Consider the following 72,089-nt stretch of genomic DNA (forward strand, 5'->3'; position numbering starts at 1 on the left):
GTAGGTGGCTCTATGTGTGGGTGGCTCTGTCTGTGTGAGGGTGGCTTTGTGTAGGTGGCTCTATGTGAATGACTGTGGGTGGCTCTGTGTGGGTGGCTCTGTATGTGTGTGTGGGTGGCTTTGTGTGTGTGGCTCTGTGTGGGTGTAAATGCAATAGGTCATGCATTTGCGAGCGATTAAGCTATTGGCATTGTAAATGACAATGCCATTTATTTAACGATTAAGCTATTGCAATGTAAATGACAATGCCATTTCTTTATGATTTAAAAAAAAAAGTCATGAGCAATGCCAATAGCTCTACCTTTAATAATGCTGAGACCATTGCATTGTAAATGCTTGTTTGTCACTGAGAAAGAGTTTAGCAGAGTTGCTACAATATTACCTCCCAGTAACAAAAGCAGCAGCACTTCGCACTTACACCCCTGTCCGGGGAGGGGTGGTGGTGGGGGCGGTCCTACAAAATTGCCAGGGCTGCTTTGGGTTTCATCTCTTCACAACTCCAGCAGTGGTTGTAGTAGCGGTGCCAAGAGCATGAGTGCAAGAAATGAAAATATCGACTCTGTCTGCTTGCTGGTAGCAATACAGTCATCTTTGAAGCTCTGGGCCCCGGTGCCAGTGTACCTGCTGCACTATTGATAGCTACACTCCTCAACTTCTAATCCTTCATTACGAGTTGGCTGAAATTCCCATTTTGATGGAAAACTCCAGTATTGGCCTGAAATATGCATTAGAAGCTGTGTGTTAAAACTGGAGTGACCTTGTGTAATTTTAAGCTGTACATGCCTCAGACAGGTTAGATTGGGTACTGTACACTACCGGACAAGAGCCTTTTTCCTCGGGCATCCCCGAGGGCCTCATTTATGAAAAGTGGTGCATTGCTGGGCAAAAAAAGAGATGCGTCACTTTTCATAGCGCCATCCTTATGACACCATGGATGCGTCGTATTTACAATATGGCGCTCCGTGGCCCAAGGACTTACAGATATGTCTGGAATAGTGACGTACCTGGTGGCGCAAAATGATGCATTGCTGGAGTGTGTCGGATAACTGATGCAACTCCAGCAAAGTGTCATTTACACATGGGCAAGTCCCAGGTGAAAAGTCCTATGTCCCTCCTTACTCCTGCTTGAAGCAGGCGTAAGGATTGTGACGCAGTCAAGTGGTAGAAGTGGCGCAGTGAAATCTCATAGATTTCACTGCGTCACTTCTACAAGGCTTTGTAATAGAGGAAAGCCCACCCGGCATACATTATACCTGAAGCAGGTATAATGTAGCGCAGGCCTTTGCAAAGTGACGCTTCTTTCTAGAGGCGTCACTTTGTAAATAAGGGGCAGTGTGGTTAATTGTTTATGCCGCCGCAGCATCACAAAAAACTGACACAACTGCCGCACAAGCCCTACATAAATAAGGGCCCGAGTGTGCAACCTCACCCGCCCACTTCCATTTGTGTCTGGCATGTAGGGAAAGTCTTGTAAATCTCATCATTGGTCACTTCCGGAGGAGCCTCCTTGCCTTGATTTATGGATGAACAGGCAGTTCAAACCACCTGGTGTGGTAAGTAGTAGGCGCATGACAGGCCATCAGGTTTCTGAAATATTCCCTCTTCTGCATTTGAAGCTGATCCTTGTGGTCAATGAATAATTTCACGCTGCTTCTCTGGAAGCTCTGTCTTCTATGGTAAGTGATTCATTGGGTTTCCAGAATAGAAGGTTTGCAGCTCTGGTTTCTATTTTAACAAATAGCTGCATTATTAGAATGAGAGGCTTGATCCCCAATAAGGTCAACTAGGCCACAAGTACCAGACTGCAAAAAAATAATAATCAAGCATTGGCAAAGCCACTAGGCCTGGCCTAAGCAAATAGTGTGATGGTTATTTCTTGTATTGCAAGCATATGCCATAAAAAGCAATAAAGAGGCCTCATTCCGCAACCTAAATGTGCCAGCCATGTGCTTGCAGTAAAACAGTTAAATGAAAAAAATAACCTGTAAATATAATTTCACTAGAGCAGTAGTGGTGCTTCACATCAGGCAGATGTACTTGGAAAAGTTATAGAACCCTTTTTTTCTTTTAACGCACTTTACAGGAAAAATATGTTTCTTGTAGGTTTTTTGTTTACAGTAACTCATTGCTTCTTGAGTTGGTATGACTCATTGTGTCTAGGATGGAGTAACAGAATGGTTCAGGGACAGGTGTAACCAAATATTTCTCACTGCTTTAGTTGGAACAGCTACTTAATCATTCAGGTGGAGTAGTTGGGCTAACAGGTTACCCTTTGGTTTGCAGAAACTGATTTCTTGTGTTGGTGTAAATGAATCCTTCATGGTTGGAGTACATGATTACTTTTTGTTTTGAAGTCAATTATTACTTCACGAGTTTGAGTGAAAGATTTCCTATTGGTCAGGAGCAACTAATTGTTTGTTGGTTTGTAGTAAATGGTTTCTTGTTGCTTCTCAGTGACTGCTAAATCTTGGTTCGGCGTAGCTCATTACCTGGGTTGGGGTGACTGATTACTTGTTAGGTTGACTAATCCTCAAATATTAGTTTCAGAGATACTCATTAATTCATGGACTGGAGTGACTGATGATTTCCTGGGTTAGTGTGACCGACTACTGCTTGACTTTAAGTAACTGATTCCTCCTAAGGCTATAGTAATACATTACTTCTCGGATTGGTGTGTCTGATTACTGCTTAGATTAGAGTAATCCCTTGCTACTTTAGTTGGAGCAACTCTTTAATTATTGAAATGGACTAACAAAAACACTTATCGGTTTTTAATATCAATTGCTTCTTGAGTTGGAGTAACTGGTAGGTTCTTGGTGCAGACAAAACTGAATGCTTAAGTAGTGGCAAACAGAAATGTGTTGGTTTGCAGTAAATGGTTACTTCTTGATTCGGTGTAACTAATTACATCTTAGAATGGAATAACCCATAACTATTTGGCACAGAGTCAATGATTACATTTTGTTCTGGGATAATGTATTACTTCTTGGGTTGAAACAAAAGAATAGTCTTCTGTGGTTTAAGTAACGAGTTACTCTGTGGCTCATTTTATACATGAACAACATTATAGTTTAATAAATAAAACACAGGAGAAGGTTTTCTACAGCACACATCCTGAAGTCATGTATTTCAAAGTCCTCTTATATTTGATAATGAAGAAAAATTAAGGAACGTAAAATAAATCAATTGCCTAGTATCACACAATTAGATAAAGTGGGGAAGCTGGGATGAATGCCAGGTTTTCTGATTTTACATTGTACAATTCAGCCTCTAGATCAGTGATCTTCAAACTTCTTAAAGCCACGCCCCCCTAGTGAAAAAATAAAATTCATAAGGCACACCCTCACTAAATTGGCAATGTTTAAATACGTCTCGACTTATTTAAACTCAAAACATATTTAAACATTGCTGGTAAATTCTGTCACCGTTTAAAAAATCCATCCAATTACATGATTGCCAAATATACTATTCTGGTCAGGCAGGCCTTACTATTGCGAAAAAGTATCCACAGTGAGACTATTAGAACCTAAAATGCATATATCTTTCCAGACGAGGCTATAGCGCCTGCTAGTAGGTTTCACACGTATCTTGTGTGGTAGGCGCTGTCTGCCTAAACATGATCTTTCCTTTATGGCGCGCCAGCGTGGCCAGGAAGAGGTTAAGAAAAGGGTGTGAAAGGATGCTCAGAGCATAGGCCAGAACCCACTATTCTCTGGCTGCAGCTCAGACAGCTGGAAATGTTTCTTTTTAGGCGATTATTTCAATCAAAAACTCAGCCTAACGTCACCACGTGCAGGCAACCTCGTTTCTTACGCACCTCTCTAGGCCAGAGGAAGGCACCTGTCAGATATGTCGTTCATTGGCTGTTACCGGTGCACGGGCCCACAGTTTTTTCATGGAAGCCCGAAGTCGATTGGCCGAACGCTGCTGAAAGGAGTCTGCGGAGACTTAATTCCACCTCGCGCCCCCATCTTCCACCACCACCCTACACCTCGTGTGCTTTTACCTCACTTTCGAAAGTTTTTGTTCACCCCGGTTTTTTCCCTCTGGCTCTGTTTCCTATTTTGCGCTCCGTTTTTCTCCCCTCCATTTCTTTTGCGTTGGGTAAAAAAAAAGCCCAGGTCCACAGAAATGAGAGCCAACTGCAACCACCGGCTCAAATTAAGCAAGCATTTAAAATGAGGTAAGGTTTTTCAACAAAGTCCACTTGGCAAACCACATTCAATTCCGCTTTCAGATAAACCAGGCCGTCCTCGTGTTCCACAGTAGCAGACAGGGTTTTGCAGTAAATTAATATATCCTGTCCTGTACTTAGGGTGGGTCTTCGATGTCAGAGGGGGCCTGGGTTGGGCTCCTTGCAGGGCTCGGCCCCTCCCAGTGTTTATATACATAGCCCCCTGTGTCCTCTCGTCAGAGATCACGGCTGAGGCAACAGCTGCAGGCTGCAAGGATAAACAGCTGGGGGGGAGGGAGCGCAGGACTTGGGGCCACCTCTTCACGCCCTCGGCCAGGAAAGAGCAGCATTCACCGGGGGAAGACGGCTCCGGCAGCAGCCTCGGCTTCCCGACCTCACCCTCGAGTGCACCGCACGGCCCGGAGCCAGAGAAGGCGGGAGGGACATCTAGGCAACGAGTGGGCGCCCCCCAACCCCTCCAAAAACGCAAAGCCCTGCACCGGCGACAGACCCTCTCCCTACACCAGCTCTCTGGGAGCCCTGAGGCGAAGTGACGGGCTTAGGACCTCGGGCCAAGCTCGACTGGTTGGGAAATCTCACGTCACATTAACTAGTTGGGAACCCTACGGTCAGACCAACTTGAATCAGCGCTGTCAGGCTGTGGAATCCCCATCACAGCCAACTGGTTGGTCCATCCAAGTTTGAAGAACCCTACATCGGCCCAGTGGTCATCAAAACCTACTTCAGACGTCTACTGGTTGGGAAGTCTGCATCGACACTTATGGTTGGGTAATTTGCCTACACACCAGCTGATAAGGGGTTGCATGGGTGAGCCTGGATGGTGAACTTTGAGAAACAATTGCTTGGGTAAGGATCTCTGTGGCAACGCTGATTGGTTGTGCCGCAAGGTGGTCGAGGAACCCTACATAGACATTGGCTGTCTGGAGAAACCTACATTGACAGTGGTTGGTTGAGGAAACCTACAGAGTCACTGAGTGGTTGAGGAACCCTTCACTGACAGTGACTGACTGGAGAAACCTACATGGACAGTGGTTGGTTGAGGAAACCTACAGAGTCACTGAGTGGTTGAGGAACCCTTCATTGATACTGACTGACTGGAGAAACCTACATGGACAGTGGTTGGTTGAGGAACCTAACAGTGTCACTGAGTGGCTGAGGAACCCTGCCCTGATACTGACTGACTGGAGAAACCTACATGGACAGGGGTTGGTTGAGGAAACCTACAGAGTCACTGAGTGGTTGAGGAACCCTGCCCTGATACTGACTGACTGGAGAAACCTACATGGACAGTGGTTGGTTGAGGAAACCTACAGAGTCACTGAGTGGTTGAGGAACCCTTCACTGATACTGACTGACTGGAGAAACCTAAATTGACAGCAGTTGGTTGAGGAACCCAACGGTGTCACCAGCTGGTCAGTGGACTCTACGCCTAAGCCACCACAAGCATGGCCTACACCATGCTACGTCCCATTGCCACCCACGTCATGTACCCCGACGTCAGCATGCTGTCGGAGGGCGACGAGGAAAACCGCAGTGAGAGCGACACCTCGGAGCAGTCGTACGGCGAGAGCGCGGCCAAGAGGTGCAAGTTAGGCCGCAAGCCTGGCCAGGTGGTGGTGGTGAAGCAGCGGCAAGCGGCCAATGCCAGGGAGCGCGACCGGACCCAGAGCGTCAACACGGCCTTCACGGCCCTGCGCACCCTCATCCCCACCGAGCCGGTGGACCGCAAGCTGTCCAAAATTGAGACCCTCCGCCTGGCCTCCAGCTACATCGCTCACCTGGCCAATGTCCTGCTGATGGGCGAGGGGTGTCAGGATGGCCAACCATGCCTTGGACCCTTCTACGGTGCCAAGGGGGACCTGCAGGGACGCCAACCCCGCACCATCTGCACCTTCTGCCTCAGCAACCAGAGGAAAGCGGTGAGTTTTGGGCTTAGGGAATGGAGGCCGGGAATCTATGGTGGAGGTGAAAGAGGCTTCAATGGGCGGTCAATATCTGCAGGATGAAGACCACAGGCCTGACAGTGACCATCTACTGGGCAGGGTTAGGGAGGTGGCTACCACTTATGTATGTGTGCGATGAGCAGGGGATACATGGGCAGGGTAAAGACCTCTGGCACCCTAGACAGCATGGCTTGGCTATGGCAGACAGACAGAGTGGGGAACTAGGAACCAATGGACAGTGTGAGGAGCGGGAGCCCATGGGCAGGCAGCGTGAGGGGGTAGAGCCCCACGGACAGACAGTGTGAGGGCGAAGATCCCAAAGACAGACAGTGTGAAGGTCTTGGGCAACACGGACTGTCAGTGTGAGGGCCCCATGACAGACAGTGTGAGGGGCTAGGGTCCCACGGACAGGAAGTGTGTGGGCCCCAAGGACAGACCGTGTGAGGGGCTAGGGTCCCACCGACAGGAAGTGTGTGGGCCCCAAGGACAGACCGTGTGAGGGGCTAGGGTCCCACGGACAGGAAGTGTGTGGGCCCCAAGGACAGACCGTGTGAGGGGCTAGGGTCCCACGGACAGGAAGTGTGTGGGCCCCAAGGACAGACCGTGTGATGGGCTAGGGTTCCAGGGACAAACAGTGTGAGGGCCCCTTGGACAGACAGGGAGAGGAGCGTGGACCCATGGACAGACAGTGTGAGGGCCCCATGGACAGAGTGTGAGGGGCTAGTGTTCCACTGACATACAGTGTGAGAGGCTACGGTCCCATAAACAGACTGTGTGAGGGGCAAGGGTCCCACGGACAGACAGTGTGAGGGGCTAGGGTCTCATGACAGACAGTTGTGAGAGGCTACGGTCCCATAAACAGACAGTGTGAGGGGCTAGGGTCTCATGACAGACAGTGTGAGAGGCTACGATCCCATAAACAGACAGTGTGAGGGGCTAGGATCTCATGGACGGGCAGTGTGAGGGGCTAGGGCCCATGGACAGACGGTGTAAGGGCCCCATTAGCAGACAGTGTGAGAGGCTGGGGTCTCACAACAGACAGTGCGAGGAGCTTGGGTCTCATGGACAGAGCCTGTATGGAACTAGGGACCCACGGACAAAGAGTCTTGAGGAGCGTCGGTCTCCTGGACAGGCAGTGTGAGGAGCTCTTGGGCAGACAGTGTGAGGAGCTCTGGGGCAGACAGTGTGAGGAGCTCTGGGTAGGTAGTGTGAGGAGCTCTTGGGCAGACAGTGTGAGGAGCTCTTGGGCAGGTAGTGTGAGGAGCTCTTGGGCAGACAGTGTGAGGAGCTCTTGGGCAGGTAGTGTGAGGAGCTCTTGTGCAGACAGTGTGAGGAGCTCTTGTGCAGACAGTGTGAGTAGCTCTTGAGCAGACAGTCTGAGGAGCTCTTGGGCAGACAGTCTGAGGAGCTCTTGGGCAGACAGTCTGAGGAGCTCTTGAGAGACAGTGCGAGGAGCTCTTGGGCAGGCAGCGTGAGGAGCTCTTGGGCAGACAGTCTGAGGAGGTCTTGAGAGACAGTGCGAGGAGCTCTTGGGCAGGCAGTGTGAGGAGCTCTTGGGCAGGCAGTGTGAGGAGCTCTTGGGCAGGCAGTGTGAGGAGCTCTTGTGCAGGCAGTGTGAGGAGCTCTGGGCAGACAGTGTGAGGAGCTCTTGGGCAGGCAGTGTGAGGAGCTCTTGTGCAGGCAGTGTGAGGAGCTCTGGGCAGACAGTGTGAGGAGCTCTTGGGCAGACAGTCTGAGGCGCTCTTGGGCAGACAGTGTGAGGAGCTCTGGGCAGACAGTGCGAGGAGCTCTTGGGCAGGCAGGAGCTCTTGGGCAGACAGTGTGAGGAGCTGGGGTCACACGGGCAGACAGTGTGAGGAGTTAGGGTCCCATAAACAGGCAGTGTGAGGGGCTAGGGTCCCACTCATAGACAGTGTGAGGTGCTAGGGCCCATGGACAGACGGTGTAAGGGCCCCATGGGCAGACAGTGTGAGAGGCTGGGGTCCCACGACAGACAGTGCGAGGAGCTTGGGTCTCATGGACAGAGCCTGTATGGAACTAGGGACCCACGGACAAAGAGTCTTGAGGAGCGTCGGTCTCCTGGACAGGCAGTGTGAGGAGCTCTGGGGCAGGCAGTGTGAGGAGCTCTGGGGCAGACAGTGTGAGGAGCTCTGGGGCAGACAGTGTGAGGAGCTCTGGGGCAGACAGTCTGAGGAGCTCTGGGCAGACAGTGTGAGGAGCTCTTGGTAGATAGTGCGAGGAGCTCTTGGGCAGGTAGTGTGAGGAGCTCTTGTGCAGACAGTGTGAGGAGCTCTGGGCAGACAGTGTGAGGAGCTCTTGGGCAGGTAGTGTGAGGAACTCTTGGTAGACAGGGCGAGGAGCTCTGGGCAGACAGTGTGAGGAGCTCTTGGGCAGACAGTCTGAGGAGCTCTTGGGCAGACAGTCTGAGGAGCTCTTGAGAGACAGTGCGAGGAGCTCTTGGGCAGGCAGGAGCTCCTGGGCAGACAGTGTGAGCTCTGGGCAGGCAGTGTGAGGAGCTCTTGGGCAGGTAGAAGCTCTTGGGCAGGCGGTGTGAGGAGCTCTTGGGTAGGTAGTGTGGGGAGCTCTTGGGCAGACAGTGTGAGTAGCTCTTGGGTAGACAGTGTGAGTAGCTCTTGGGCAGACAGTGTGAGGAGCTCTGGGCAGAAAGTGTGAGGAGCTCATGGGCAGAAAGTGCGAGGAGCTCTTGGGCAGGTAGTGTGAGGAGCTCTTGGGCAGACAATGTGAGGAGCTCTTGGTAGACAGTGCGAGGAGATCTTGGGCAGGTAGGAGCTCTTGGGCAGGCGGTGTGAGGAGCTCTTGGGCAGGTAGTGTGACAAGCTCTTGGGCAGGTAGTGTGACGAGCTCTTGAGCAGACAGTGTGAGGGGCTCTTGGGCAGGTAGTGTGAGGAGCTCTTGGGCAGACAGTATGAGGAGCTCTTGGTAGACAGTGCGAGGAGCTCTTGGGCAGGTAGGAGCTCTAGGGCAGGTAGTGTAAGGAGCTCTTGGGCAGACAGTGTGAGCTCTGGGCAGACAGTGTGAGGAGCTCTTGGGTAGATAGTGTGAGGAGCTCTTGGTAGACTGTGCGAGGAGCTCTTGGGCAAGTAGGAGCTCTTGGGCAGGTAGTGTAAGGGGCTCTTGGGCAGGCAGTGTGAGGAGCTGGGGTCACACGGGCAGACAGTGTTAGGAGTTAGGGTCCCATAAACAGGCAGTGTGAGGGGCTAGGGTCCCACTCATAGACAGTGTGAGGTGCTAGGGCCCATGGACAGACGGTGTGAGAGGCTGGGGTCCCACGACAGACAGTGCGAGGAGCTTGGGTCTCATGGACAGAGCCTGTATGGAACTAGGGACCCACGGACAAAGAGTCTTGAGGAGCACCGGTGTCACGGGCTGACAGTGTGAGGGGCTAGGAACTCATGGACAGGCAGTGTGAGGAGCTCTTGAGCAGGCAGTATAAGGAGCTCTTGGGGAGACAGTGTGAGGAGCTCTTGGTAGACAGTGCAATGAGCTCTTGGGCAGGCAGTGTGAGCTCTGGGCAGGCAGTGTGAGCTCAGGGCAGGCAGTGTGAGCTCAGGGCAGATAGTGTGAGGGGCTCTTGGGCAGGCAGTTTGGGGAGCTCTTATGCAGGCAGTGTGGGGAGCTCTAGGGCAGACAGTGTGAGGAGCTCTGGGCAGGTAGTGTGAGGAGCTCTTGGGCAGACAGTAAGAGGAGCTCTGGGCAGGTAGTGTGAGGAGACCTAGGGCAGACAGTGTGAGGAGCTCTTGGGGAGACAGTGTGAGGAACTCTTGGTAGACAGGGCGAGGAGCTCTTGGGCAGACAGTGTGAGGAGCTCTTGGGCAGACAGTGTGAGGAGCTCTTGGGCAGACAGTGTGAGGCGCTCTGGGCAGACAGTGTGAGGAGCTCTTGGGCAGACAGTGTGAGGAGCTCTTGGTAGACAGTGCGAGGAGCTCTTGGGCAGGTAGTGTGAGGAGCTCTTGGGACGACAGTGTGAGGAACTCTGGGCAGACAGTGTGAGGAGCTCTGGGCAGACAGTGTGAGGAGCTCTTGGTAGACAGTGCGAGAAGCTCTTGGGCAGGTAGGAACTCTTGGGCAGGTAGTGTGAGGAGCTCTTGGGCAGACAGTGTAAGCTCTGGGCAGGCAGTTTGAGGGGCTCTTGGGCAGGCAGTGTGAGGAGCTCTTGGTAGACAGTGCGAGGAGCTCTTGGGCAGGTAGCAGTTCTTGGTCAGGTAGTGTGAGGAGCTCTTGAGCAGACAGTGTGAGGAGCTCTTGGGCAGAAAGTGTGAGGAGTTCTTGGGCAGACAGTGTGAGGAGCTCTTGGGCAGGCAGTGTGAGGAGCTCTTGGGCAGGCAGTGTGAGGAGCTCTTGAGCAGGCAGTGGAGGAGCTCTGGGCAGACAGTGTGAGGAGTTCTTGGGCAGACAGTGTGAGCAGCTCTAGGGCAGACATTGTGAGGCGCTTGGGTTCCATATAGAGGTAGACAGTGTGATGAGCTCCTGGGCAGGCAGTGTGGGGAGCTGTTGGCAGGCATTGTGGGGAGCTTAGGCTTCTTGGGCAGGCAGTGTGAGGAGCTTTTGGGTAGACAGTTTGAGGAGCTCTTGGGCAGGCAGTGTTAGGAGCTCTTGGGCAGGCAGTGTGAGGAGCTCTTGGGCAGGCAGTGTGGGAGCTCTTGTGCAGGCAGTGTGAGGAGCTCTTGGCTAGGAAGTGTGAGGAGTTCTTGGGCAGGCAGTGTGAGGAGCTCTTGGGCAGGCAGTGTAAGGAGCTCCTGGGCAGGCAGTGTAAGGAGCTCCTGGACAGGCAGTGTGGGGAGCTTAGGCTTCTTGGGCAGGCAGTGTGGAGAGCTTAGGCTTCTTGGGCAGGCAGTGTGGGGAGCTTAGGCTTCTTGGGCAGTGTGAGGAGCTCCTGGGCAGGCAGTGTGGGGAGCTCCTGGGCAGGCAGTGTGGGAAGCTCCTGGGCAGGCAGTGTGGGGAGCTCCTGGGCAGGCAGTGTGGGAAGCTCCTGGGCAGGCAGTGTGGGGAGCTCCTGGGCAGGCAGTGTGGGGAGCTTAGGGTTCTCGGGCGGGCAGTGTGGGGAGCTTAGGCTTCTTGGGCAGTGTGAGGAGCTCTGGGCAGGCAGTGTGGGGAGCTTGGATTTCTCGGGCAGGCAGTGTGGGGGAGCTTAGCTTTCTTGGGCGGGCAGTGTGGGGATCTTGGGGCTCACACTTGCACCCAGGCAGGCGGGGAGAGCCGCAGCTGGTATGTGCATACAGTCTGAGTGCGAGGAGCCGGGCAGGGGCTTGTCTAGAACGGGGCTCAGGCACCGCCTGGACCGACAGTGCGAGGACAGTCACTCAAGCCACAGTGGTGTGAGTTGGGCCTGGTTCCCGCTTCCCTATTTTCAGCTGGTCACGGCCCCAGCACACTCCTCTCAGCAATAGGAGGCCCGTCGGCTTGTATTGTTTCCGGCCCTAGGCCCGGGCTCCCCTGGATCCTCCAAAACAGGAAAGGGAAGCCCGGAAGCCTGCTCCCGTCCATGCGTTGCTTAGGGTTCTCCAGAGAGCTGCCACCACGGCCCTAGGAAGGGAAACGTTCCTGTTTTGCTGGCCAAAATCATCATCGTGCGCCAAGTGCGTACCCGAAAAATCACCCGCACCCACATCACTGCGAAATGAAACGTCTTTCCGGCGGGCCATCCTCGTCACTTCCTGCTGTTCAGTGACAAGAGTGAACGTCTATGGCGTTGTGTCTTTCATGCACTTGGCAGTTCAGTCTGAATTTAAGGTCTTCATTACGTCAGTTCCGGATAGTAGCAGTTACACCTGGCTGGCTGGTTGGTACATCTGGCCCTGCACTGTACCAGTGCTCTCAGGAGTCAAATCAAATCAAAGATAGCTTTATTCGATTTTACGTTAAAATCATAAAAGCAGATAGAAAGATTACATACAATAAAATGATGACAATTAATTTGAGGGAAGCTGTAGACTATACATGATTCATGAGTATCTAATATCAAAGCTCCCCTTGCACCGAAATACAAAAATAGATCAACAATTAATTAAAATGCAACCATACCATACTCTCAGGGGTCAAGAAGAAAGTGGCAGGTGGTAAAATGGGGGCGGGTTCTCTTTACTTTCTGTAGCTTCTACCCATACCTCCCCTCAGTGGCGTAATTTCAGGGGACGTGTTTGGGGTGTTACGCTCCCCTAACAAAATGTATTTTCTGGTAAAAAGTTGGGTACAGGTGCTTTTAGGCGGGTATGGTGAGGTGACTGTTGGATTTCACCAGGAATTTTTACACAAACACAGACAAAAACACACACTCTCTACCTTTCTGCTTTCAAAGTCTTAAACATTTTTGGTTATTTTACTAAGTATTATGTTTTCTCTCACCCTGCATTGGTCCCCCTTTCCACTGCCCCTTAGCCACTCTCATGTGCTCTCCTTGTCCTATAATGTATTTAAATTTTATATGCCAGCATGATTGTTGGGGAATCTGAAGCGCCCCTCACCCCCCCAATCTTACTGACCAAGTAAGGCACCTGCCACCCCTAGTCCCTCCTCCACAAATAGGAGGGTGCAGAGAGGATGTGGTCGGGATACAGGGTCCACCACGTGATGGTATTGCTAATCAGAGGGTGTATGATGACATTTGCACTATGTTAACTGACACATCATGGGTACCAGAGCATTATGGGAAAGTAGGGAAAGATGCCATTGACAGTGGAGCACCTGGCCACAAAGTTTGCACCATAAAGATCCCGGCTCCCACAGCCCCCATCCATCCATTTTTTCTCCTCAGTCCTCTCTCTATCTCTCGTCTACCTCTCAGGTTGATTTCTCTCTCCCTTCCCCTCCCCCCCTTTCTCTTGAAGCCTCCCTGTGCCTGCTGCACTTAACCTGGTATATGAGGTATGAGGAGTGGCCTAAAAGGCCTATCCGGCCCTGGCCAAAGCATCACTATTAGCTTGTCAGCAGAGCATTTCACATGAAACCTGTGGCAAAGGAGACAGGGATGCTGACACAGATAAATTCAACTAATGGCATGAAGTAACTGGTAGCAGCCAACAGTACTGGGGTTTGAAAGTGGTAGACACGCAGCTATGTAAATCAGAGGCATCTGAGGCTAGACTAAAGTTAGCCCTAAACCCACTCATTTGGGTCATGCGGAACAAGGGAACCTTCTCGCCACCTGTTAAGAGTCAATCTTCTGAAATGTGGATGAGGCTACTAGATGACGTGATGCCTAGCAAGTAGTGGCATCGGATTCTCGTGGAAATGCAGCGCCTAACTATTCCTTCTTTCCTTCTAGGCGGCACGGAAGGAGCACGGCGGTGGTGGTCTCAAGGTCAGAGGGCTGAACTCAATGCGCGTTTCTCAAAGATGATCACTGGAACACCGGCATGCCGGCTGGATCTCTGGACACGAGGAGATGCATCAACAGAAAGTCAACATGAGAAAAACCATCTCTGCCAGTCTCTTGTTGCACATGCACAAACTCACCCAGAGCTCCCTAACATCACTTTTAAGTGAGACTGGGGGGAAGTTACTCGCCATGAGCTCTTCAAGGTCAGACTTCGGAAGATCCTAAGATGCAAGAGAAGCTGTGGCTCCTTTAAATCACATCCTGCGGGACTGGAGCGCAAGAGCTTGCTCCAAGCGTTGTAAGTATACTCAGCAGGACTGGGGCGCCAGAGCTTGCCATGAGCTCCATTATGCTAGCATCTGCACGACTGGTACAATAAAGATTGCTTAGAGTTCTGTAGCATCACTCCTTATGAAGACCGTGAGTAGGAGCTCTGTAAGGTTACCGACCAATCAACTAGCTAGAAGATCCTTAACTTTAAACAACAACAACATGGACTTTCAATTTCCTTGGAGTTCTGTAGTATCTTCTTAAATAAGATCTGTGCACGCAAGTTTGCTTTCAACTTTTTAAGATCACTTCAGCGAGTCAGGGACAATCACATTTACCTATAGCTTTAGTACCTCCATGACGGCATGTTTGAGCAGGACCAGGGTAAGGAGGCATCTTGAGCTCTGAAATGTTACTTGGAACAAACCTTGAACAAACATGAATGTCTTGCTCAGAAAATTCACTTTCAGTGAGAATGGGACAAAAAAGTGGGTCCAGAGGCTGCAACAGAGAAGCTTGCATGGAGCTTTGTGAGATGACTTGTAGCAAGGTGCGTATGCTTGAATGGAGCACCATAAGATGTCTTTTGTAAAATCTGTGACACATAAGCATGCCTGGTGCTCCATTGGATCAATTTCACAGATGGGGTGACACGCAAGCTTGCCTCGAGCTCCCAAGGGATCACTATCTTGAAGACATATTGCATAAATCAGGTGCACACTGGAAAAGCCAACATAACCTGGAGAACTCTTAGGTCACGACTGAAATCTAAGATTAAAAGGTTTATCTGGAGCACTTCTAGATCAAGCATATAGATCCAGGAGACAACATTCAAGTAGACTGGGAGTGATCAAAGTGTGTCTGGCACGTGCTCCTCTACCCAAAGCCTTCCACTCTCCTCACAAGAAGTATACACAGCTGCAGACAGGCATGTGACAACTTGACACCACTGGGAAGGAAAGCCGAGCCAGTAGAAATGTACGTCAATGAACTGTATATATGTTTCTAGTGTAATAGATGATATTAATGATAAATCAGAGTATTGCAAGAGGTGTTTATTTTGTTATTTGTTTATTGTTTGAAAATAAAATTATTTTTTCTCATCCCTTGGTATATATTTTTTTCTTTCTATTTTTACATGTTTTAGAAGGTGTTGTGCAGCTCTGAAATCTACAAGCAACATGGTTTACTTTTATTTCCAGTTTTTGTTTTCAAATGTAAAAATCTACGACACTTTCAATATTTATTTTTCCAAATTTTCATTGGTCTTAATTATTAACTGAGAGTCCCCAGGGCACTGATGGACCCCAAGTTGTGGAATAGGGTGAATAACGACTCGGTGGCTAATTCACAAAAGTCTTTTTGATTATGGTACATAGTAATGCAGGAGTACTTTTTAATGTACATGCCTTTGTGAATCAGCAGTAATGCATCCAACTCTCAATTAGTAAAAGTGCAAGGCAGCACAGTTCCTCCTATGTATACTAATTGCATATGAATATTCCATCAGCATTCTCTTTTTATTCCCATTTTTTGGTGTATTCAGTCAATCTTACAAAAGCATGTGAGAGTATCACTTTGCGTACTCAAAATGTCTCTGAGATTGGGCTCCATTGTATTATAGCCGCCTCGAGGGTGAGGGGATCTCTCTTGTTGTTGGTAAGGCTCCATGGTGTTACTGTGGCCACTGAGGGAATCCCTTATGATGTGCATTGGGCCAAGGGATGATCCTCTTTGATCTCGCCTCTGTGGGTTGGGGCAGTAATTGTACAGTAGTCTCTGTGGATTCTAGCAGGCCACGCCTTAGGGCTCTGGTGTGCCCCCTGAATATTGAAGATGGAATACTTTGATATAAGAATACCGATTATAGTATAGTTGAGTATAGTAAGTATAGATTTTTCTCTACCTAACTCCACATCTTTGTACCTTGATGAAATCCATCTATCTATCTAAAGTACATAGATGTGGAGTTAGGAATAGTAAATCTATATGTACCTTTCAACATTTTGGTCTTTGATATTTTGTCCACGACATTCTTGAGTCGTGATATCAGAGTTTGCAAGGACATTATACAAACCACTGTAACCATGCCAAGAACTATTCTAAAGGGGCTAACCCTTCTGTCACAGCCCAGCTAAACTAGTCCCTGCTGGTATGCTCTGTACGACCAGGCCCCAGGCTGCCCTTCTTTGCAGGGGAGAGCCTCATTTTGCAAGTGAACAACTGAGTGACTCCCACCGGTTTGATGTGACCTGACAATCTACGCCACAGGGCAAGTCTCTTTCACAAAGCAAAGTTTCTCTGGTGGATCCTAGGATTAGGAGTATTTAGAATTTGCATCTCTTTGGGGAAAGTAGGATGGACAAAGCCTTGAAACAGTCCTGAATGTTTTAATGTATTGATGGGGCCTATAAGTGGCCGAAAAGCAACTTTTTTTATTTTTAACTTGCTTTTTGGAACATTCAAAGTTGAAAGGGGTAATATTGTGGGTTAGAAACAGACATGGATTTAAGTATTCAGTAACTGACTGACCAGGGTATATGTGAAACGGGAAAAAGAACAATAAATGGCAGGTCAAGACCTCTTTCAAGACATTCATTCATAGAGGAACCACTGGGAGGCGAGGGATAGACAATGAACTCCGCAAGCATTGAATATTGCTGTTATTGTGTCACTATCCCATAGTTCAACTAAATCTAGATAAGTGAGGCTTGGTAAACCACCATGCATACAGACATAAGGCTGATAACTTTGACGGTGTGGTAAGAGGGCCACCACGCAGCTGCCCCGCTCCTACACCGCCAAAGTCGTGTGAGCACCGCCCACCAGATTACGGGTTTTCTTGTGTCTGGGGGCATTTCTTTAGCGGTCCCAAGGCGGTGACTCTAAAAATGGTCACGGCAATGGAAGCGCCAAAGGCAGTTCCTGCACCGCATGGACTCTGTAGTCCATGCCGTGCAGGAACTGGGGTGTATGCACACAGGGGGGCACAAAATGTGTCCCCCTGCATGCACCCCATGACCCTGAGGCAACAGGGGTCCTTTAAGGCTCCCTTTGTTTCCTCACTGCCACAGTTGGGCTCACCACCATGAAAACCGTGGTGGTGAGGAAATCTTAATATGCTTGGCGGTGCCGCAGTGGCACAGTCAAGTATATTGCGGCCTCAAGACTGCTGCAAGACAGCCATGGATTTCTGCTCCCTGAAGGTTGCAGCACAACTGCCAGACTGCCAGTGCGGCGGTGCCCGCATTGCCACCGCAGCTACGGCAGTGCATCGGACTGACGTAGTAATATCTAGGCCCATAGTGTGTTGTTCTTTTCAAGTGAAGGGCTGGGGATAGCTGCCCACCAGCAGCTCAATCCCTAATTGATTTATTTTTTTCAAGTTGCTTAGCTGATGATCCTAATTTGTAGGAGTTTTGCTTTCCCAGCTGAGTTAAATACCTTTTGCTATTTATTGGCATAGCTGCAGATTTCATGAACCTTTTGTGCTTCGTCCAAAACACATAAATAAGTGCCATGAACTTCTAACCCTGTCAGCATCGAAGTGAGTCAGCCAGCCCTCATCTGCGCCCAGCGGGGCGCCCATCTTGGGAAGGGCAGAGGTGCCAACTGAATGTAGACTGCTGCTCCCACGCCTGGATGTCACTTGTATGTTTGTGGTTTGTAGTATTTCTTCTAATCTTTCCTAGTGATTCTGACATTGATAGGAAGTTAAAGGCTGTTTAATGCACTCGCACGTGGATGAATACAGTAAATAACCGGCACATATTTAAAAATCACAGTACTACATTTGTGTCTATTTTCACACGTACAGTTAATAGCGGGTAGAACCACATGTGAATAGCAAAAATAAACTTTAAAATGTTTTAAAGCCAGGAAACTTGTGTTTAGAAGTCTGTGGGCAGCGTCAAGACCCACTCCCCATTACTGCTTTTCCCGGCTTGTCACTCCGATTGGTTCAGTCATTGCCTATACCCCTTTGTTCTATAATGTAAAGAGCAAATCCACATTTGAAGGATTTCTTCTTTTAGGCTTCAGGAACAGGGGCGTAGGGAAACCCCCACTTTAGCAGCTTAAGCTCCCACTGGGTCTGATAAGCTGGTGAATTGGGTAATCATAAACATTAATTAATTGTTATTGGCCTCTTATGTCTGCAGAGAAAATGCTGATAAATAGCACTGCTACTAAATACCATGAGAGAGGGCTGTGAGATTTCAGATGTCATGCTCAGTGAAGGGAACACTTGAAGAAAAAAAGCTGAATAGTAGAAAACGCAGAGATAGGAACACATTGGAAAACAATGAGAATGACAGTGAAAGATATGAAAGTAAAAGTAAGGATGAGCGGAAAAAACGGGTAGATACAAAGGGAAAAAGAACAGGAGGCGAAAGGAAGGGTGACAGGAAGGAAGGAAACATGAAGGGAATAATGGAAGAAAGGTGAAAGGTAGGATGAAAGGGTAAATAAATGGCTGGATGGAGTAAAAGTATTGATTAGTGAAAGTGTGCATGGATGGGAGTGTTGAAGGATGCACAGATGAAGAGTGAATGAATGAATGGAAGGCTAGAAGATTGATGGATCCATGAACATATTGATGAGTGGATGGATGAAAAGATGGATGGAGCAAAGGGTGGGTATATGTAAAGGTTAAAGAAAGGACAGATGGATGAATAGATAGAAAGATAAATGGATGGGTAGATGGAAGGCGAATGAAAGGCACTCTTTCTAGGAAGCTTGCATTTCCTCGGTTTGCGCACGCGGCCTGATTTGAGATATGTTTCAAGTGGGGGGGTATTTTAATTTTCTGGCTACTTCCTTGCTAAGGAAAGAGCTTTTTTTCTGGAATTCTTTCAGTGTACTAGAAATGTTGGTAACTATTGGTTTCTATTGGACTTTATCAAGTTTACCTCTTCAAAGGCAGTTTCATGCTACAGCCATTAATAGGGAAATCGTGCATTGTTTAGCAATGGCTGGACCACTTTATAAAGTCCTTTGCACCAAAGTTATATAACCTGAAAATGTTGTTTCCTATTTGTTGAAAAATTAAAATATACTTGTTCCTCGAATATTGTCATAATAAATTCTATTTAGGATTTCTATTATGCAAGCCATGACCAGGCTAACGGACATTTTGAGGCACTCGTCGTCACTTTCTCAAAGCTTCCAGTCATTCTTTCACAATGTGTAGCTTTCACTCTGGTACTCTCTTAGAGGGATAAAACTATTTAAACGTTTCCTTGTTATCTTAAATCAATCCTTGAATTAATCAAAGATAAAAACAGACAGTAAACCTTTAAATGCAGGTGTCATGCTGAGAATTTATAATTAAACTTTTCAGTGACCAGGTGTAATGGAATAACTATTTTCTATTTGTCTACAAAAATAAACTTATTAAAAAAAGAGTACGAGGAATGTTATTTTTGGGAAAACAACAATTACTGCAAAGTGTTGCTGTGAAACAATACAGTTGCCCTCTAGACCACTTTCTGTCAAACAATGGAACGCAATGCCGTCAGATCTCCTAAAACCAAGTGATGGTGAATCATGGCCTTTAATGGGTGCGTGAACACACAAATATTATTAATACACTATACAAATGCCATAACTTAACTGAGGAAGTGACCATACCTCACATGAGGAAGTGATGTTAAATTAGCTCCCACTGCTCTGTCCTGTTGTCTTTTTACGCATGGAGGCTGCAGGGGATGAGGTCAGTAATCTTGTATTGGCCTCTGTGGATCTCTCCTGTTTTTGATTGGTGGGTTCAGAGTTCAGGTGTTAGATCGTCCCCCGGGGGTACGCTCCGTCCCTATTTGTGGTCAATGAACTGTTGCTGCCGCGCGGTTAGATTAGCCCCGGTCTCTCCAGTTGCGTTTCCGGGTCACGGTGGTTTGACTGGGCCCGGGGGACTCTGGGATTGCTTTGGAACACATGACTCAGTATGCGCTGCTAATGAGGGGTGTATTTTGCAGTTTGCCCTGTCTTGGAGCTTTCCCTCGGCGCGGCTTCTTACGCAGAGGGCCCGGTCTCGATTGTATCATTGTTTACGGAGGGAAGTGGTACTGAATAACCCGCTCTTCACCCCGAGGAGGCAGGCTCACACCCTGTTCCCATCCAGGCCTAAAAGTGAAAAACAATGCGGGCGGAGGAAGGCGAGGTGTGCAAGGAGAGAGGGAAAAGGATGAGCTAGAAACAAATGAGGACCAGAGGGAAGGAAAGAGGGAGGGAGAACAAAAGCACATGAGAAAAGCAGAGCTTTAGGGAGACAGAAAAGTTGGTGCATGTTGACTTGGCAACCGAGATAAGGAAAGCAGAGAGGGTGATGGAGTGGAAGACAGAGGAGAAGAGGCTAGTGGAAGAGGGGTCCTTGGAGGAAAGATAGTAGCAGAGTCTAGTGGGGGGGGGGGCAAAATTACAGTGTGGTTTGTGGTTGGGGGGCCGCACCAGTAGGGGTGGGGTTAGTGGGGGCGGGGTGAGTTCGGGGCTAGTATTAAAAAAAACTGTTTCAAAACATTAGACAATGCGATAATGCTGTATTTCAAAAGCAGATGTTACTACAAAGAGCACCTGTTGATACTACATTTTGATTAGCAGACAATAGCAATCTTAGGAGGCATTGCTTAGCTTCATACACACTTTGACCCCAATTCCATCACAGTCTCTCTCTCTCTGTCACTCTCTCTCTCTGTCAGTTTCTCTCCCTGTCAGTCAGTCTCTTAGTCTCTCTCTCAGTCATTCAGTCTCTCTCTCGCTTAGTCAGTTTCTCACTCTAAGTCAGTCTCTCACTCTTAGTCAGTCTCTCTCTCTGGCAGTCTCAGTCAGTCAGTCAGTCTCTCAGTCAGTCTTTCAGTCAGTCAGTCTCTCTCTGTCTGTCAGTCAGTCTCTCTCCCTCGGTCTCTTTCTCTCAGTCAGTCTCTCTGTCAGGCAGTCTCTGTCAGTCTCTCTCTCGCTTAGTCAGTCAGTCTCTCACTCAGTCAGTCTCTCTCAGTCAGTCAGTCTCTGTCTCTCTCAGTCAGCCACTGGCAGTCTCTCTGTCAGTCAGTCTCTCTTAGTCAGTCAGTCTCTCTCGCTCTCTCGGTCAGTCTCTATCTCTGCCAGTCATCTTTCTCTCTGCCAGTCTCTCTCTCTCTGTCAGTCAGTCTCTCTCTCTCTGTCAGTCAGTCTCTCCCTCTCTGTCAGTCAGTCTCTCTCTGTCAGTCAGTCTCTCTAGCTAAGTCTCTCTCTCAGTCAGTTTCTTTCTCTCTCAGTCAGTCTCTCTCGGTCGGTCAGTCAGTCTCTCTCTGTCAGTCTCTGTCAGTCTCTCTGTCAGTCTCTCAGTCAGTCTCTCTCTACTCTCTTTCCACTCTCTCTCCACTCTCTCCCTCGCTCTCTCTCCACACTCTCTCTCTCTCTCTCTCTCTCTCTCTCTCTGGGAGCCCATGGGTACATTACCTGCAAGGTCCGCGGGCCGGCAAGGAAGACCTGCCGGTCCGCTGGCGGCCCCTGGGCCATACTATGAGTACCACGGGTCTAGTGGAAAAGAACTAGTGGACATGAGGCTAGAGCCAGGGAAATTAGTAAAGAAGAGGTGCTTGTGGAAAGTTTAGTAGCAGAGAGGTGTTTTACAGGGAGGGTAGCAGCAGTGAAGGGGAGGTTAGTGAAGGAGAAGAGGTTAACGGTGTAGAGAGTCATAGAGGAGACAGCAACAGGAAGTGAACGGAGGAAGGTTTAGGAGTATATATGTTAGTGAAGGGCAGAGATGTTAGTCATAGACAGGATAGTGGCAGAGTGGATAATGGCAGGGAAGTTAGTGGAGGACAGATTACTAGCAGAAATATTAGCTTGTGGAGATTCTAGTATCGACATTGACTAGAGACTAAGAAGTTAATAGCTGCCAGGAGAGGTTCGTGGCACACACCCCAGTGGCAGAAAGTGTGTTTATAACGTAGTTTTAGTGGTAAGCGGGGTTAGTGTAGGAGATTAGTGGCAGAAAGATTTGTGGTGGAGAATCTGGTGGCAGAGAGGTTAGTAAGAGGTTAGTAACAGTAAGCATACTGGAGGAGATGTGAGTGGCAGATACACTGGTGGGAGTAGTAGAGTGATTAGTGGTTGAGAGTACAGTGGGAGAGAGGTTAGTTATTGAGAGTTGAGTTTAGGTGAGGAAAGTGTCAGGGAGTCTTGAAGTAGAGAAGTTGACGTTAATGGTATAAAGGTTAGTTACAGATAAGTTAGTGGAGGTGCAGCTGGTGAAAAAGTGAGTTCTGAGGAGAGCTCAGCGGAAGCAAAGTCAATTGGACTGCCATCTTATCTCTATGGACTTATTTTGTACCTCTAGCTATTTCATTCCAGTGACCACAAAACCAGGATCCTCATTTGGAGTTTGCCTGATGACGTACTTTACAACAAACTTGGCTGACAAACTAGCGGTCTCTCCACTGTACTTAGATTCAGGCTGATCATCATGTTTCCACTGGAGGAATCACCACTTGCCCTGCTGATGGATACCTTAGACAAACGGCTCAACAGATTTCAGGCAGGCGGTCTAAGTACATCAGATTGTCCGCACTGTTTAGAGCTGACTAACTTTTTTCCCAGTTCGGAACTGCCAATCTTGAACAGAAAAAATATATATATTTCCACAGCCTAGGAGAAAACTCATAGGGTGTCGGTGTCAGGCCATTAGTTTTTAGTTCTACTAAAACAAATTACGGCTTTGGGAGTGTATTTAGTATAGCAAAAAAGTTTGCTAAGCTGCCGCATGAAACATAGTGGCTGCTCAACTAACTTTCACTTCCATCAGAGGAGCCGCTGTGGCAGCCAGTAACCCACCAGGGCAAAGGAGATTATTACATCTGACTACCATCCACACAAGCAGCAGATATATGGCCAACCTACTAACTCTGAATCAGACCCCTCGTCTGTAATCCCATGTCCGCAGCCTTCAGCAACGTGAGTCTGACGGTGGCGTGGATGGGCACAAGTGAGCTGACACCAGAAAAGCTGAAAACCAGAGGCTATTGCACTTGGGCCTAAGCTGCTATAGCCTTTCTGGTATTTTACTAAAATATCGAGATGAGTTGAAAATATTTTGCTCCCATAATATTGTTGCATTTATATTATGATAATCAAAGTATTGTTGTTTGAAATATTGCAGGTATGAATATTACTGTTTAGTGTTTTATTTAATATTGTGTCAAAAATATAATTGTATTTAATATCAATATATGTAGTACATTTTTTAAAAAGGTTACATGTTTTAGTAACAGGATGTTTTCATAACCATGGATTGGGTAGTTTTCTTTTAGAGTTTTTTTACATCTTTTAATTTTTTTAATGAAAATTTATATTTTAAATATTTTTATTAAAATATGTATTATATTATTTCAGTTTGTTGTGTTTTTGAATCTGGAAATTAAAACTGTATTTAAGTAGTGCTAGTTTCTATTATTTTAAATTCAGGATTAGGGATTTATAGGGGAAAAGGGTTGGGCGATTATATTATATAATTTGTGAGATTTTGTAACATTTTTAAAAGTAAAATTTAAATTAAATATTATTTTAAACACTTGAAATTACTTTTATTTGTAGTTGGATTCCTTGCTATTTTGTTACAGTACACCCACCTATATCAGATATATTATCACATTATAAGGGGTGTCATTTGTGTGTGTATATAAAAGAAAATATATAAAGTAATCAGCATTTGTAAAGCGCAACACTGTCACCCCTTGGGGTATCTGGGCACTGTGTCTAAATCGAAGAGCCAGGTCTTGAGTCTCTTTCTGAAGTCTGCTAGCGAGGGGAATGGATGGAGCTGGATGGGAAGGTCGTTCCAGGTCTTGGCAGTGGTGTAAGAGGAGTGGCCACCGCTCTAATGGATGTGGGGGGTGTGCGAGAGCAAGTGAGGAGGAGCACAGGTGTCTAGCGGGTTGGTGGAAGTTCAGTCGATGTTTGATATAGGCCAGTCCTAGGTGATGGAGGGCTTTGTAGGCATGCATGAGGATCTTGAACTGCCATCACTTCTGGATGGGGAGCCAGTGGAAGTCTCTCCGTTGGGGAGTGATGTGGGGAGGTGCAGCATTCCTCTATGGTCTGGAGTCTTCCGAGGAGCTAGGTGGATATGGCAGTGTAGAGAGCATTGCCATAGTCGAGGCGGCTGGTGACGAGGGTCTGAGTGACAGTCTTTTCTGGTATTGGTTGGGATCCATCTGAAGATTCTGCGGAACATGCAAAGTGTGTGGAAGCAGGAAGAGGTGACTGAATTGACTTGTCATTTCATGGTCAGTTGGCTGTCAAGGACGATACCGAGGTTGTGTGCATGGTCGGTTGGTGTGGGTGTCGGCCTGAGTTCTGCATGCCACCGGCTGTGGTTCCATGCCGAGGTGTTTTTTCCGAAGATCAGTTCCTCAGTTTTGTCGAATTGAGATAGAGGCAGTTGTCTTGGCTACGTTGGTCATGGCATTTCAGAAGTTGGTTTTGGCGTTGGAGGGAATCTCAGTGACCGAGAGTATCAGTAGAGTGTCGTCTGCGTAGGAGATTATGTTGAGTCTGTGAGATCTGATGATGTCTGCAAGGGGGGGGGGATGTCGATGTTAAACAAGGTGGGCCTGAGGTATGATCCTTGTAGTATGCTGTATATGATGTCTTTGTGTGTGGAGGTGAAGGGCAGCTCTGTGTGCATCCTGAAGGGAAGGAGGGAATCCACCTGAGGGCGTCTTGCTGTATGCCTATGTTGGAGAGTCTATTGATGAGGGTGTTTAGGGAGACTGTGTCGAACGTCGCGGAGAGGTCGCGGAGAATTAGTACCACAGTTTCTCCACGGTCGAGAATTGTTCTGATGTCATCTGTGGTAGCAATCAGTGCGGTCTCAGTGCTGTGGTTTGAACGGAATCCTGATTGTGAGGCGTCCAGTAGGAGGTTTTGTTCCAGGAATTCGGTGAGCTGCTGGTTGATTGCTTTCTCGAGTACTTTGGCCGGGCAGGGGAAGAGGGAGACCGTAGGATAATTTTTGAGATCACTGGGGTCGGTGGAGGCTTTCATTAGGAGGGGGCTGATGTCTACATGTTGTGATCTGTTTGGTAAGGTTGCTGTGGAGATGGAGGTGTTGAGGATGCGGGTGATTTGAGTGCTGATAGGGTTTGTTGCGAGGTTGTAGAGGTGGTGGGGGCAGGTGTCGGTGGGCACCCTGAAGTGGATGGACGGCACCCTAATGTTCAGGGCGGTGAGCGGAGACCAGGTGGTAATGGTTTGGCAGATGTTCGTTGGTTGGTTGAGGTCGTTGAGGTTGAGGGTGGTGGGTGGAGGGTTGGAAATTGAAATTGTTGTAAGTGTTGGTGATCTTTCTGTGGAAGTAGTCTGAGTGGGTGTCACAGAGTTCTTGGGAGGGGTGGATGGTGTTCTCTATGGTGGTCAGGTTGGAGAATTTTTTGACTATTTTTAAGAGTTCCTTTGTGTAGTTGGCGATGCAGGTGGTGATGGCTGCTTTCTTGGCTTCTTTGATGTGCTGGTGATAGTTGCTGAGGGTTGTTTTGTGAGCTGCTTTGTAAGGGGAGTTCTTGGTGGTGCGCCATCGTTTGCCCAGTTGGAGGCAGTTTCAATTGGTGGTCTTGAGTTCTGGAGTGTACCACCTGGCATGTTTGGAGGTTTTGTTGGATTTTGGAGGTTTTTGTGGGACAACTCTGTCGGCTCTGTCATTAATACAGGCGGTGAAGTTCTGGAGGACCTGGTCGAGGTCTGTTGAGGCCTTGGGTTGGGAGGTGGTGACCACTGAGTTTCGGGGACCTTGCTCAAGCTGCGGTGGGAGGCGATCTGACACCTGGTGATAGTATGCTTTGCGTCAGTGATGGTGAATTGTATGATGGTGTGGTCAGTCCTGGTGAGTTCTATGGTGTGGCTGAATTCTATTCTGTCGCTGGAATAGAAAAGGGGGTCGATTGTGTGTCTGGCTTGTGCGTGCATTCGGTGACTAGTTGGATGAGGTCAATGTTTGTTTAGGTTCTCCAGGAGGGCGATGGAGTTGGCGTATTTGGGGTCGTCAATGTGGAAGTTGAGGTCACCGAGCAGGACGTAGTGGTGAGAGTCGATTGTTAGGGTGGCGATGAGGTTGGGGATGGTGTCGTAGAATGTTGTTCGGGAGTCTGTAGACAAGGGTGCCTCTTATTGTAGTAGGAAGTTGAGGTGTTCCATGAGAGGTGTGGGGTCGTCGTTGGTGATAGTGTGTCTAATGGTATCCTTGAAGATGATGGTAATGCCTCCCCCTTGTTTGTTGGTGCGGTCTTGGTGAATCATCTTGTAGCCTTCGGAAGTGGCGGTGGTGATGTCTGGGTTCGAGGAGGGGTTGAGCCACGTTTTGGTGATGAAGGCTCGCCCGTGGACAGGGTGGTGCTGGTGTCCCAAATTTCCATGGCGTGTTTACAGAGTGAGTGGGCGTTGAGCACGACGCAATGGAGCAGTTGCGCGTGTCCTTGGGCTTGTGGGTAGGAGTGGTGCGGGACCTTTTGGCATTGTCAGCAGGTGAAGGGTCCTTTGGTGGATCATGAGGAGGAGGAGATGCAGCTGTTGTTTCGGCGTCCAGGAGTTCCTTGGCAGGGTACCGTCGGGTTGCGGGAGGGCCAGGAGTCCTGGTGCTGTGGGTTATCCAACTAGTGGTGTCTTGGCGGCGCACCAGCAGCACGCGTCTGCTGCATGGCTGTGCTGCGGCCTCCATTAGTGGCCTTGGTAGATGTACCGTGGTGCGGCGGGAGGACTAGGTGTCCTCGTTCTGAGTGTTGTCCAACTGGCAGTGCATTGTCAGCATGCCCGCTCCGTGCAGCGGCCTCCATTAGTCGTCCTGATAGGTAGGTGGGTGGTCCTGTGCGCCATGCAAGGACCTCGAACAAGCAGTGCGGGGACCTGGGCTGCAAGACGGCACAGAGCCTGCCCCTCAGTGAAGTGTCCACTGTTACCCCCCAGCTAATTGCTAATGGCTGAAAATGCAGGGGGGCTTTGCTAGCACCCGCCTTACCTGGTTTGTTTGAGTGGGCCTTTTTTCTCTGAAACCCTCATCCTAGGTGGCAAAGTTGCCAGAATGAATTAAATGAAAACGGTCTTACTCATACTACACACCACACACCTACACAAAACAAATCTGATTTTTGTCTCTGACAGAAATCTTTGTAAAGTCATAGCTCAAACAAGGGATATGGCTACCAGTGGCGCAGCATGTGCAGTGGCACCCAGGCCCAGAAGCTCAAGAGGCCCACGGAACCATGATTATTGCTGTATTTTAATACATAAACCACAATCAGAGGGCCCATTTCCTGCTTGCACTAGGCCCCAAGAAAACCTTGCTACATGTAATGCTGGAATGCCTTACTAATGCCAGATTGTGCACTGTATATGGGTTGATTAACAATAACAGGAGAAATAAGCAACTTTAACAGTGTGTGGTTTATGGGGCTTCAGTGGGTTAATTGTTAAAAAATTCTGACTATTTGGGAGGTGACCTGGGAAAAAATAGGAACTAAAAAAAGACCATTTAAAAACAGCAGGGAAAGCAGAGGGCAGGGCCGGTGCAGCTGTGTCTTCGGTTCCCAGGTGAGGTCAGTGCTGGACAGGGTCCAGAGCGGCCCTCGGAGAGCTGCCTCGGGTCAGAGCTCTCAGCTGGCTTCCTGAGACTCGGGGACCCTTCCTGTCTCCGAGAAGGCTGGGTTGGACAGTGGCGTGGGGTCTGTGAGAAGGAGCGAGACACACAGGGAAGGAGATATGACGCTGAGAATGGGGCAGCAAAGAGGGATGCAAACAGGAGACATATGGAGAGGGAGAGAGACAGGGAAAGGAAGGAAGGAAAATAGGAATCGGGAAAATGAATGAAGCTGAGGAACAATACAAGGGTAAGAGAAACGCAGGCAAAGGGGGAGAGAAACAGACAAGACAAGGGAGGAAGGACAGAAGAGAGCCTCAGAGAACAGAATGGGCATTAGAGGCAAGAAAGAATACGAAGGAAACAGAAAGGGAGAACAGAGAAAATAAGTAGCTATTCTCCAATATCTTCCATTTATAATCAGTACACTAGCCTACTCCTACTCAATCTGGTATGGCCCATCTTCACAATATTTTTTTTTTTTTTTTTAAACTTTTTATTAATTTTATAAATACAAACACAAACAATTTGCAAGGAAAAAGAGAAAGAAAAGACAGCAATATAAACAACGTTGCATTACATGGTGTGAGAGCGGGAAGGTCAATCAATGAGCGTATGTTCTATCAAGAAAGAATCTCGCAGGGGGGGGGCAGAAGGAACAAAATGTATCCAATATACAGTAGTAAGTGGAGGAACCCTCGGGTTACGGGGATGTAGGTGTAACATCTGGGTCAGGGAGAGGGGGGGAACATATATCGCCACGGTAAGTGTCCGTCCAGTACCCTGTCCTCAAGCGGGGACGACTCCGGAATCTCCACACCCGAAGGGAAGACCAAGAGCACCGCGTGGCGGACCTGCGCATAGCGAAAAAATTTGCGATCGCTCAGAGCGTATTCAGTTTTCAATTCCTCAAACGTCTTCATTCTCCCCTTAGTCCAAATGTCATCAATCCTGCTGATACCTATCAAGTCCCACCTATCAAACCCCTTCGACTGCCAGAGAGAGCCAAGTCTATCGGATGCATACAGTGGAGTGGCACGAGTTAATTTATCAGTCCACCCAAGCGCCATGGAAGCATGTCTCCACACCTGGACAGCCGTCCTAGTGGGGCCCGTTACGTTTCGAGGGGTGAGTCTCGAGTAGAGGGCTCTATTATAGTCACCCCCCGGCAACAACCATTTGTCCATCTCGAAGGCCGGATTCGGCCAAGGGCCATACATGCAATGATTTATTGCCCCCAATTGAGACACCCAATAATAGCGACGGATATCAGGCAAAGCAATTCCACCGTCGTACCACGGGAGCGACAGTTTAGCGATGGCGATCCGGGGCCTACCCCCCCACACCAGTTGTCTCTGTAAACTCTCAACCTCACGGAAATATTTAGCCGGGACAACGTCAAGTGTGTTTTGCAATGCGTAGCAGAAGCGGGGCAGTGACATCATCTTAAACAATGCCGCTCTACCCAGGGGAGAGAGAGGGAGTTTCCCCCAAGCAACAACATCTGCCCGAAGGCGCTGAAGAGGGGGCAGCAAGTTCCGGTCAAACCGCAGTTCAGGTTTCAGAGCGATAAAAATGCCTAGGTATTTAAATCCATCTCTCACAATCGCAATAGGACAACCACTTGGCAGAAGAGGGGCGTCTCCCGACAGGACGTATACACAAGACTTCGACCAATTGATGACAAGACCCGAGTTTTTGCGAAAGGACGTTAAGACATCAAACAATACAATGAGGGATTTACGGGGAGATGTGAGATACAGCAGAATATCATCAGCATAGAGAGATACACGGTCCTCAAACTCCGAATTCCATCTAATGCCCTTCAGGGACGGCTCCCACCTCAACCAGGCCGCCAGCGGTTCCAAGGCGAGAGCAAACAGCAAGGGGGACAGCCCTGTCGCGTGCCCCTGCCCAGAGCAAAGGGTGCAGAGACCCGACCATTGACCACCACCTGAGCCATGGGACCGGCATAAAGCAATTTGACCCACCGAACAAACTCCGGACCGAAACCAAACTTGGCAAGAACCGCCCACAAATACGGCCATTCTATTGTATCAAACGCCATCGTAGCGTCCAAGGACGCCAAGATGGCAGGCTCACGCAGCGTCTCGGCTCGTGCCAAGACGCCATGCAACCGTCGGAGGTTAAGCGCCGTGTTGCGATGCGGTATAAAGCCGGATTGATCAGGGTGAACCAGGTCCCCAATGACAGTCGCCAGCAACTTGGCCAAGATTTTAGGCTCCGCATTAATCAACGAAATGGGTCTAAACGAGGCACAGCGATCCCGAGGTTTACCATCTTTGTGGATGACGACTATAGTGGCCAGTCTCTGGTCTGGTGGGAGAGAGCCCACCTCCAAAGACTCGAGAAACATAGAGCGCAGATGCGGAGCTAGCGTGTCCGGGCGTAGTTTATATAGCTCAATGGGGAGTCCATTAGGGCCCGAAGCCTTGCCGGATCGGACCGAACGGACAGCAGCGGCAATCTCGTCCACAGTAGGCGGCGCATCCAGAGCATCCCTATCAATGTCAGGCAATCGGGGAAGTGCAATATCCCGCAATAGCAGGTGGGAGTCCTGCTCAGATCGATCAGACACCTGGGAATACACCTCGCGGAAGTAATCGGCAAAACATGTAACAATATCAGCAGGGTCAGTACAACACTCTCCATTCTCCGCAACAATCACAGGGACGACACGACTTGCATTCTCCCTCTTATCCAGCCAAGCAAGTAATTTCCCAGCCTTATCACCCACATCATACAGGCGGCCCTGCTGTTCCCTTCCCATTTCCTTAGCGGCTTCCGTGACCAGAGCCCTGTATTCATGTTGTTTCAACTCCAATAGATGTAACCCCTCAGCGGTGACCCCAGATTCCAAGCACCCCTCCAGGGCTGTGACCTCCCCCTCCAGGCGAACCATCTCAGCACGGTTGGCCAACTTCACGCTACCAATCAACAAGAGGGCCTGGCCACGAATGACAGTCTTGTAAGCTTCCCAAAGTAAACTTGGGGAGGAAACAGAGCCCACATTTTCCGCAAAATAACAATCGTGCGTTTTAACCAGCTCAGCCCTGACCCTGGGGTCCTTCAAATACCAGGGGTTAATCGGAGCCACTCGGCCCGCCGAACCCCGCCGTGCATCAACCACCAGCCAAAGCGGAGAATGGTCCGAAATACCCCTTGCCAGATGTTTAACTTCCCGTATGAGGGATGCATGGGCCGAGGGCAATAACATATGATCTAACCTCGAGAGACTACCATGAGCACCAGAATGATAGGTATATTGCAACTGCCCCGGGTGAAGCAAACGCCAGCTATCAGTGAGCCCCAGCGTCTCTAGGAAGTCACTCAACCAAGTCTGGGCCTTCGGCAGTTCCCTGGGAGGGTGACGGTCAAGCACCCCCGAGACCACCGCATTAAAATCACCCCCAACCAAAAGCAGACCCTCGGGGAGGCCCAGGATAAGTCTACTCAGATCAGCGAATGTGGTGGCTTGGAGGCCCGGGGGCACGTACACGGAAATCAGAATAAGAACCTTCCCTTCCCAGCGCCCCACAATGGCGGCGTATCGTCCCTTATCATCCAGTATGACATCATCAATGGCCAAGGGGAGGGAGGTCCGAACCAGAATGCCCGCCCCTCTGGAGCCCGAAGTAAAACCCGAGTGCGCCACAAGGCGATAACCACGCCTATTCAGAGCGTAGCACTTGTTGCCGAGCAAATGAGTCTCCTGCAGTAAGACAACATCAGGAGACAAAGGTTTCAGCAATTGCAGCACCACCCTCCTCTTGATCCCATCCCCCAACCCGTTCACGTTCCAACACAATATCTGAAGTCCCCTACCCCCCATCCCCGAATTCAGCCCCTCCCCCGCCCCACACCCAAAGCAACTGCAAAAAACAGGAGTTTGCCTTTCCTTCACCTTGCAAATAACAATAAAATTCAAACAAATAACCCAGGCCCCCCAACATTGTCAAAACAACTATACCCCCACCCCGCACCCCTGCTGAAGACCAAAAAGCCCCATAAACTTGCAGTGTGCCTGTCGCCCAACCTCCCAACTAATCTACGAAAAGAAAACCCAGGAGGAGAAAGGACCCGCTCACCCCCCACCCACCCCCAAAAGGACTAATACTTGCAAACATTAATGACACAGCATAGCACAGTTCAAAGCCAACGTGAAGGGTACGGGGTCAAAGTCGACATCTATTCCTGCTCCGTCGGGCCACCTTCCGCCCGATCCGATCTGCCAGAGTCCTCAAATGGTTCTTGATCCGCGGGCAGCGAGTCAAGCCAGTCACTCACGACCCCAGGATGGTAGAAGAAAAAAGTACGATCCCTATGAACCACCCGCAAACGGGCCGGGAAGAGCATGGCATACTTCATAGACCTTTCCCGGAGTCTCTTCTTGACCCCTTGAAACCCCAGCCTCTGTTTCTGGACCTGTTGTGTAAAGTCCGGATAAAAGCTGACAGTAGAGTTCTCAAAGGCAATGGGACCAGACTGCCTCGAAGCCTGCAGGATAGCGTCTCTGTCCCGGAAATGAAAGATCCTCGCAATGATGGGTCGTGGGTTAGCACCCGATTTAGGCGTGCCGCCGGGGATCCTATGTGCACGCTCGACAGCGAAAAACTTGCTGAGGCCCTTGGGCGCCAAGTGATTCAGCACCAGGTCTTCCACCAATAAGTCCGTCGAGGCAGCAGTCGATGATTCCGGGACCCCAATCAGGCGGATGTTATTGCGCCTGGCACGGCTTTCATAGTCCTCTAGGCGCCCAGAGAAATAGTCATTAGCTTTCCGCAGATTCCCGACTTCAGCCTGTAAGTCAGAGACGTCAGTGACCAGACTAGTGGTCTTGAGATCCAGGGATTTGACCTTTTCGTTTGTCTTCGCCAAATCCGCCCTGATCAAATTGACATCAATCGACACAGTATCCAGTTTGAGAGTCAAGGCCTCATATTGTTGCCCCAATGAAGCCTTCATACCGGTAATGGCGCCCATGAGATCCCGCAACGAGGGCTCTTCCTCAATCGATGAGTCCTCCGGCATTGTCGTCGAGGGTTTAGGTGCTGCGCCCGGCGATCCTTTAGTAAGGGTGTACCGGTCCATAATGTTCATCTGCAAAGCACTCCCTCGAACGCCCGGTTTAGACTTGCGCCTCTCACTCTCTGGCTTGGTGGCCATCTTAAATCCTGGACCCGTACGGGTCGCCTGTTGTCGGGTGAAAATGATGACTGCGGTGGCAAATGCAGGACCAAAAGGGCGAAGGTGGTGCCAGTCTCAAATCTGAAAGCCACGACAGATCGGCATCAGAAACGGATAGACCAAAAATATAGGCACGTCCGGCCGTATACGTAGCTAGCAAAGTCAGGTTGATCTCCGGACAGGAATCGAAACCAAAAGCGGTCGCCAGCCCATGCCAGTCCGGTAGTCCGTTGTTGTTCACTTACTGGACGGCAGGCCAGACAAGATAGCTCGGGGCGTCACCTAGGAGCAGGCCAGAATACTGCGGCGATCTGTAGCTCTGGACCCCGAAGTCCCAAAAAGTTTTTTGAAACAGATAAATGATCAGTAGAACCACGCCAATAAACACCCGTCGTCAGAACCAGGATAAAGTACAGGATAGTCGATGGAGGTGGCGAGGGTCAGGGAGCCCTGTGCTCACGCGACCATCTTGGACCTGCCAGGATTTGAACCTGTGACCATGAGGTCGAACACAGGCCCCTTTAGTGGATGCATTAATCCACTAAGCCACCAGACGTGCGAATTGACGAGCAAGGGGGTTAAAAAAAAGGAATTTTAGTAAAGAGCCTTAAACAACAGATTAAGTAAAAAGTTTTATAAGTGCATATTTTATCATGGGAGTGTGTTTATATCATTGAAACCAGTGAGGCATTTAGACACGAGTGTACGTTAACTGGTTAAATGTAGAAATATACCCATTTCAGTTTCATTTTTTATTAAAACCTAAAAAAAATATGGATAGATGTAGATAAAATGAGCAAAAAAGAAATATTGATAAATACAGACAGAATTGTAAAAAAATGAAAACCATAAAACTGGGAGCCCTAATTATATGTCTAAATGGATGGAACACAAGGTTGTGACAACTATAAAAACCTACAGTATGCTGATACCCTTTAGCAAAATAATCATAAAAGATTAGTAAGAACCAACATATTTCACTCCATTGGGCCCTTTTCTATGTCTGTAAACGGGAAAAATGTATCACACCACATCATTGTCCCACCTTCAGATTAATGGATTAGTGTAAAGTGGTAACCATGATAAACCAGAACCAGAGCTGGGTTCTGGCGAGGGGGGCCAGGTCCAGAGAGCTGTGAGGTCGGTAAGGCCGACTTGAGGAAAGCCTTCGTCTAAAGAGCACAAAACCAGCCAATGAAACCGCCAGTGTGGAGCAGATCCAGGGGTCTGGGGAGCGCTGCATAACACGGTAAGTCCTCACTCAGTGGAGCCAAGTTGAGGTCCAGAGATGGCAGACTCAGTGCGTTGTGGTCACTGAGGTGAAGGGTGTTCAGAGCAGGATCCCACTCAGCGCAGAGCTGGCGAAGGCTCCAGCCCCAAAGAGACAGCCCGTGAGCAGCCGCGGTCGGTAGGGGAGTACCTGCCGGGGCAGTGACGTGGGGAGGTGGATCAAAAAATCAAACGAATTTCGTTGCGCGCACTGCATTGCATTTGGGGATGCAGTGCATGCAACGAAATTCGTTTGATTTATTTAAATGTTTACTTACCTGCAAACCTCCATTATCCATACATTACCAACCCCCACCCTGCCCCTCCCCCTCCCCACGTCACCGCCCCGGCAGGTACTCCCCTACCGACTGCGGCTGCCCTTCAGATCCACCAGGATAAGGCCTGATGCCAGAAGAGTCCAGGGGCCAGCGGGGGAGCTCGGAAAACAAGCATTTGCAATGCAATAGGTCTCGCATTAGGAAAGTTTGAACTATTGGTATTGTAAATGACACATTTTTTATTTATGTGTTGGTTTTGAAAATAGCGAAATTAATAGCTTTGTCATTTACAATGCTAATACTTTTAACTTTCGCGAATGTGACACCTATAGCATTTGTAATGCAATATGTGTGGTATTTACGTGATTTAGATGTATTGATATTACAAATAACAATTGCTTTTAATTTTTTTAAATAATTAATACTTAAATAAAAGTTATTGTAATTTATATTGGCAATAGCTTAAACTTTTGTAAATAACTTTTGTGAAGATTATGTTCAGTGTATTTTATTGTGACGAAAATCCAAGAAAAGAAGTGAAATATTAACATCTTTTTGTGACATTTGTAATAAAGCTTCAAACATTGAGAGGTCATATTTGAACCAGTTGTTGTTGAATGGTTGCACAGATTGATGCTGTGGTGGCGCTGAGTGATGTTGTGGTTGAGACGAGTGATGCTGTGGCGTTCAGTGATGCTGTGGTAGCGCATAGTGATGTTGTGGTGCCCTAGAGTGATGCTGTGGTGATGCGATAGATAGATAGAGTGTAATTATGTGGCGTGTAACTATGTGGCACTGAGTGGTATTTGGAGTGTATGTTGCATTAAGGGCAGTGTAATTAATTGGCATGTAACTATGTGGCACTGAGTGGTATTTGGAGTGTATGTTGCATTGAGTGCAGTGTTATTAAGTGGCGTGTAATTATGTGGCACTGAGTGGTATTTGGAGTGTATGTTGGAGTGAATGTTGCATGGAGTGCAGTGTAATTATGCGGCGTGTAATTATGTGGCACTGAATGGTATTTGGAGTGTATGTTGCATTGAGTGCAGTGTAATTATGTGGCGTGTAATTATATGGCACTGAGTGGTATTTGGAGTGTATGTTGCTTTGAGCGCAGTGTAATTAAGTTGGGTGTAATTATGTGGCACTGAGTGGTGTTTGGAGTGTATGTTGCATTGAGTGCAGTGTAATTATGTGGCGTTTAATTATGTGGCACTGAGTGGTATTTGGAGTGTATGTTGCATTGAGTGCAGTGTAATTATGTGGCGTGTAATTTTGTGGCACTGAGTGGCATTTGGAGTGTATGTTGCGTTGAGCACAGTGTAAATATGTAGCATATAATTATGTGGCACTGAGTGGTATTTGGAGTGTATGTTGCATTGAGTGCAGTGTAATTATGTGGTGTGTAATTTATGTGATGTTTAATTATGTGGTGTGTAATTATGTGGCACTGAGTGGTATTTGGAGTGTATCTCGTGTTGAGCGCAGTGTAATTTTGTAGCATATAATTATGTGGCACTGAGTGGTATTATGAGGAGTGTATGTTGTATTCAGTAGAGTGTAATTATGTGGCCCTGAGTGGTATTGTGTGGAGTGTGTGTTGCATTCAGTAGAGTGTAATTATGTGGTGTGTAATTATGTGGCACTGAGTGGTATTTGGAGTGTATGTTGCATTGAGCGCAGTGTAATTATGTAGCATATAATTATGTGGCACTGAGTGGTATTGTGTGGAGTGTATATTGTATTCAGTATAGTGTAATTGTGTGGCGTGTAATTATGTGGCACTGAGTGGTATTGTTTGGAGTGTATGTTGCATTGAGTGCAGTGTAATTATGTAGCATATAATTATGTGGCAATGAGTGGTATTTGGAGTGTATGTTGCATTGAGCGCAGTGTAATTATGTGGTGTGTAATTATATGGCACTGAGTGGTATTTGGAGTGTATGTTGCATTGAGTGCAGTGTAATTATGTGGCACTGAGTGGTATTTGGAGTGTATGTTGTATTGAGTGCAGTGTGATTATGTAGCATATAATTATGTGGCATTGAGTGGTACTTGGAGTGTATGTTGCATTGAGTGCATTGTAATTATGTAGCATATAATTATGTGGCACTGAGTGGTATTGTGTGGAGTGTGTGTTGCATTCAGTAGAGTGTAATTATGTGGTGTGTAATTATGTGGCATTGAGTGGTATTTGGAGTGTATGTTGCGTTGAGCACAGTGTAATTATGTACCATATAATTATGTGGCACTGAGTGGTATTGTGTGGAGTGTATGTTGTATTCAGTAGAGTGTAATTGTGTGTCAGGGTGCAGAGTGTGTGAGGGTGCAGTGTGTGAGGGTGCAGAGTGTGAGGTTGTAGAGTGTGTGAGGGTGCAGAGTGTGTGAGGGTGCAGAGTATGTAAGGGTGCTGAGTGTGAGGGTGCAGAGTGTGTGAGGGTGCAGAGTGTGAGAGTGCAGAGTGTGTGAGGGTGCAGAGTGTGTGAGGGTGCAGTGTGTGAGGGCGCAGTGTGTGTGGCCTAAAGTAGTGTGAGGGCGCAGTGTGTGTGGCCTAAAGTAGTGGGAGGGTGCAGTGTGTGTGTCCTAAAGTAGTGTGAGGGCGCAGTGTGTGTGGACTAAAGTAGTGTCACGCATACACACATTCAAATACACATACACTGGTGAAGGCTCGCAGACACACAGAAACAATATGTACATGCTCTCAGACATACACATCAGGTGAAACTTCCCCAAGGCAGTCCTTGACATGCCCTTGTGTGTGAGGTTTTGTTGGTGTTTGGTTGCACCTAGTTCCGTGATGTAGTTGTAGGAGAACAGTGTACAGAATAGGGGCGTTGGGGCTGAATGAAGAGGCAGGACAAAATGGACGGGGTGAAAGTGAAGAGAGGGCAAAGAAGGGAGAATGCATTGAGATGCAGATAGAGAACAGAATAAGGAGGGGGAAAAGAAGGAGAGAAGTAATCTGAATAGGTAGAGGGGAAGAATAAGAGAAAGAGATAGGATGGGTGGAGGAGATTCAATAGAAAACCCGGGAGAACAAACAGGGCAGAGTTAGGGGAGAAGGCAAAAATGAAACAGAAGAGGACAGAAAGCGTAACTGAATGGGATAAAAATAAGGTTACTAAAACTCAAATTATTCCCATTGCGATTTCCAAGATATGTTTCTACCTATCTTTTTTTTTTTTAGAATAATAAATAAGACTGCAGTTCACTTGGGAATCTTGATTTTCTTGGAAGCCAGTCGAGCGGCTGGAAAGCGACAAAAAAATGGTAGGAAAAGAGTAGTGGGGAAGATGTGTTTTGGCTGCCTGCTGTCCAAATAGCGTCGCTGGTCTTTCCTGTGAAGCTTTGTGACAACGACTTGTTATTTATGTTAGTAGGAGCGCCCAAGCGGATTTCTTTGAAGTGTTTGAAGTCTGATGCTGGCTGCAAGCAAGCCAAATGGTGTGCGATGTGCACGAGCCCACACACATGCACTGTAGGCAATCCGCCTTTGGGAGCATTTCTGAGACCCCCTACTTAATATCTCAGCCAAAGCATTGCTAAAGCAATGCCTTAGACGAGACCTAAAAACTGGTGCTGAACGTGTAAAACATCTAAAGGGCCCATACTGTTAAAGACAATCTTATCCCATGCTGTGCAACTTCAAGCATAAAATGCCTAAACCTTCTGCTACATAGTAAAATCAGCAAAGACTTATTATTATATGGTCTTTCTTCAATGATGACAAGTTCCAACCGAAAATGTTTGGAAATATTCCCATCCCTGATGCTGCTAAAAGCTCTTGCTCAATCACAGAGTGTCTCTTTTTCCTCCATGAGTGCTTTGGAGGCATAATTTGTTATCACTACTTCTGTTATATTCCTAAATCCTTGGTACAGGAACATCAGTTATGACAGTTTTATGTTTTACATCACAATTATGTAACATAATTATTGATGTGTTACTAGCATCATTTTTAGGAATGGAAAGGTATCAGGACACTTCTTTTCCAAATGTTTCACCTATTTGTCTGAAAATCTTGGAATTCATTTTGCACAGTATTCCATTTTACAGCACTCCACTGTCTTTCGACTAAGTTTGCGATACACAAATAGCATATTCATACATACATACTTACAAACATACATACATTTTAAGCCATGAATGACAGAAGTTGGTCTTTTTCATACTGTCCTTCATAGATTTGACAGGTTCTGCTTAGGGGTTTCATTCCCTTGCTAGTAAGGATTCTATCCATCCTAATGTGGCATTTAAGTTGCTTTATAAATGTATCACATTCTTTCAAAATACTTGGAATGTGCCAATGTGTATTGCCATACACTTCTGTAATGACAGGACAGTCCCTGCATGGCTCAATTTCTACAAAACCTCAAATGATTACATGACCTTATTCAAAGTTTTAAATCAACAGTTCTAAACCTGTGGTCCCGAACCCCTGAGAGTCCCCAACACCTACTCATGGAATCCTCTAGGATGTAGAAAATTAAATAGTGTTAGCAGATTAATAAAGTACACCTACATAAAAAGCAAAATTGAAAATAGAAAGGTTTAAAACACTCTGAAAACATGAGGAAATGTGAAACTGTAAGATACAAATTAATTTGGCATCCTTATCTTGATTCATGGCAGCAGCGCAAGTACTGCAAGCAAAATCTAGTATGGACGATTGGAGGTCTTAATAGAAGCAGTTGTCAATGCAAACAAAAAGAATGCTATGTACATTTTGACATTCCCATTAAAAAGAATGTTGATTTTTGTATATTTTTGTGAGTGAATTAAAAACAGTATTTCATAATCTGTGTATTGTACTTGTTTGAGATATATCTATATCTACACACACACACACACGCACACACACACACACACACACATATATATATATACATATATATATATATTCACTGAAAAAACCATAGGTTATAGACCATATATAGATAGGAATTAGCATTTAAAAAACCTTATTTTACTCACACAAAACCATTGAAATTCCATATATAGTTAGTTGTACTAACTATATATCGCGCACCCGCAATCCACTGCTGATCATGTCACATATTACATCATTCATGACATGGTCAGTGACATCACTGATGACATCTCAAATGACATCACTGATGACATCACTGATGACAACATCCAGTGACTGTATTTTTCTGTAAAGTTAAAATATGTCTTGAGTGGATGTATAAGTGTCTGGATGAAGGATTTAGTAGGTGCATGACTGACTGTATGAGTGAGTGATTAAATGTGTCTCACTGAGTGCATGGGTTAGTGACTAAACTGTCTTAATTTGTGCATCATTATGTCTGTTGTTCTGAAAACTGCTGCATGTGTTGTTCAGTAGCTATATGAGTAACTATATGGGTTATTGATTGGTTGCCCAAGTATTTGTATGGGAGACTGAGTGTGTGTGTGGGTGGCTGGGAGGTGTATGACTCTGTGCATAGATGTGTGAGCAGTTGATTCACTAGATGTATGGGTTCAAAAGTGCATGTGGAAACAGCTGTATGGGCGGTTGACTGTGTGCATCAGTGTATTGGTGAGTGAATGGATATCTCAGTGCTACATGTCAAAGTAAGTACATATGTAAAACACAGTACATGTGAGACTTGACATATATAAATAACTGTGCATAAGAGCCAGTGAATGTGTGAGTGGCTGTATGCATCATTGTGAACTTGTATCCGGGATTGTATAAGAGAGTAAATATGTTTTAGTATATGTTTGAATAAGTAAGGTGTGTATAACTGTATAGTTGGGAAAATGGAGGTGTGATTGATTGTTTGCATGACTGACTAGGTGTGTGTGTAACTTCATGGATGAATGACAATCTGTGAGTCTGTGTTTACACTGAGTGTATCTAAGGTTATATTAGAGTCTGAAGAGGTTCATCGTATTATCACATGAATGATGTCATCAGTGATGTGATCAGTAATGTCAAATGAGATGTCATCAGTGATGTCATTTGAGATGTCATCAGTGATGTCATCAGTGATGTCATTTGAGATGTCATCAGTGATGTCATCAGTGATGTCATTTGAGATGTCATCAGTGATGTCATCAGTGATGTCACTGACCATGTCATGAATGATGTAATATGTGACATGATCAGCAGTGGATTGCGGGTGCGTGATATATAGTTAGTACAGCTAACTATATATGGAATTTCAATGGTTTTGTGTGAGTAAAATAAGGTTTTTTAAATGCTAATTCCTAACTATATATGGTCTATAACCTATGGTTTTTTCAGTGAATTTTCAAGGTTTTGTAAATGCTAATTCCTAACTATATATGGTCTATAACCTATGGTTTTTTCAGTGAATTTCAATGGTTTTTTAATAGCAAATATCATAAGCTGTCGAATGTCAAGTACGTGGTAAGTAAAAACATTTTCGTGTTTATGCACACTGATCTGCTTTGAATGCTGCCCCCCCCCCTCATTTCTATTAGGAGTACTCTCTCTTTGCAGATAGTGAAGGGTAGTTAACGCAGGCCTTTGCCCCCGTTGTAATCCGTCGTGCCTGCTTCTCTCTCCATTTCATTGATTGTTCTCTTTGGTTCATTCTCTATTTACAAACAAGCACAGAGTCGCAATACTCTGTTTAGTCTTTGCAGATAGCGAAAAATCGTGTAAAAAAACAAAAGGAATCGAGCAAAATCAGTAGGCCACTAATGGGATCTCTTTTTGACCTGGCTAAAATAGAAACATTAGGAACAACCTGTTGAAAATAGCAATGTGTATGTACATAAGCGGCGTTCATTTGTGTTCACAGTACCCCTTGTTGATTGTTTGAATCGAGCATTGAATTGTTCGAAGTTGGTTCTCTTAAGGATCTTCTCTGCCTGCAAACGAGGAAGAATAGGAATATTCTCTCTCCCTTTGCAGATAGTGAAAGGTAGGTAACGCAAACCTTTAACACGTCGTGCCTATTTCGTTCCTCATTGATTGATTGTTTGCCCGAACATTGACTGTTTGGGAATTGGTTCTTTTTGGAGGTATTCCCTGTTTGCAAATAAACGTAGGAAAATCTTTGCAAGTAGTGAAAGGGTAGGTAATGCGGACCTTTGTCCCCCGTTGTAATCTGTCATGCCTATCTACTCCCCACTGATTGATGCACCTGTTTCACCCGGACCATTTACTAGAGATAGGTCATCTGGCCCGACCAGAGAGCACCCCTAGTGAAAAGGACATATGCAATAATAACGAAGTGATCACTGTATCCTATTAACAGAAACTTTAGCATGAAACAACCTGGAAAGAAAGGAATAGGAAAACGAAAATCAGTAGGCCACTGATGAACTTTTTATTAAATAACAAACAAAGAAACGATAACAATACGTAATGATAAAACCTATTATTGTCCTAGAAACAAGAAACGTTAGAAGTAAGCCCGTAATAAGAAACCTGAAAACAGTAAGAGAAACCAAGTGTGACATTGCAACGGCCACAAGGCAACGAGGCTTCATCGCCCCTCACTGCCCCAAAACGTGTCTGTCCCACCGCCTGCCACGCCCAAATAACGGCAAACTGGGAAAGATACAAGTCAGCAGACATCCGCCCCATTCTGGAAACTTTATCGGGATTGTACTTGATTGAGTGTGATGTCACAAACATTTGTGCGGATCTAGATTGTGTTAAGGAATACAATAGGTTAAGAAGAGAGTATGCGCCACATTTGCCTCAATATCCTTTGTTTGAGAAACAGGTTTCCGGCTACGCCCACCCGGAAGCAACACATATAAGGCGGGTCCTGCTGCCAACCGTCGGCCAGGAGATCATCACGTAGGGTGTAGCCGGAGGAGAGGCCGAGGCCAGCGGGACCCGGCCAGGGGGATTGCTACGACCACCCTGGAGAGTTGCAGGGGGGGGAATGTCCGTGTCCTCGACCCTCCCCTCTCTCTCCCAGTCCGGCCACCATCAACCAGAGGCCGAGGCCGACGGGATCCGGCCGCGGTGGCGGTAACCCTGGAGAATTGCAGGTTAGACCCTCTCTCTCCCAGTCTGGGCCAGCATCCATGGAGGGCCTGGGAGTGGAGAGGCCACTGCATGAAAGGCCCAGGAGAGGCACCACACGCCAAGGCCTGCCCCACCGGATGAGCCAAGGAACCCGTTCATGGGGCCAGAGCAAAGGGCGTCCGGCCGCCATCCACCGGAGGTCCGGCCCAAAGACGGACGGGACATTTCTTCTTTCTTTTATAATGGCTGCGACAACATTGGGGGGGGATGTCTTGCACATGCCTCCGACCCCCCCCCCCTCGTCCTCATCGCCTGGTCCGGCCATAACAAATGTCAAGCGAGACGCCGTGGGGTGCACTGGGTGGGAGAGACGGTGCGAACAGGCCTCTCCCGCCTCCCCAGGTGGAGGCTTCCCAGCTGCACCCTCAGCGCTCCAGGCGCCCGGAAAAGGGTTCTTCCACTGTGGCGATGCTGCAACGTCTCGCCCGGCAGGGTGGAGCCCGTCCGCTCATTTGACCCCGCGATCGCCAGTAGCTACCGAACTCTCAAAATGGCGGTCGACCTGGCAAGAGCGGGCCCAGCATGAAGAAATGGCCCGGTCACTGGTTGACTCCACCACCGTAGTCCTCCACGACCTTGAAGATTCTAGAGGAGCCGCGGGAGTCCCCGACCCCCGCAGACACCCCCGATGGGGAATGACTGCCATGATCGCCCGTGGAGTGACGAAACTGTAGCCGCGGGACGTCGGCGCTCCCATGCTGGCGCCAGCCTCAGTTTGAATGACTAGAAACCTGCAGACCTCAGTTCCGGTGAAAGCACAGTGTGACCCGGTAGGAAAAATTGTTGCACCCCCTCCCCTTTTTGACTGATGGTTCAAACCACCGATCCTTTCCTTTGCCCTTTTAACGGAACTTTGGACTGCCCCCCCCCGCGGCGCCCCACGCCGTTATTTGCTGGGCGGCAACTTACTAGACATCACCTTCGTGCCATCCAGATTTCAGCGCGTTCTGCTGCCTTGGAACTATTCGCACAACAGACCGCTACTGACAACCCACCCCCCGGGACGCCCCACGCCGGATACCCAAATCAGTGCGGCACCCAGGCAACATCTTCTGAATTTTCATAATTTGAAAGAACTAGTAACATGTCCTCATCAGGAATTTCCTCTTCAATCATCTCATCAGGAATCTCCTCATGAAAAGTCTGCAATGATGATTCTTGTAACTCTATGGTCTCCAAACATTCGATAAATTCGCCATCAAGAGATTGATCAAAAAAATCATTCAAGTCATCTCCTCCTTGTGAGAATATTTCATTATTGGTGCTGTCAATTTCATTAAATGTAGTGGATAATTCAAAAGAAATTGCCACGGTCTCTTCATTGTTTAAATGTTTTTACTGTTTTTGTTTTGTTGTATATATTTATAAGTTATTAAAGTTTTATATTCCTACTACTTTGTTGGAGTGCTATATATTTTTAATGTGACACATAATTGTAAAAACTTTGATGTACAAAGAGTCATCCCTGGAATCTTCCGCTTCAGGCTCGGTCCCCTCCCCAATCACAATACAGGATGGTTTTCAGATAGTAGGAACGCGTGTGGTTTGACGGATCTCATCGGGTGTGGGCCTTGATCTACTATAACTCCTTTGAAGAGGGGTGATTCTTTACAGCTGGGGCCATAAACTACATCTGCAGGGCTAGCTGATAGCCTGGACAATCGGACACAGAGGAAGAGGAGTGTCAGAGGGTGCGGTAGTGAATAGGGCGAAAGGGAGGTGTCGGGCGGGCACAGAGTGTGATTCTCAGGGAAGAGCAGCGCAGATGGGGGGAGGTTTATTGCCGATGCATAAGACAGAGAGCGGGGGTGACCAGTGCCTGGGGAAGATGCTTGCGAGGGTGGGGAGCCATGCTATGGATCAACAGCGTGCAGAGAGTGGGTCTGGTCAAGGCATCTAAAATGGCTGCCGTGCACGACAAAAGTGTGGCATTTCAAAAAAGGCAAGATGGCGCAGACAATGTTTTTCAACACTTCCTCATTTCCTTCGAATCGAACGTTAACAGACGTTGGTGCATATTACCAAAGTTAAGCGATATTTATCGCTAACGATGCTTAGCAACGAATTTTTTACCGCTAAGCATCGTCAGAAATTATCGCAGATAAACCTTGCTATTATCAAGGTTTATCGCAAATGCGATAAAAAACGTCCGCAAAGCATGAATATCGCTAAAAAGTCAGCGATATTCATGCATTACCGAGCTAATGCTCTTAGCCATGTTATCCACCTCCCATTGGATAACATGGCTAAGAACTGCTCAGGGCAGGTGTTAGTTTTTGGAGATATTCGCGCTTAGCGCGAATATCTCCAAAACTTGGTAATAGGAGATAGATATCTTGCATGTTGTAATGCAAGTTATTGTGGTATATGGAACTCATACCATAATCTCTCAGGAAAACAGAAACTGATCCTTTTGGGACCGCCTGAGAAGGCCTAGGGGGTGAGGGGTACTCTACTTTGCCCCCTTTTCACGTTCCGAACTATTTTATTTTACTCTCTTCTGTAATTACACAAAATGGCAGCGATAAGATGCATCAGACACAGACAGTGAGAGAAAGGAGGCCGGAGATGAAGAAGAGATGTCAAATACACATTGGAGATAATATAGTGGGACAAGGAAAGTAAATATGAGTAAACTTACCATGTAACATAAAAATGTTGCACTCTATACTATAAGTCTCATTTTATACTACAATCACTTCGCTACAACCTCATAAATTAAAAATAAAAATGAATAATGTCTCAAACAATTTTTGATTTCTAAATATAAATTTATTCTTCTGAATTTTCAAAATTTGAAAGAACTAGTAACATGTCCTCATCAGGAATTTCCTCTTCAATCATCTCATCAGGAATCTCCTCATGAAAAGTCTGCAATGATGATTCTTGTGACTCTATGGTCTCCAAACATTCGATAAATTCGCCATCAAGAGATTGATCAAAAAAATCAATCAAGTCATCTCCTCCTTGTGAGAATATTTCATTATTGGTGCTGTCAATTTCAATAAATGTAGTGGATAATTCAAAAGAAATTGCCACGGTCTCTTCATTGTGAGCCATTTTATTTTGAAATTGCTTGCTGTAAATTGCAGAAAAAAATAATCACTTTCATTTATCGTTTTTAGTAATACATAATATAAAACTAACTTTATCAAGTATTTAGTATAACAGAAGGACTGTAAATAAATAACAGAAAACATTTTTCAAATTATCTTAAAGTGTACAACATAGTTCCCCTTACAAATTAACAACTCACCTTTTTAAAAGTAGGAGAAGTGTTAGTACTGTGTAAATCAAACACCAGAAATTGAGCACCAAAAATTCCTCACAAATATACCTCAGACAGTAGTATCACAAAATGGCTGTGGTTTCCTCTCATTTTAGATATATACATAACCAATTAACTTTCATCACACACAAATACAAAACCAAAGTAACATTTTAATTGGTTCTAATTTTCAACACTTTCAAATGTGTTTTCCCCATGCAATTTTCCATAGGACATTTAGATACGTCTACAGCCTGAATGGCTGAACGGAATTACACCAAACTTGGCAAAATGGTACATCAAACCTAAGAGGTCAGGGAGGATCTACTATGCCCCCTTATGGTCATTTGCCCCTTCGCTTTGGCCTCCTCTTGTCTCTCGATCCTACCGAGAGACAAGATGGCGGCCGCTACGGACTGTTTGGAATGTTTACAGACGCCGGAGAACCAATCAGCTTCGCAAAGCTCCGTAACGCGAAAAGTACGCGAAGCGGAGCGCTGTTACAGATATATATCTTTTTTTGAACGTTAATTTCTCAAAATCCACTGGAGCACATATATTAAAACCTAGCAAAGGCACATCGGGCTACCAGTCCCTAATATTTTGCCAAGTTTCGTGCAAATCCATTCAGCCGTTCGATTATTATTATTATTATTTTTTTTTGCCCCCGGGGCCCTTTTAAAACCTCCACATCAAACCTAGGGGGTCAGGGAGGATCTACTATGCCCCCTTATGGTCATTTGCCCCTTCGCTTTGGCCTCCTCTTGTCTCTCGATCCTACCGAGAGACAAGATGGCGGCCGCTACGGACTGTTTGGAATGTTTACAGACGCCGGAGAACTAATCAGCTTCGCTTCACAAAGCTCCGTAACGCGAAAAGTACGCGAACTGGAGCGCTGCCCGGTCCGCTGTTACAGATATATATCTTTTTTTGAACGTTAATTTCTCAAAATCCACTGCAGCACATATATTGAGACCTAGCAAAGGCACATCGGGCTACCAGTCCCTACAATTTTGCCAAGTTTCGTGCAAATCCATTCAGCCGTTCGGGCTAAAAGTGAGGCCAACCGCCCTATGGAAAACTCAATGTTAAAAACACGTTTTGGGACCCCCCTTTTTCTCAGCCCCCCCTTGACAAACCCCCCCCAAATTTTCAGTGGCTGCTCAGAAACAAAATGTTCCATTTTCCTGAAAATTTCAGCCAATTCCGTACACAAACGCCAAAGTTATTAGACATAGAATTTTCAAAAATCCCATAGAGAAAAAATCCTAACTATATATACCTACTGGCGACCGCCAGTAGCATGGGCGTCCGCAGGGGAGGGCAAGAGGGGGCACTTGCCCCCCCCTGGAACACCGGTTATTGACAGCCCCCACAGACAGTGGTGTTTGTCTGCAGGGCCGTCAATTTTAAAAGCGTGAGAAAGCGCTTGCAATGACGGTCCTGCTTGATGAGCGGTAAAACTGCTCCTGAGGGGCAAGAGAGAAGGTCCGGGCCTGGCTGCTCCCACAGCTTGAAGCAGAGGCGCACCTAGAGTCAAATTTCGGGGGGGGGCACATTTTCAAGCTAAGGAAGAGTGGAGCTGCAGGGGCCCTAGGAAGGGGTAAAAAACATCAGTAGCAACCACTGTGATGTGATGATGCTGCAAATTGTAAGCTTTATGACCACAACATCCTTTTGTATATAAGGGGTCTAGTTATTTACATAAAGCAGGATGTGCAGTGAAAGGAATGACGTTACAAATGAGTAGAGCCTTTAATGCTCTGGAAATGCTAGGTTCTCCAATCTACCTCTCTACCTCTCTCTCTACCTCTCTCTCTCTACCTTTCTCTCTACCTCTCTCTCTCTACCTCTCTCTCTACCTCTCTACCTCTCTCTACCTCTCTACCTCTCTTACTTCTCTACCTCTCTCTCTACGTCTCTCTACCTCTCTCTACCTCTCGACCTCTCTCTACGTGGCTCTACCTCTCTCTACCTCTCTCTCTACGTCTCTCTCTTTACCTCTCTATCTCTACCTACCTCTCTACACCATTCTCTCTACACCTCTCTCTATCTCTCTCTCTCTACCTCTCTCTCTACCTCTCTCTCTCCACCTCTCTCTCTCCACCTCTCTCTCTCCACCTCTCTCTCCACCTCTCTCTACCTCTCTCTCTCTCTCTACCTCTCTCTCTACCTCTCTCTACCTCTCTACAGCTCTCTATCTCTACCTCTCTCTCTCTACCTCTCTCTCTCTCCCTACCTCTCTCTCTCTACCCCCTCTCTCTCTACCTCTCTCTCTCTCTCTCTACCTCTCTCTCTCTACCTCTCTCTCTCTCTACCTCTCTCCATACCTCTCTCTCTATCTCCCTCTCTACCTCTCTCTCTCTACCTCTCTCTCTCAACCTCTCTCTCTACCTCTCTACACCTCTCTACCTCTACCTCTTTCTCTCTACCTCTCTTGCCCTACCTCTCTCTCTACCTCTCTCTCTCTTCCTCTCTCTCTCTCTCTACCGCTCTCTCTCTCTCTCTCTACCTCTCTCTCTACCTCTCTCTCTACCCCTCTCTACCTCTCTCTCTACCTCTCTCTCTCTACCTCTCTACCTCTACCTGTCTCTCTACCTCTCTCTCTCTACCTGTCTCTCTACCTCTCCCTCTCTACCTCTCTCTCTCTATCTCTCTCGCTCTACCTCCCGCTCTCTACCTCTCTGTCCACCTCTCTCTCTCCACCTCTCTCTACCTCTTTCTCTCTACCTCTCTCTCCCTACCTCTCTCTCTACCTCTCTCTCTCTTCCTCTCTCTCTCTCTACCGCTCTCTCTCTACCTCTCTCTCTACCTCTCTCTCTACCCCTCTCTCTACCTCTCTCTCTCTACCTCTCTACCTGCTACCTGTCTCTCTACCTCTCTCTCTCTCTCTACCTCTCTCGCTCTACCTCTCCCTCTCTACCTCTCTCTCTCTATCTCTCTCGCTCTACCTCCCGCTCTCTACCTCTCTCTCCACCTCTCTCTCTCTACCTCTCTCTACCTCTCTCTACCTCTCTACCTCTCTCTACCTCTCTCTACCTCTCTACCTCTACCTCTATCTCTACCTCTCTCTCTCTCTACCTCTCTCTCTCTCTACCTCTCTCTCTCCCTACCTCTCTCTACCTCCCTCTCTCTCTAGCGCTCTCTCTCTCTCTACCTCTCTCTCTCTACCTCTCTACATCTCTCTACCTCTACCTCTCTCTCTACCTCTCTCTCTACCTCTCTCTCTCCCTACCTCTCTCTCTCCCTCACTCTCTCTCTCTACCGCTCTCTCGCTCTCTCTCTCTACCTCTCTCTCTACCTCTCTCCCTACCCCCCTCTACCCCTCTCTATCTCTCTCTCTACCACTCTTTCTACCTCTCTCTTCCTCTCTCTCTCTACCTCTCTCTCTACCTCTCTCTACCTCTTTACCTCTCTCTCCCTCTCTACCTCTCCCTCTACCACTCTCTCTACCTTTACATCTCTACCTCTACCTCCCTCTACCTCTCTCTCTCTACCTCTCTCTCTCTCCCTGCCTCTACCTCTCTCTCTACCTCTCTCTCTCTACCTCTCTCTCTACCCCTCTCTACCTCTCTACCTCTCTACCTCTCTCTCTTCCTCTCTCTCTACCTCTCTCTCTCTACCTCTCTCTCTCTACCCCTCTCTCTCTCTCTACCTCTCTCTCTCTCTCTACCTCTCTCTCTACCTCTCTCTCTCTCCCTACCTCTACCTCTACCTCTCTCTCTCTACCTCTCTCTTTACTTCTTTCTCTACCTCTCTCTCTACCTCTCTCTTCCTCTCTCTCTACCTCTCTTTCTACCTCTCTCTCTTCCTCCCTCTCTCTCTACCTCTCTCTACCTCTTTACCTCTCTCTCCCTCTCTACCTCTCCCTCTACCACTCTCTCTCTACCTCTCTCCCTCTACCTCTCTCTCCCTACCTCTACCTCTCTGTCTACATCTCTCTCTACCATTCTTCTCTCTACCTCTCTCTACCTCTCTCTCGCTACCTCTCTCTCTCTCTCTCTTTCTCTCTCTCTCTACCTCTCTACCTCTCTACCTCTACCTCTCTCTCTACCTCTCTCTCTCTACCTCTCTCTCTCTCTACCTCTACCTCTCTCTACCTCTCTCTCTCTACCCCTCTCTACCTCCCTCTCTACCTTTCTCTCTTCCTCTCTCCCTTCCTCTCCCTCTCTACCTCTCTCTCTCTACCTCTCTCTCTCTACCTCTCTCTCTCTACCTCTTTACCTCTCTCTACCTCTCCACCTCTCCCTCTACCACTCTCTCTCTACCTCTACCTCTACCTCTCAAACTCTTTCTCTACCTCTCCTCCTTTACCTCTCTCTCTCTACCCCTCCCTCTCTCTCTATACCTCTCTCTCTACCTTTACACCTCTACCTCTCTCTCTACCTCTCTCTCTACCTATCTCTCTCTCCCTACCTCTACCTCTACCTCTCTCTACCTACCTCTACCTCTCTACCTCTCTCTCTCTACCTCTCCCTCTACCTCTCTCTACCTCTGTCTCTCTACCTCTCTACACCTGTCCACCTCTCAACCAGTTGAATTCCGGGAAGCCTAAACCATCAGTATTTCAAATCTGCGCATGAAACGTGGGTAGGATGAGCTGTGTAGCTCAGAATGGGATGCTCTTTTTACATAATTTGTATTTAATAGAATTGGGAAGCAGGAGAGCAGTCTCACAGTTGAGATAGGGATTAACATACACTGGTGACAGCTTTTAAATTGGCTTTAAAACCATTCAAAGATGGCTGCAGCATCTACGTGGGATGTGGTGGACTAAGTGGCAGCCGGGGCCCTATAGCACTGCTTGTCATTAAAAAAAAAAACAGCATTGACATAGCCAATAGGTCTCCCCTTTGGGACCTTATAAGTGTTTAGTTGTCCAGTACAATATCCTTGGTGCAACAACATCAAGTGTTGCATGGCTAAACACTTATAAGGTCCCAAAGGCGAGACCTATTGGCTATGCCATTGCTTGTTTATTTTTTCCTCTGTTTCATTGTGGTTGCCAGGTAATCTGCTGTGAAGCCTTACATGATATTTCTCCCACCCCATGGGTTTCTTTTGTTATTTAAGCTCTTTTGTTTAATTAGATTTTTTATTTGTTTATTTAATACTTGTGCTCAATTATGTCGGAGGATGGTGATGAAGTAAAAATGTTGCCCCCCCCTGGAAAAATTTCTGCGGACGCCCATGGCCAGTAGGTAATATATATATATATATATATATATATATATATATATATATATATATATATCATTAAACCATTAAATGTTAGCACCACAACTATGTACAAAATAACCATTTAGGAAAAACAGAGATCAATTCTTTGTTTAGCGAATTAGTAGGTCAAAAAATTAAAAACCTTTGGGGGTATTGTATGAGTCTACTAGGGTTGGCCTAGCTACCACTGGACACGTATTTTCAGTACTGCAATGTAGAATATCATTCAACTGGAATGTACATTTTAAAACCATGGTTAATGTAAAATTATTTCTGTAGTTTTATGAATTGAAATCAGGTTCAAATCATGGCAATTGTTTAAGGGGGGTTTAGTTGCTGCAAAATAGATGCCAGTGCCCTTTACAAGTCCATATTGGTTAATGAGTATGGAACTAAATGATATTTCTGTAGATATGAACAAGTGGGCATCTGGTTATTTCAAATGGCTGATGGACAACATTTTTTTCTAATATTAAGTGATGAGCAGTTAAACTGTTTGAAGATTTCATTGATGCTGTGGCTAGAAATCACAAGCCCGTTAGGGTCAGAAAAAGTTAGTTGTTTTTTTTACTAAACATAAATGAGTGATTGTTGTCTCATCAGAGTGCAAGGCGGTGACTGATGAAACTGAAGCTGGGTAATTGCTTTAGATTGTGTGTAGCAAGCTGATTCTCATTTAAGTGCCTGACGGGAGCGCACCCACTGGGGTGGGTGACAGAAGAACTAAGGTGCAAGTTCAAGGGTGCGGTGTTTCTCAATCTGTACTTACTGGAAGAGTGAGTGGAGGAGAACAAGTGATGTTGCACAATTTTCAAGTCTTAATGAGCTAGAGAGTTTCCAAGAAGAAGCTATCCTTCCACTATGCACCCCACACACCCTTTCTTTCTTTTAGTGGGAGAAGTTTTAATATCTCTGGAGTTTCTTACAAATGTTATTCGTTTTTTCCCGGCAATGTATTTTAATTGGGTGTTTATGTTTGACTCATGTATGTGCTATAAGGTTGTTGTACAAGTTCTTAGGCTGTTCATGTCTGTAAATGGCCTTCTATCATGCTACCTTTTGGATCTGTGTTTGAAGGTCTGGCATTTGCCATCCCTCTCTTGCTGTCTTTGGACAGTAGCTGCCGTGTGCTGTGTCTGAGTAAGCCTTTTCTCCTCACCTCCATCGTCTTTACATGGATCTACTTAGAAGAGCCCACTTTTGATGTCAAATTTGTGCCAGCATTTAAGAACTTAGCTGCAGAATGTTTGTCACAATTGTCCAGTGAGAGTAAAATACTAGCGAAGAAGGGCTTGAGAATAGCTTCTTAACAACAGAAGAGGAAGACGTAGTGGAAAAGTAAGAGAGGGAAGATTGTGTACTTTCTCAGATGTGTGGTTACGTGTTTAGCTGAGGAAGGGTAAAGCGATGGATCACACATTCAGGATGGTGAGTGACAGGTTCAGTCTGGTTGATGACAAGTTAATCAGCAAGGATGGCATAGTTTCTCTACATTTATTCCGGGAGGATGGTGGGAATAGCTCGTGCTGATCATGTGAATGGCAACATGCTGTCCTTATTTTGGTGGTCTGGTGTGTGCAGGGGTGTAGTTTGTTCAAGACTGGGGGAGGGGGTGAGCTTCAGAGTTTCCGACAATCTCGCTATAATATCATGTTATTCATTATGAGAAGCAGTGCATGGGGGGCAGTGGAAAGGGGAAGGAATGTGGATTGTGAGGGATACTTAAAACACAGTATTTTGTAAATAACCGTGATTTAAAGACCTTCAAAATTGTGCGTGTGTGTGTTTTTGTCTGCAAGAGAATTTAAAAATCCCAGGTGAAATCCGAAAGATACCTTACCATACCTGACTGCAAGCTCTGTACCCAACTATTTATTAAATAATACATTTATTAGGGATGTAAAACACCCCAAGCACCACCCCCGTAGCTACGCCCCAGAACGTCGGAAAAGATGTCGAGCTAGTAACTACAAAGTAAGTGCAAAGTTTAACTAATGATAACGAGTAGAGGATGACTGTAAGCCAATGATCCCTAAATGCTTGCCTCAATGGCCCTGGAAAATAGATGAATTTGACATCATGAGAACTTTCGATGTGTTGATTTTGACTCCATAGTATATGGTAGTTCTTCGGCTTCCCTATTACATATTGCTGGAGCCCAAGATATCTGCAGATATCTATCCTCTACATACAGTTCCAGGATTGATTTTCAAATACGATTCTGATGGACAACAGTGTGAATTTCACCTCTACATAAGTAGACGTTTTCTTACAGTGCTGTGGCGTTTGGAATGAGATCACTGATTTGCATCATTCAAATCCAATGGGCTGGTTGAATGGGTCAATATAAAATTAAAGAAGTGTGAACAGTTGGTACATTGGCATTGGAAACATTGAAGAACTGTATTCATTGAAAGGTTAATGCCATTTGGTGGTTTTTTGGAGAAAGAAGCCGTACACCACATTGTGCCCATGGTGGATTTTTTTGTGAATGGGTTTTCTGGTAGGTAGAGAGCTTTGTAAACAGCATAGGTATCAGGGTTTTTTATAATATGACAAAAGCAGTCAAATACATGAATGTTAAAGAGGCTAATGGGCTAAGACTGACATATCTTATAGAGTCATTGATGCCATGTGAACATTTTCGGAACTGAGTAAGTTATTGGAAACATTGTGTAATTTAATCCGCACTATGGATGGGAGAGTTTTGAATATGAATGATCATTGGCTATGTGAAAGATGAAGAAAGAAGTGAACAATTTATAAGCCATCATCTTGGGGAATGTTCTAACAGTTGAAGCAGATGCTGGAACAAGTCTAGCCGTGCTATCCAACAGTTCTCTTCAGGCCTAACAGTACTTTCATTGCATGGATCTCTGTAGGTATCACTCAACCAATTGCATTCTTTTCAGGCCCCTCCATTAACAATTCTCCTCCAAACTGACCTCTGACCTTCTCTGCTACCAAGTAAAATAATTTCAACCACTGTAAACAAGATACGATGAAAGCAACCCTACTCCCTTGCCAGGAAAACATCACATACCTCTTCGACAACACAAAAGAAAACTCACCAGTTACAAAACATGCCATTGTTCTATAACTCCTCAACATCATTGCAACTTCCAATCCAACTCTTTAATGCCAAATAAACTATGTCTGTTGAACGACATTGTTTATTAAGCATCAATGTTTAACGAAATCTTTCAACGAATTCATTAAATTTTAAGATTATATAAATCGTTGCAAGTTTTCCAAATTTCCAACACCTTCAAAAACATTTCCACTTTGTTTGAAAGTAGCTAAGTCTCATTGTTGGTAAACATGACTCAGTAGAACAAATTCATCAAGAAACCACTCGCCTCCTTACCTCTCATCGCCCCTACTGACTTGACCTGTGGCCACTTACAATGATAGTCATATAACACCAAACGTAGGTGTAATACCCAGACTATGAAATGGTCACGGTATATCCAGCACCAACTTCTGCGAAAGATGCTGCAGATGTATCTATCCACCTATCGAAATATGCATAACGTATGAGAATTAATCAATGTATTTTACTGACTTGGGCAACTGTATAACCAAGATATTAATGTTATTTGGGATATGGAAATGTAAAAAATAATGTATTTCGAAGTTAAAAAAAGATTTTAATTATTGGTGCCAAACCATGTCTAGCAAGTTTATAGAAGGTGTATCCTTTATTGAAAAATAAAGAAAAGGTGGGTGATAAATGAAACACAAAAATGCAATTATAGTTTTAGGCATTATACAAGTGTGATATTCAGACTTCCAATTCCAGTGGAAAGTAGATGTTTTGTTCTGATAATAACCAATGGAGCGCTCCAGGACATGCGGTGTAAATCCCCAATGTTCCCATGAATGGTTCAAGAGGAATGTATTTAGTAGTGAGAAAAAGATACAAACCCTTATCAGACCCTAAAAACATCTTGAGAAACTCAAGAAATGTACCCAGTTACTCTTTGTTTACAGTGTTCACAACGGTTAATTTAGGCCGCAATGTCTGATCTCTTTAAATTCACAAGAGTAAGTGAAAGACTAATTTTGCAGAAGTTCATAGCTCAAACATTAACCCCTTCTGCGCTCATGACGAGCTCAGCTCAGGTGGTCATTCCTTTTCCTACCTGGCAGCAAAAAGGTGGAATGAACTCCCTATTGACCTGAGACATACTACAAATTATCTCCAGTTTTGGAAAAAGTTGAAAACCCACCTCTTCCCCAATTTAAAATAAATAAATAAATAACTTTCTCAGCATCTGTCATCAGTAGTCCCTGTTTGGTATAAGCGCCGAGATATCCCTTGGGATGAGTGTTGCGCTCTACAAAAACCACAAATAAATAAATAAGCAAAGTGGTGAGTTCCTGGTTGATGATGTGGCTTCCGAGGTTGAAGAAGTGGTGCAGGCATGGGTCTGTGGGAACTCCAGAATGGATGGAATTCCTGATGGAGGTTGTGTCCCGGGTGGAGAGCTAGTTCCAGGCTCGTCAGTTCATTTATGGTTTCGGTGAGGGCCTATCGGTTGGGGAAGTCAATGGGTGTGGGTTGGGGTTCGAAGTTTCTGTATAGAGTTGCGATCCTGTCGTGGAAGAAGCCGGCGAGGTAGTCGCAGAGCTCTTGTGAGGGGGTGATGTTGTTTTCACTGGAAGACAGGTTGGAGAACTGCATAAAGATGTTGAATAGTTCCTTGCTGTTGGTTTCAATGTATGGGGCTAGGGCTGTCTTCTCTGTTGCCCTCAGGAGGTGGTGGTAGAGGTTGAGGGAGGTCTTGAAGGCTGTCCCATCGGCAGTGTCCTTGCTGGTGCTCCATCTCCTCTCCAGCTGTTTGGTGTAATGTTTTGCTGTTCCGAGTACTTGGGTATACCAGCTGCCCTTTTTGGAGGATCTTCTGTGTTCCTAGAGACAGTGGCGGCCTGTACTATTAGCAGGTAAGGGAGTGTTGGGACAAACGCACACATAAACACTCATGCATTCACACATGCATGCACATACACACATCCATTAACAACACTCACTCCCATATATTTATGCCCGCACACATGCACCAAATGGTAAAAATAAAATCCTACTTACCGGTGCAACTCTGCCACAGAGTTTCAAGGAGGGTTGGAGCTGCTGCCGTCCCTCATTGGCTGACCTAAATTCAGCCAGTGAGGGATGACAGCAGTCCCAAGTCTCGGAGGTCCCAGGAGGATTGGGACTGCTGCCTTCCCTCATTGGCTGACCTTAGATCAGCCAATGAGGGAGGCAGCAGACCCTTACTCATCATGAGTGGGATGGGGTCAGTGAGACTCCTGACAACCCACCACTCTGTGGTTGATTCACATACGTCTTGGAAACTCCGGAAACACGATTACATATTACAGCTAAACCGATGTGTTTACGCACTTCACCCATGAGGCCCTGAAGATTCGCAGTCTGTTTCCCTGCGATGAAACACGTGTTGGCCCCTATGTAGGAACAATAAACAGAACTATCACACCAACAACGGAACTTATTGATACCTCTATTCTGTCAAACCTGTTCGCCGAATGTTTAAGTGTCTACTGATTTTGGTGGTGCTCTAATGTTTGTTCTACTGACAGTACTGAAACTATAAAATTACATATCTATTTTTGTATAGCGCAGGGGCATTGTTGTTTTCTTATGTTTCGTATGGGTCAATCTTGGTCCATCCCTGAACGGTTGTGAGGATTTACCGTTCGCCTCATTGCCTATACTAACTACTGAGTAACTTTTCCTATTACCTCACGGGTACTCTGGTTGTGCGCCTGGAAATTCTGGAAAACCTAAATAACCTCCTAGCTGTATAGAACCCACCACTCTGTGATGAAGTGTCAGTAATTGACACTCCGACCTGGGCACTTCAGGGCTTAGTACTGAAGCACCCAGGTCCGAGGCAATCAGTGACGCGCCCCCTTATTACGAGGGGGAGGGCCACAAGGTGCTTTGTCAAGCTGTAGATATCACACCCACAGAAGCTGTGACATCTTCAGCCCGGCAAAGTTCAGCTCAGGCAGCCAGGAGCCTGTGCATTAATAAAGAATGTCTGTCAAACTGACCTTGGGTCAGTCATACAGACATTCTTTATAGTGCCAAAACATGAGGGTCGTGGTCCTTCAGCCCATTAGGATGAACTCCGGCTGCCTAGGGAGCACCCAGTGGTTCTCACAGACCAGCCAGCACCCTACACATAGGCATAAAACAAGAGCCTCTCACATTGTGTGTCTTGCCATCACACTTTACATCAGTCCTGCCACCAAGCCTTATATTGATGCATTTCAGTTTACTAACATTTGAGTTGTTTTTAAAATCAAAATTTTTGTCAGACATTATGTAAATTGCTCGACACGTCATTCATGTTTTTGTCCATTTATCAGAGATTGGATATACCTAAACACACAGTTTACAAACATTGGCACAACGAAAAATGATGGGAACAGTGCTTAATTTGAGCCAGTGGTTTCCGGGTCTCAGGACCGGCACTTAATCGTTAACACCATATAGCACGAACTCGACCCAAAGGTTTTGGAGCGCTTTTCATGAGCACCAATTAAGAACACATTCATTTTTGGTAGGCACAGGGAGATTAAGTGATTTGCCCAGAATCACAGGATGTTGAGCCTACGCCGAGACTCGAACCTGACTCCCCAGCTCCAAAGTCGCCAGCTCTGGCCGTTAAGCCACATCATCTCCCCAATTGTAGGGTTTCAAGGTTAGTAGTTGGTTTGGTTATAGGCAGCACTAATAGGAGCAATTGGCTGATGCAAGCGGCCTCCTGCCGAGAGCCCGCCACTTATTTGCTGACAAATTAACCACTGGATCGGGGGCCCCTGAAGCATGTGAGGAGGGACCCCCGAGTGTCCGAAATCTCACAGATATTTATTGGCCTTGGGCTGAAGGGGGTAGCCTCTGAAGGGGTGGGGCTCCTGCCTGCGCAAGAGGTGGTGCAGAGGCCTGCTTTACACCCCTGCTTATATGTTACTATGGTGAAATTTCAAAGGAAGCATGGGTACTGCTGCTGTCTCAGACAATGAGTATAGGACTTCCTTCTTCCACAGAAAGAGTCATTTTAAACATCTGGAAGAAGGAATCACTGCAGCTTTACTCACAATTCAGTTATTTTTAGTTAAATATATGCACAGTCATTCTGGAAACTTCCCGACACATGCTTCATGGTTTTGGACATTCTTCAGAGGAGAACCCTCTTTGCGGTTGCTTCCATGCTGCTTGCATACTACTCAGCTCAAATGCCATGTGAGCTGTGTGTCCTTTGCTCAAACAATCTATATTGGACTTTCCCTCTGCTAAGTAGCAGCCCTTTCAAACTTCTCTGAGGGTGTGGGTCACACACTCACATGTTTCACCAGTCCACCTGCTATGCATTGTGGTAGATGCAGTTCAATTTACTTTTGTTGGTTATTTTGGAAGTCAAATACTTGCTGAGGCCAAATGGAAATCTCCACACACACATTCCCTGTTTTATTTTTCTCAGTCTTAGTTGAGGAACATTTGTGTTAATTGATGGTGCCTTTCTTCCAGTATATATATTACTGCATTGAAATGCTATGCACTGCCTATGCCATTGGTTCAAATAACTGAAATAGGACGTACTTCCGCTTTAGAATGGACCCTTTCAATTATGACAGAAGCGTCCTGGCGCTAGCGAGAACAGGTAGGAGTGAGGGTAATTATAGCTAGGGCTCCCGGTTTTATAGTATTTATTTTTGGCCATTTCCGTCTGTATTTATCCATGTTTATTTTTTGGCCATTTTATTTGTATTTATCCATATTTATTTTTTGTTTTTCGTATATATGAAGTTGGAAAACTGTACATTTCCGTATCTATTTAACTAATAGACACGCACTCATACTATGATGTCTGTCGTTTTTTAGCTATTTAAGCTTTCAAATATTTCATAACTAAGTCCACTGGTAAATACTAGCATTATACCATTAATGTATGTTGACATTCTGTTATTTAAAGAAATTTCATCCTGTTTTTTAATTTCCCTTGCTGTTCATCTGCTGGCTGCGGCCTATAATTTATGAAAGACTGCACGGAGAATTACTTTAAAAAAGCACAATTTTCTGTATTTATCCACTTTTAAAAATAAATACAGAAAGAAAACACATTGTTTTCTGTCTGTATTTATCTGTAAAAAAAATCCGTAAAAACGGAAAACAGAGAGCCTTAATCACCGAACAGCACAGTTGTCAACTGTGCTTTAAACAGGGTTTCAGAAGGTATATGAAAGAGGGAGGGCATTCCAGGGACTCAGTGCAAGAACCGAGAATGACTGCCCCCCTGCTCTGGCTCGATACCCAGGGATGCACAGGAAGTTGAGATTAGAGGAATGGAGAGCCCTTTCAGGGGAGTAGGGATGAAGCTAGACTTGGATAAATCCGGGACCCCTTTGGTGGAGGGCTCTGTGAGGGGTCAAGAGAGTTTTGAACTTTATCCTGGAGTTGATTGGAAGCCAGTGTAGTTCTTTGAGCCCTGATCTGATAGACTGACGTTGGGGATATTCATAATAAACCTTGCAGTGGCATTTTGTACACGCTGCAGCCGGGCCAGTAGACTCTATAGGGCACCTAAAGAGAGTATGTTGGCATAGTCTAGCCTGGAAGTGATAAGTGCATGTACAGTGCCCTTGCGTCCAGAGGCAGGTATTTTAATAGCTTTCTCAGGGATTTTATCAGATCGAAGTAGGTGGCAGGCGTGGCCTTAATTTGGGGTTTGAAGGATCTCAGATTGTTCGGCTTGAAATGTCACAGGTTGCACTAGTCCTCCTGCAATGCACTGTGGTATATGTAGTTCAGTTTGCAAAGCTAAGACCTCAAATCGCAGGCAGGTACAATGTTAAGATGTCATGTACACACTTAAAAACAGCACATTTAACAACCATTGACAAAGCAAATAGGTCTTGTCTTTGGGGCCTATTGGCTTTGCCAATGATGTTTTTGCAATGCTGTTCAGCATCAGCAAGATGCTATGCAGCATGGCCCCAAAAAAATAAATAATAATATGGTCGATTACACAGCCGAAATGACTGCGTCATTTTGTAGGCATGCAAATGCATGATGATGTGTGTTACCACAAGCTTCATTGTGCATGCGTACCTACAAAATGACATGGGTGCCACTTTTTATGTACCGATCTGACATGGATCTGTAAATGAAAAAAATTAGCACTCCTGCCAGGGACGTAGCTATCAATAATGCAGCAGATGCAGTGAAGCACATGCCCGGGGTTACTAGGAAACCAATGCACAGAACTTATGGCTGTATTTTACTGTCCAGCCAGTGGACGAGTGGTCCATTTACCTTGCCTGTTCCATTGCCCATGGTATTATTGCTACGCCATTGCTTCCTGCTACCTGGGTTTGCCGCACTCCTGTACATTGGCAGGACAGGCCTATAGAAGTGCAGCCCACCACTGGAATCACCACCACTGCCATGGGGTAGTCCAGGCACCCACCCAAAAGCATAAGAGGAGCTTCTGGGTCCAGGCTCTAGTACATTCTCATCTATGCAGAATCCCTTCTAACATTGCCAGAGCATGAGTGACGCCTGCTTGCTGTAAGTCACCTAATGATAACTAACACTTACACACACCTGTTCCAAGAGGGTACCATCCACCCATCGCAATGGTGTACAGCTCATAGGTTCTATCAAAGATTTTTAGTGACTCGCCTTTCTCTAGTAGGACTGATATACATCAGGTTTTTTATCTACCTCATCAATTATTGTATTAGTGGTAAATGCTCAATAATTGGTATAGGGTTCACTTAACCCATGCTGTTCTTAGGTCTGGCCTAGAGAAAGCTTTAGTAGTCTCCGCCAGCCTCATGTTTTCAAGATTAAAAAAATCCAATTTCATATATGAAATTGGATTTTTTAAATATATATATATATATATATATATATTAAAAAAATCCAATTTCATATATGAAATTGGATTTTTTATATATATAAATATATATATAAAAAAAAATATATATATATATATAAAAAACCCAATTTCATATATGAAATTGGATTTTTTATATATATTAAAAAAAAAATATATATATATACACACACACACACACACACACATATATGCAGGGGCACGCTCGTGATTTTGAGGAGCTGCAAAGGAGTTGTTCCCACTCACCTGGAGTCTGCACTGACCTACGGTCTTAAACCTGCTCGCCCACGCCACCGACCCAGTATCGCCGAGACTGTGCATGCTGGGAATGGTAGTTCACGGGACTTCAATTGAACTGCCCAGGTGTGTCGACTACATAAGGGGGAGGAGTATGTAGTGCAGGCGATCATTTTTAACGGGACTGAGAAGCATTTGGGAAGAACTGCAGTGCAGGGTACAGAGGAAGGCTGTTATCGCCGAAATGCATCTACCGCCACTGCCAGCAATGCATTAAAACCTGCTGTTCCCTTGACACCCCCTCTGGTTTCTTTTTTTCTTTATTGAAAAGCTTGCTTCATATATATATATATATATATATATATATTTATATATATAAAAAATCCAATTTCATAAAAGAAATTGGATTTTTATATATATATATATATATATATATATATATATATATATATATATATATATATATATATATATATATATATATACACACACACACATACATGCAGTAGCTTTCTGTCAGACCTCCTCACCCATCAGCCTGATCAAGTGCCATCCTCAAGTTGCTTCCGCCCACTACAGCCAATATCTTGGGGCAATGGGTCAGCTCACTTCATCCATTGACTCTCTTGCACCGTGAGTGACAGCAATGGTGAATACACATCTGCACAGTCACTTGAAAAATGTGCACTTCAGTGTTTGGACTGGTGAAACTGGCCTGTGGGGCTTCTCCTTTATTTTGATATTTCTGGTATTTTCCTTTTTTTCATGTTGCATATGTTTGCAAAAAATGCATAAATAAAAAAAATGCAAGGCCAGACCACTGGCTTTACCAATTCTTATTCTGGTATTATCTATAGGAACAGTGCAAGAAATTAGTGGGATCCGGGAAGATCCCAGTTGCTGCAGATATTTCTCGGATCTGACTGACCCAGTGAAATATGCTGAATATGTCCTGGTGTTATTTTCCACCACTGATACACAATTCAGCAGTGTCCACACGTTGTGTGATTTCTGTTCAGAGCAGCAACCAGCAGGCAGTGTGTGGGTTTTCTTATTTCCACCTCCACCCGGGTCTAAAACAAAAGCCAGATTTCAAGGGCCATTAGCCCTTCTTTTGTTCAGGTATCATCCTGGCAGGGCGACGTCAATCCATTGGAAGGAAACAAAGGTAAACAGCTTATCACTTCACAAGTACTTTAGAGAAACTAGAATTTGAAGGCAGGTTTTTGAATTTGTTCAATTCCCCCCCCTGTAAAAGATGTTTGTTCACTCAATTTCCCCGCTCCCCGTAAAAGATGTTCATTCACTGCACTGAAGGAAAGCTAGTTGTATCCGTGTGTATGAGTAATTACACAAATAACAATTTAAATGACACTTACTAATTGTTTTTTTTTATTAATTGTTTTCTAGCGCTTCTCTGCCCAGTCGGAGTGCTTTACAGCACACTCAAAAGACAATAAATCGTACAGGTGTGTAAATCAATGTACAGGAAATGTTACAAAAAGACAATGAGGGTTATAAGTTGCTGGAGTCACATATCATCCATATGTGTAGACATTATGGGGTTGATTCCGATCCGGTAAAAAGCGCTCCGAATCGTCGTACGGAGCGTTTTTTCCCCCGTACGAATCGTACCTGTAAACGTCCCGTACGTACGACAAAGTACGATTCGTACCAGGAGCCGTGCTCCGTGCGAGTCGTACAAGACACAGTACGACTCTAATCTCCGTACGATTCTCCCTCGGAACCCGCTGTACGCGACATCTGTACGGTTCGCGGCTGGTTTTTACGACCCAGCAAGTACGATACGTGTCGGGTACGCACCGTACGACCCTTTTTCTACGGGAGCTGAAAACAGCCATAAAGGCAGAGTTCGCGCCGAAACAGGTACGGAAAGGCCCCCCCGGGTATGGTGTGTACCCCCCATGATCGCAGGGGTACGCACCGTACCCCTGCGATCATGGGGTCTACGAGCCGTACCCCCATTGTACGATCGGTGTATGTCTCGTACACCGATCGTACATGGGGTACGGCTCGTACACCGATCGTACAATGGGGGTACGGCTCGTACACCGTTCGTACAATGGGGGTACGGCTCGTACACCCAATGATCGCAGGGGTACGGTGCGTACCCCTGCGATTATGGGGGGTACGGACCATACGGTGTGTATGTGTTTGTGTGCTTTTCCGTACGACTCGCCCTTACCTGACATGGACCGTACGAATCGCGTCCTCATACCCCGGTCCGGATCGTACTCGTCGGGTCGTACGGCATGTGTACGAGTTGTACGGTATGTGTTTGAGTCATACGGTTCACGGTTTCAGCCTTGCAATACGTACGGATTGCGACGATTCGGACGGATTCGCGGAATACGGATCGTACTTCGCGACTCGGACGGACGGGTATGATTCGTACGGAGAGGGCTCCGGATACAAATCGTACGGCCTTTTTTTTTTCCGAATCGGAATCGACCTATATGTTAAGAGTGCATGGCTGAGAGAAACACAAAGGCAGCATTAAAGACATACTGCAGTGATTTGGTTTATCTGTACTAACCAGTGCTTTAAATGGGCAGGTACTGTCCGATACTGAGTACCTTCACTTCTTTCATTTGAAAGGGAGCGTATCAGCACTTCTCGGCACTGCTGCAATACATTTAATAGGAGAGTACTAGCACTTTTCAGGAGCAAATAGGTACTCTAAATAGAGAGTACCAGCACTTCTGTATTTCCATCTTGAAGCACTGGTACTCATAAGACTTTACTACTACCCAAAGTAACCCTTCTTGGTGAACTTAGTATAACTTCATAATCAACAGAATTGGACACTTGTTACACTGCTCGACCTTTGGTTCAGTGCAAATAAGGAAACCCTCATAGAAGTCAATGTATGATTGGAAATTGCGGTATATTGTTTCATCCGCCCCACATTGACATTCACGCAGTTATCATAGGGTTATTCCTATTAGTATGTACTGCTAGCCTCATCCAGAGGCACCTCCAGTCTCGAGTGCAGTGTCCAGAGACAAAAGGACTTTCCCAAAAAAAGTGGTTAAAAAATGAAAATGAGCACCAGAAATTTTTTTATTATAGGGCAGACTTTCATTGGTTAAAAAAAATTATGAATACTCAGTTGTTGGCCGAGTTACTAGGCCATGTAGTATTACTGGGTTAGGGTTGTCGACATGTTTCAGCTCTATTGGGCCAGGCGGTCTGTAGAGCTTTCGTCACTCCGGGGGCAGAGTCAGCACAAGGCTGGAGTGCAGTCTCCATGCGGCTCTGCAGCACATGAAGGCGTCCCCCGCAGGAAGCAGAGTTCTCAATCACGACAGATCGTGAAGAACACAACACTCATATAATTGCAATGAGTTTGGGATTACCGCACAAATCGTGTGAGTAGCATTATATGTGTATGTAAATATTGTTTGTCCTATCTTTATGTAAGTCCTGACGAAAGCTCTACAGACCGCCTCGCCTAGTAACTCGGCCAACAACTGAGTATTCATAAATTTTTTTAACCAATGAAAGTCTGCCCTATAATAGAAAAAATTCTGGTGCTCATTTTCATTTTTTAACCACTTTTTTTGGGAAAGTCCTTTTGTCTCTGGACACTGCACTCGAGGCTGGAGGTGCCTCTGGATGAGGCTAGCAGTACATACTAATAGGAATAACCCTATGATAACTGCGTGAATGTCAATGTGGGGCGGATGAAACAATATACCGCAATTTCCAATCATACATTGACTTCTCTGAGGGTTTCCTTATTTGCACTGAACCAAAGGTCGAGCAGTGTAACAAGTGTCCAATTCTGTTGATTATGAATTGATTACTTTGGGGAAAGAAACGGACACTTTAAATCCTCATCCCTCCCTGTTGATTAACTTTGAACTTAGTATAACAACAGATTGAGAAAAAAACAATAAAGATCTAAACCCCTGGCTTGCAGTTTGCATGCCGCTCCTTGGTGCTGGTTCGTAGCTCACTGTGCTATATTAGGTTTGCATCTAATGAACTGGAGATAAAATAATTTCTGTGTAAAAGCAATAAAATACAAATCTGTGATCTGCCTGGTACAGATGTGCTTTGCAGCAAACATATATTAACTTTGTATGTTACTTTGCAAGTCAAAACTGTGACCAGAAAAAACACAGAATCCCGGAGAACTGCAGTAACCATCAGAGTCATCCTACAGTTATTATAAACACCTGATAATTGCTGGGCACCCACAGATCTCTGCAGCAGCAGCGCATTAAATGGGCAGGTGCTATCAGGTACTCAGTACCTGCACTTCTCTAATTTGGAAGGGATAGTACCAGCACTTCTCAGCACTGCTCTAATGCTTCTAATGGGAGAGTACCAGCACTTCTCATCAACAAACAAGGACTCTGGGACAAGGAGGATCTGCACTTCTGTATTTCCCTTTCAAGCACTGTGCAGCAGGTGTCTTAACCCTGCAAGAAACTTAAAATGAAGCATCCTTCCGACCAAATAAGTAAGCCACAGCAGATGTCCTGCCACATTTGCCCTTGTTGCCAATTTCTTTAAGGCAAAATTAATAAAAAAAACAAATTTAAGTAGACTGTTAGACTCTGCTTTTAATGACTCTGTCCCTCGTGACTCCTCCCCTTTCCTCTTCCACACCTTTGCCCCCAATTTATGGATTCCTGGAGTATTTTTTGTCCTATTCCTGCACTGTTTAGGAAGGATGTTAACCAAAGGAGTGCAGCAGTTGTGTTACTCCATCTACGCCCGCCTGTTTATTTGTTGTCTTCTCCAAGTTGGGGAAGCCTACTCACCCCGGTAGCTTAACATAAAATAAAGGGGGGGGGCTGGAAAAGGTGAAGAGGGCAGGCGGAGTCTCCCATATATTGACCATTAACATTACCAGTGACTGAATGCTGGAGGACCAAACTGAACCCACCCATATGTCTGTCTTTTTGTATTCAAATCCCACTCTATGGGCTGTGCCCCTCTCTCTCTGCGTGCCTGTCCCTCTGTGCATTCATTTCTTTCATTGCTGTGCTTGTGTGTCTGTAAACGTTAAGGGAGCAGCCAGAAAATTACCCCCCCCCCCCCACGTTGAACCAAGGCTTTTATGGTACTAAGCAAGTCAATGCAACCCTCCCCAGAAGAGCTTGCTTGTCTCCTCCATCCAAGCATCTACCCAGTCATCTTTTCATCCTTCCATCCACCCACTGATAATCACCATTTCCCCTTCACATTCTGTCATCCATTCAGTCTTTCATCCAACATTCAGTTTCTCATTATTACGTCCATCTGTCCACCCATCCAGATCCAAACCTATCATCTACCTTTAAACCTATCTGTCAAACATATCCATCCATTCACTGATTCGTCCGTCCTTTCATTTATCCACCCCTTTTCATCCATTCATCATCCACTCTTTTGCTCATTCATCCACCCATTCACTCATCCATACATCAATTCACTCATCCAGCCATTCTTTCACTCAGTCATTCATGCATCCATTCACTTATCCATCTGCCCACCTTTTCATCCAGCCATTATCTACCCTCCCTTTCACTCATCCATCCATTCACTCATCCATCCACTCTTTCACTCAGGCCATTCATCCACCCATTGATGCATCCATTCACCCTTTCACTTATCAATTCATCCACTCAGTCATTCACTCATCCATCCTTTCTCTTATCCATGCATCCACCCTTTCATTCATTCATCCATGCATCTATCCATCCACCTTCTCGCACATCTATCCGCCTACGATTTCATTCGCACATCCATCCATTTACCCGTTCACTCATCCACCCTTTTATCCAGGCATTCATCTATCCTCCTGTTCCCTCATTCATCCATCATTTCACTCAACCATACATCATTTCACCCATTCATCCACCGACCCTTTCAACCTTTCAATCATTCAGCCTTTCACTCGATTCACCCAATCATCCATCATTTACCCTTCAAACAATCAATCAATCACATAATTTGTATAGCGCGCTACTCACCCGGTGGGTCTCAAGGCGCTGTGTGTGGGGGGTCCGTTACTGCTCGAAAAGCCAGGTCTTGAGTTGCTTCCTGAAGGAGAGATGGTCCTGGGTCAGTCGGAGGTGGATGGGGAGGGAGTTCCATGTCTTGGCTGCCAGGTAGGAGAAGGATCTTCCTCCGGCGGTGGCTCTGCGGATGCGTGGTATGGTGGCGAGGGCGAGGCTGGTCGATCGTAGCTGGCGGGTGGGCGTGCAGAAAGTCAGGCGGTTGTTGAGGTACTTGGGGCCCAGGTCGTGGAGAGCCTTGTGTGCGTGGGTGAGGAGCCTGAACATGATCCTCTTGCTGACGGGGAGCCAGTGCAGGTCTCTCAGGTAGCCGGAGATGTGGCTGTGTCGGGGGATGTCCAGGACGAGTCGTGCGGAGGCGTTCTGGATGCGCTGGAGTCTTTTCTGTAGTTTGGCTGTGGTTCCGGCATAGAGGGTGTTTCCGTAGTCCAGTCGGCTGGTGACGAGTGCCTGGGTGACCGTCTTTCTGGTTCCGGGGGGATCCATCGGAAGATCTTATGGAGCATGCGCAGGGTGTTGAAGCATGATGACGAGACGGCGTTGACTTGTCTGGTCATCGAGAGGGAGGAGTCTAGGATGAAGCCCAGGTTGCCTGGGAGTGGTGCCCAGGGCAGGGGGCCACCAGGAGTCGTCCCAGGCGGAGGGCGATGATCCCAGGATGAGGACTTCCGTCTTGTCTGAGTTCAGTTTCAGGCGGCTGTTCTTCATCCACTCGGCGACGTCTTTCATCCCTTCGTGTAGGCTGGTTCTGGCGGTCGTTTGTGAGGGAGAGGATCAGCTGGGTGTCATCGGTCTAGGAGATGATGTTGAGGTTGTGTTTGCGTGCGATGGCTGCGAGAGGGCTCATGTAGACGTTGAAGAGGGTTGGGCTGAGTGATGATCCTTGTGGCACGCCGCAGATGACTTCGGTGGCCTAAGATCTGAACGAGGGGAGGCGGACTCTCTGGGTTCTTCCGGCGAGGAACGAGATGATCCACTCCAGTGCCTTCTCTTGGATTCCGATGTTGCTGAGGCGCTGCACTAGGGTGCAGTGGCAGACAGTGTCGAACGCTGCAGAGAGGTCCAGGAGGATGAGAGCCGCTGTGTCCCCGTTGTCGAGCAGATATCTGATGTCGTCAGTGGCTGCGATGAGGGCGGTTTCGGTGCTGTGGTTGGCTCGGAAACCGGACTGTGAGGGGTCGAGGGATCCGTTTGTCTCGAGGAAGGCGGCAAGCTGTCTGTTGACGGTCTTCTCGATGACTTTGGCAGGAAAGGGGAGGAGCGAGATGGTGCGGAAGTTCTTGAGGTCGGTGGGGTCCGCTGTTGGTTTCTTCAGGAGGGCGCTGAGCTCGGCCTGCTTCCAGCTCTCCGGGAAGGTGGCGGTGTTGAAGGAGGAGTTGATGATGTCCCGGAGTTGGGGTGCGATGATGACGTCGGCCTTGTTGAAGACGTGGTGGGGGCAGGGGTCGGTTGGTGATCCGGAGTGGATGGTGTTCATCGTGCGGGCGGTGTCTTCGGTGCTGACCGGGATCCAGGCGCCGAGGGTGGTGGTGGGGGGGCGTTGGTTCGGTGGTAGGGTGCGTGGTTGATGCACCGAAGCTGTTGTGTATGTCGGCGATCTTGCGGTGGAAGAACGAGGCGAACTCATCACCCATCTGTTCACCCATTCATCCATGCACCTGTCCATCCATCCTTTCACTCGCTCATCCATCCATCCTTTCTCTCATCCTGTATTCACCTTCTCGTTGACACATCCATCCATTCCTCCCTCCTCCCTTTCACTCATCCACTCTTACATCCATCCTTTTACTCATTTATCCATGTATCTATCCATCCACCCCTTCACTCAACCACCGATCCACTATTTCACTCACATATCCACCCACCTATCCCTTTCGCGTTAATGCAGGAACGGCCAGTGCAGGTAAGAGCTGTGGGAGGATGGGACCGGGTTGAGGGGAGTTTCGACAGACAACAGAGAGAAAATTTTATAAATAATTAATTTATAAATAATTAATTTTCCCTCATCCGTCGATATCCCACCAACCGGCCCCACCACTCTTGCCTGCTCGTGCGCTGCTGCGTTTAATGATGAGCCTATGTCCGCTGAGTGGCAGACAGAAGAGGCCGATCAGAACACCTACCCCCGCTGTGCCGTGCCTGTATCCCTCTGCCATACGTAGCTCCTCCACGTGCCTATCACACTCTGTGCGTGCCTGTGTCCCTGTGTCGTGTACCTCCACGTGCATGTCTCTCTCTATGCCGTGCCTGGTTCCGTGTGTGCTGTGTTTGTCTTGTCTTTTGCCCGTGCACGCCTGACTCATTCTGCCTTGCGTCTCTCTTTTTCCGGCTGTCTCACTGCCCGTGCCGCTTTCTCTGTACCTATCGCTGCTCAGTACCTCTCTGCCGTACCCTGTACCGGCCTTGGCCTCTCGTTACCCCGCACCTGTGGCGTTTACCCCTCCGTTCCTGCTGAAAATCTGAGCAATATACATATGATGCACGGTTTGTCTCGTTCCGAATTTGAATTCAGCGCTGAAAAGGAAGTAGCCAGAGATATTACACAGAGCCAAGAGGCCGTGCACGTGACACTTATGCGCTTCACACATACTACCAGACCATTAACACTATCAAAATGATGTGAATTATCCGCAGAAATCTCGCAGCTGCTGTGCCCTCGAGAACTTTATAGCATGTAATCGGAAGCCCTGGATAAAAGCAAGTTGAGAATTCTTAGACCAAGTGGAACTCGACAGGGGTAAACTCCGGGCCAAGTGGGGGTGACTTAGAAGGGGGGAGGGGGTTGGTGGTTTAGGGTGCGGGGTTGGGTGTCAGATAGGAGCGGGAGTTGTCCCCACGCCTCTGCACTTGGGCCTGTTACAGATTAGACATGCTGAGAACTGGCCTGTCACCAGCCACCCACCCCGCCCCTGGGGAGGGTCAGCCCCCTGCAGCTGTGCGGGCCTGTCAGACCATCAATCACACGACGGCGGAGGAGGGAGGCAAGTCTCAGCTGCAGGCTCGTCGATGCAATAATCACATGCACGGTCACTGGATTTATGCGGCAGGGGAGGACAAAATTATGCGGCAGGGCTGAGTCACTAAAAAATAGCGCGAGAAAAGGCGAATTATGCCGCATAATGCAGCACTTTTAGTGATGGCATTACTTCCATATTTTGTCATTTTTACACAGCATACCACGGTCTGAGCAAACCTTTCACCTCATTAGTGCCAGTTTAACCACCAAATACAAAATGAGCAACAGAAAGTGGACCAGCCAACTTTTGCATATGACCTTTCATTGTGAGGCACAGGCACTGCTGCACCTTAAGTAACTTTTGATCAGTTTCAGCTAGAATCATTTTTTTTGTTAAAATGTGTATATTATGCAGTAGATGATGAAATATCTGGCAAATACAGCAAAACACTTAGCCTCAAATTCGCATAATTCCACACAGGGAACAAGGGACGAGGGGTGGGCTCAGAACAGGGATCGGTAGTGCGGTGGGGGCTATTCCTCCTTCACAGTACATACAGTCACTGGGGAGGGGAAGTCAGACTGTGACAGCCTGCACATCTCTGCACATCATCATGAGAGAAGGGGTGGAAGGATACCACACCCATCAGAGACGACGAGGGGGGTGGGGGGTGATGCATCACATGATCATTCGAGGGGTGGGGTGCTCAGTTCCGGGAAACCAGGGTGCTACTTGTTATGGCATCAGTCACAGGGGAGGATGCTCGATTCAGGGCATGAAAAGTGCTGCTATTGCACAAAGGCTGAGTCAGTGCGCTACTCCTGCTTTTTAGGTCTCGCTCAGTCTGGATGAGAACGACCTACTGTGGACATACTAAAAGCTTATCGTTGTTACAATGATTGGCTTTATTGTCACACTAGCTTCCTTCATATTTGATGGCTTGCATTATCCATCATGTGTTTATCCCTCTGCTGGTGCATATCCTCTTTACAATCCTTTTGAATAGCTGACTTTTTTCTTTTTCTTTCAGAGCTCCTTGAGAGTGAATGTGTTCTTTGCTCTCTCCCTCGTGTACAGCTTCCCTCCCCTAAACATTCAACCCCCATATGTGTGCTGCTGGGCCAGTGCTTAATTTGTAAAAAAAAAAAGTGCCAGGACAATGGTCAGGAGGCAACTGCAGCTTGCGACACCTATTGCCCCTATCAGCACTGTCAATTATAGTACCAACCTAACCACTAACCATCAAACTCTTACAAGTTTGACAATTCAGACTATTCCATGCCCCCAATGCTTAAAGAATGGCTTGGTCGGCAGGTATTCATCATTTTGACTGTATATTGAACGAATAAACAACCTTTGTTGCTCTCATCTCTAAATTTGATATGCAGCGCCACCACGTGGCACACTGTCATAAGTCCTGGAGTTGAAAATTAAGAACCAGTGCCAAGCACTGGAAACCACTGGCTCAAATTAAGCACTGGTGTGCGCTTCTCCCCCACCCCCATGATCCACGTTGCTCTCTGTCTTATGTGCCTCTTCTTCCCATGCTCAGTGTTGCTCTCTACTTCCTGTGCTGCTTTTCTTCTCCTCCCCACTCAGCTGTTTTTATTTTCTTCCCTCATGTTACCACCCCCCACCCCCAGCTTCTCTATTGCGCCCCCAGCCCATTAGGGCATTTATATTTTTTCCCCAATTTTTGAAGATACTGGCAACTGCCATTTTCTGTTGGTGCTCCAATACAAAAAAATGCACTATCACACCCTTAATTTTTTTTTTTTATTAATGATCTAAGTGGCGTGTGCCATCTTTGTTTGGTCATTAAAAAAAGATCATTCCACACATATCGTTCAGTCGGCACTCACTTATGTGGTGATACTTGCTCACCCACCGAATGATACGACTGTCAACAGCGGCCACGTCATCACACCTTTGTTTTTCTTCTTCTTTCTGCCAAGTTGAACAGCAACAGCAAACTAATGGTCAGAGACATTATTCCCAAATGCCAAGGCCTATTGGCTTTGCCAATGCTTGTTTTTCTTTTCTTTTCTTCTCTCCATCTTCATTTCCTCTATTTTGTACCGCTGGCCCCATCTAATCTCCACAAGCACCATTCTCTCTCATTCGCTCTCTTCCAGTAAAAGGCAGTATTCTGTAGTATATAGCACTTCATCCCCTTACAAAGTGTCGAAGCTCATTTTCAGTTGGAATCAGGCTTTGGGAGTGCAGAAGTGTGTGTGTGAGATGTGGACTGTATGGGTAGTGTTTTGTAGCTGCGGCTGCTCTGCTATGGCGGAGGAGCGTCACCCCGCCAGCAGCAG

At 46.6% G+C, this 72,089-nt stretch overlaps 1 protein-coding gene across 1 annotated transcript; it reads left to right on the forward strand.

Annotated features, from left to right (window-relative positions):
• Window positions 1–5,420: 5,420 nt before the first annotated feature.
• On the forward strand, window positions 5,421–14,790 carry TCF15 (transcription factor 15). The gene is made up of 2 exons (XM_078650440.1): window positions 5,421–6,114; window positions 13,421–14,790. Exons 1-2 carry the CDS (start codon window positions 5,641–5,643, stop codon window positions 13,493–13,495), a joined length of 549 nt encoding a protein of 182 aa, XP_078506566.1. The 5' UTR covers window positions 5,421–5,640; the 3' UTR covers window positions 13,496–14,790.
• Window positions 14,791–72,089: the final 57,299 nt, after the last annotated feature.

Source organism: Lissotriton helveticus, chromosome 7, assembly GCF_964261635.1.
Source record: "Lissotriton helveticus chromosome 7, aLisHel1.1, whole genome shotgun sequence".
Classification (NCBI taxonomy): Eukaryota; Metazoa; Chordata; class Amphibia; order Caudata; family Salamandridae; genus Lissotriton; species Lissotriton helveticus.

Bases quoted from the DNA above. Each gene is read 5' to 3' on its own strand.
- TCF15 (XM_078650440.1), top strand. From the start codon at position 5,641: ATGGCCTACACCATGCTACGTCCCATTGCCACCCACGTCATGTACCCC. The intron at 6,115-13,420 runs GTGAGTTTTGGG...CTTTCCTTCTAG, and splicing joins TCAGCAACCAGAGGAAAGCG to GCGGCACGGAAGGAGCACGG.